The sequence below is a fragment of the Haliotis rubra genome, unplaced genomic scaffold, assembly GCF_003918875.1.
Source record: "Haliotis rubra isolate DU_JTF1 unplaced genomic scaffold, ASM391887v1 Scf1253, whole genome shotgun sequence".
Classification (NCBI taxonomy): domain Eukaryota; kingdom Metazoa; phylum Mollusca; class Gastropoda; order Lepetellida; family Haliotidae; genus Haliotis; species Haliotis rubra.
This window is the reverse complement of record NW_025765174.1, coordinates 142,120-214,208: the sequence shown is the minus strand read 5'-3', so window position 1 is coordinate 214,208 and position 72,089 is coordinate 142,120. Positions and strand designations below refer to the sequence as shown.

At 40.5% G+C, this 72,089-nt stretch overlaps 3 protein-coding genes across 3 annotated transcripts; 2 read left to right on the top strand and 1 right to left on the bottom strand.

Moving 5' to 3' along the window:
* The first annotated feature begins 21,257 nt into the window (after nt 1-21,257).
* Nucleotides 21,258-28,738, top strand: LOC124266402 (short-chain dehydrogenase/reductase family 9C member 7-like). The gene is given in 7 exon segments (XM_046701212.1): nt 21,258-21,447; nt 23,785-23,799; nt 23,802-23,955; nt 25,119-25,227; nt 26,788-26,901; nt 27,880-28,236; nt 28,715-28,738. Coding segments are annotated over 7 exon segments (963 nt in total).
* Nucleotides 28,739-36,062: 7,324 nt separating this feature from the next.
* LOC124266400 lies at nt 36,063-40,574 on the bottom strand. The gene is made up of 3 exons (XM_046701210.1): nt 40,288-40,574; nt 39,650-39,737; nt 36,063-37,874 (listed from the first exon to the last, which is right to left on the bottom strand). The coding sequence occupies exons 1-3, from the start codon at nt 40,513-40,515 to the stop codon at nt 37,453-37,455; spliced, it is 738 nt and encodes a 245-aa protein (XP_046557166.1). The 5' UTR covers nt 40,516-40,574; the 3' UTR covers nt 36,063-37,452.
* A 25,854-nt stretch (nt 40,575-66,428) lies between these two features.
* Nucleotides 66,429-70,941, top strand: LOC124266401. Its single transcript, XM_046701211.1, has 5 exons — nt 66,429-66,533; nt 67,791-67,875; nt 69,256-69,429; nt 70,533-70,633; nt 70,864-70,941. Exons 2-5 carry the CDS (start codon nt 67,791-67,793, stop codon nt 70,939-70,941), a joined length of 438 nt encoding a protein of 145 aa, XP_046557167.1. The 5' UTR covers nt 66,429-66,533.
* The last annotated feature ends 1,148 nt before the right edge of the window (nt 70,942-72,089 follow it).

Here is a 72,089-nt window from a genome sequence, read left to right as displayed (position 1 = left end):
GCGATCCCCATCAGTCACCTCTCACGGCAACCTGAAGACTAATCACAATCCAGATCTTCACGGCATCATTGGTATATGAAATGAAGGAGTTCGCCTGAATTAGCGAGTGACTGTGGCCTCAAGATGCTTTTAACGTTGTTCCAGGAATTTCACAGTACAATTAATGAATTCCGTGAATGTACTTGAGCCAATGTTTCTCTGAAATTGGTTGGACTTGTGTGTTTGGCTGACGAACCAACACAAAATTGTTTGCGAATTAAGAAATCCATCACACACACAATTTTCATTCACATATTTTTTTCATTCACAACATTTGTGCAGGAGACGATGGCTTGTACAACACTATCTTACCTCGTGAACCTTAGCCATGTTTATCAGATAATGGATAAGAAAGAAGGTACTGTTGACCTGATACTGTTTCGTATTTCCATGAATAGTATCATGAGTTTCCCGAAATCATCTTGCTGTTGAGGAGAAGGGCGTCTAGAGATACCCATTGTCCAGGTAAATGTTCCATGTTATATGGCTTTATCCCCCTGTCTCTCGCTGACTGCTTGTTCTGTGTTTCACTCGTCATGTTTATCTGACCTCACCTATATATTGAGTTGGATGTATCATGCTCCCTGTGTGTTTATCTGACCTCACCTTTATATTGAGTTGGATGTATCATGCTCCCTGTGTGTTTAACTGACCTCACCTTTATATTGAGTTAGATGTATCATGCTCCCTGTGTGTTTATCTGACCTCACCTTTATATTGAGTTGGATGTATCATGCTCCCTGTGTGTTTATCTGACCTCACCTTTATATTGAGTTGGATGTATCATGCTCCCTGTGGGTTTATCTGACCTCACCTTTATATTGAGTTGGATGTATCATGCTCCCTGTGTGTTTATCTGACCTCACCTTTATATTGAGTTGGATGTATCATGCTCCCTGTGGGTTTGCCTGACCTCACCTTTATATTGAGTTGGATGTATCATGCTCCCTGTGTGTTTATCTGACCTCACCTTTATATTGAGTTGGATGTATTATGCTCCCTGTGTGTTTGCCTGACCTCACCTTTATATTGAGTTGGATGTATCATGCTCCCTGTGTGTTTATCTGACCTCACCTTTATATTGAGTTGGATGTATCATGCTCCCTGTGTGTTTATCTGACCTCACCTTTATATTGAGTTAGATGTATCATGCTCCCTGTGGGTTTGCCTGACCTCACCTTTATATTGAGTTGGATGTATCAGGCTCCCTGTGTGTTTATCTGACCTCACCTTTATATTGAGTTGGATGTATCATGCTCCCTGTGTGTTTATCTGACCTCACCTTTATATTGAGTTGGATGTATCATGCTCCCTGTGTGTTTATCTGACCTCACCTTTATATTGAGTTGGATGTATCATGCTCCCTGTGGGTTTGCCTGACCTCACCTTTATATTGAGTTGGATGTATCATGCTCCCTGTGTGTTTATCTGACCTCACCTTTATATTGAGTTAGATGTATTATGCTCCCTGTGTGTTTGACTGACCTCACCTTTATATTGAGTTGGATGTATCATGCTCCCTGTGTGTTTATCTGACCTCACCTTTATATTGAGTTGGATGTATCATGCTCCCTGTGGGTTTGCCTGACCTCACCTTTATATTGAGTTGGATGTATCAGGCTCCCTGTGTGTTTATCTGACCTCACCTTTATATTGAGTTGGATGTATCATGCTCCCTGTGGGTTTGTCTGACCTCACCTTTATATTGAGTTGGATGTATCATGCTCCCTGTGTGTTTGCCTGGCCTCACCTTTATATTGAGTTGGATGTCTCATGCTCCCTGTGTGTTTATCTGACCTCACCTTTATATTGAGTTGGATGTATCATGCTCCCTGTGTGTTTATCTGACCTCGCGTTTATATTGAGTTGGATGTGTCATGCTCCCTGTGTGTTTATCTGACCTCACCTATATATTGAGTTGGATGTATCATGCTCCCTGTGTGTTTATCTGACCTCACCTTTATATTGAGTTGGATGTATCATGCTCCCTGTGTGTTTATCTGACCTCACCTATATATTGAGTTGGATGTATCATGCTCCCTGTGTGTTTATCTGACCTCACCTATATATTGAGTTGGATGTATCATGCTCCCTGTGTGTTTATCTGACCTTACCTTTATATTGAGTTGGATGTATCATGCTCCCTGTGTGTTTATCTGACCTCACCTTTATATTGAGTTGGATGTATCATGCTCCCTGTGTGTTTATCTGACCTCACCTATATATTGAGTTGGATGTATCATGCTCCCTGTGTGTTTATCTGACCTCACCTATATATTGAGTTGGATGTATCATGCTCCCTGTGTGTTTATCTGACCTTACCTATATATTGAGTTGGATGTATCATGCTCCCTGTGGGTTTATCTGACCTCACCTTTATATTGAGTTGGATGTATCATGCTCCCCGTGGGTTTGCCTGCCGTATTCCAAGCACCCCCCATATGTTGGGGAGATCTTGCAGAAGCAAGTTACAATTAAACAATTTACTCGACCCCCATATGTTGGGGAGATCCTGTAGAAGCACGTTACAATTAAACAACTTACTCGACCCCCATATGTTGGGGAAATCCTGTAGAAGCAAGTTACAATTAAACAACTTACTCACCCCCCATATGTTGGGGAAATCCTGTAGAAGCAAGTTACTGTTAAAACAACTTAATCACACACACACACACACACACACACACTTCCATATGTTGGGGAAATCCTGTAGAAGCAAGTTACAATTAAACAACTTACTCACCCCCCATATGTTGGGGAAATCCTGTAGAAGCACGTTACAATTAAACAACTTACTCGACCCCCATATGTTGGGGAAATCCTGTAGAAGCAAGTTACAATTAAACAACTTACTCACCCCCATATGTTGGGGAAATCCTGTAGAAGCAAGTTACAATTAAACAACTTACTCACCCCCAAATGTTGGGGAGATCCTGTAGAAGCACGTTACATTTAAAACAACTTACTCACCCCCCATACGTTGGGGAAATCCTGTAGAAGCAAGTTACAATTAAACAACTTACTCGACCCCCATATGTTGGGGAAATCCTGTAGAAGCAAATTACAATTAAACAACTTACTCACCCCCCATATGTTGGGGAAATCCTGTAGAAGCACGTTACAATTAAACAACTTACTCGACCCCCATATGTTGGGGAAATCCTGTAGAAGCAAGTTACAATTAAACAACTTACTCACCCCCATATGTTGGGAAATCCTGTAGAAGCAAGTTACAATTAAACAACTTACTCGACCCCCATATGTTGGGGAAATCCTGTAGAAGCAAGTTACAATTAAACAACTTACTCACCCCCATATGTTGGGGAAATCCTGTAGAAGCACTTTACAATTAAACAACTTACTCACCCCCCATATGTTGGGGAAATCCTGTAGAAGCAAGTTACAATTAAACAACTTACTCACCCCCCATATGTTGGGGAAATCCTGTAGAAGCACGTTACAATTAAACAACTTACTCACCCCCCATATGTTGGGGAAATCCTGTAGAAGCAAGTTACAATTAAACAACTTACTCGACCCCCATATGTTGGGGAAATCCTGTAGAAGCAAGTTACAATTAAACAACTTACTCACCCCCAAATGTTGGGGAGATCCTGTAGAAGCACGTTACATTTAAAACAACTTACTCACCCCCCATACGTTGGGGAAATCCTGTAGAAGCAAGTTACAATTAAACAACTTACTCGACCCCCATATGTTGGGGAAATCCTGTAGAAGCAAGTTACAATTAAACAACTTACTCACCCCCATATGTTGGGGAAATCCTGTAGAAGCACGTTACAATTAAACAACTTACTCGACCCCCATATGTTGGGGAAATCCTGTAGAAGCAAGTTACAATTAAACAACTTACTCACCCCCATATGTTGGGGAAATCCTGTAGAAGCAAGTTACAATTAAACAACTTACTCACCCCCATATGTTGGGGAAATCCTGTAGAAGCACTTTACAATTAAACAACTTACTCACCCCCCATATGTTGGGGAAATCCTGTAGAAGCACGTTACAATTAAACAACTTACTCACCCCCCATATGTTGGGGAAATCCTGTAGAAGCACGTTACAATTAAACAACTTACTCACCTCCCACCCCCACCCCCACCCATATGTTGGGGAAATCCTGTAGAAGCAAGTTACAATTAAACAACTTACTCACCCCCATATGTTGGGGAAATCCTGTAGAAGCAAGTTACAATTAAACAACTTACTCACCCCCATATGTTGGGGAAATCCTGTAGAAGCAAGTTACAATTAAACAACTTACTCGACCCCCATATGTTGGGGAGATCCTGTAGAAGCAAGTTACAATTAAACAACTTACTCACCCCCATATGTTGGGGAAATCCTGTAGAAGCAAGTTACAATTAAACAACTTACTCACCCCCCATATGTTGGGGAGATCCTGTAGAAGCAAGTTACAATTAAACAACTTACTCACCCCCATATGTTGGGGAAATCCTGTAGAAGCAAGTTACAATTAAACAACTTACTCACCCCCCATATGTGGGGGAGATCCTGTAGAAACAAGTTACAAATAAACAAATTACTAATGCAAAGTACCTGTGTTTATATCGCTGTAATTATAGTTGATATATGTCTAAGTTCAAGTGTATATACGTAAACTAGAATCAGGTACTCGTTAAGAGATCATCTCAACTTATATGTACGGTGTATCACAGCGATACTACAATTTAGCACAGATACAATGTATCCTTACCCGTTATCTACAGTATAACAGGCTGCTCCTTGACATGACTTTAGGTGCCACAGATCACAACCACAATATCGCGTGAGTATCATTTACAAATGACTCCTGGTTGTCAGTCGTGAGGTGTTATATTTCCGTGTGTATCCGTTGAAACGTGTTATATCATGTGGAGTAGCCCGGAAAGCAGCTGGAACGTATCAGTTTCAACGCGTTATATTACACAGATGAGAAGTGTCGGTTGTAACGTGTCATATTACCCAGAGGTGCGTGATGTCAATTGTAACGTGTTATATAACCCAGAGGGATAGGGTGTTATCAGGAACGTGTTATATTACTCAGAGGGGCGGGATGTCACTTTTCTCGTCTTATATTACCCAGAGGGGCGGGATGTCAGTTTTTAACGTGTTATATTACTCAGAGGGGCGGCATGTCAGATTTAACGTGTTATATTACCCAGAGGGGCGGGATGTCAGTTTTAAACGTGTTATATTACCCAAAGGGACAGGGTGTCAGTTTCAACGTGTAGTGATACACAGAGATCGCGGTATCAGTTGCATCGTGTAATGTTACCCAGAGGGGCGGCATGTCAGTTTTAAGGCGTTATATTACCCAGAGGGTGGGATGTCTGATTTTACGTGTTATGTTACCCAGAGGGGCGGGATGTAAGTTGGAACGTGTTATATTACCCAGGGGAACGGGATGTCAGTTTGAACGTGTAATATTACCTGGAGTAGTGGGGTATCAGTTGGAAAGTAAATCAGAAGAAACAGGGCATTGTAATAGATAATGGTACTCGTCCTGGACAATATTGACGCAATGGGTGCACATGGCAGTATTGATGTAATCATCTTTGGATGTTCTATAGGTTTATACATTCAGTTTACTAATGCCAAATCTAAATTTTGTGAGAAAACAGCGAAGCTGCATAGATGATAATAATTTTTAATTTGTTTCACAGACACTATCATTTTTAAATAATGAACATTGCAGAGTAGGTTCTAACCCGTCGACAGCCTTCCAATGACTACGTTTTTACAGATTACGTCAGATTCGACATTGGACATTTGATAATGGACAATTCGCAAATACATGGAAGATACACTATAAACCTAAACCTCTAACACTACTGACATGGATAGTCTGACGCAGTTCATCTGAAGCTTTAATAAAACATGTGTTCCTGTGAACAAGAACTGCATGGTATTGCCGGTGTACTCTTTTACTGCAATATGTATCTCGAAAGCTACTATGAGACTCGGTATACTGGGTAAAAGATCAAAACGTTTTGTTATTACCTCTGTAGTTTTAGTTCAAAGCCACATACTTTCATTCGCAACTGATGTTTCTTTTCTCAGTTAAGTTCCAAGATGGAATACATGCTGTAAATTGTAAAAATACACCTAGTTTCAATCTAATTTTAAGATTGTCAGAACTATAGCATTATATTGCCATGGCCTCAGTATGTAGAAAATAGGATCTGCCTGTAAGATCAGTGTTATTGACAAACACTTTACCTCCCAGCACATCACAATAAATGTTGAATTATGAATTTATGACTCGCAATACATTGAAATACAAGTTATTAACCAATACACAGGTCTACTGGGATCTGTGCTGTCCATGTCAAGAGAATATGTCGTCCCTCCTTATAACTGAAACGCTAAGGAACTTACGGCTTTGTAGTCGACAATGACCTTCTTGGATTCATAGTCGTCCCCGATGGTGTAATTCACCAACTGAGCCGATCTGCCGTTAAGTTTGTCGTAGTACACAGTCGAAATGTTCTGTAACATAGTAGTATTTTATCACTTCTGTGAAAGTAGTACATGATAAAATTGTATCATTCTGTCATTTTCGGAGTAGTGCATGATCCATATTTCTGTCAATGTTATGCATGATAAATATTTATGCGAATGTAAGGCAAGGTGAACCTAATACCAAACCCGGAACGTGACAGAGCTGCACCCGGCCAAGAATCGTAATGGAGGTAAATGGGATTCGAACCTAATACCCAACCTTCATCGTGCCGCAACCAAACCTACGCCCATTCATAAACAGCCTGTAGTAGAGATAAAAAAAACACAACTTACCTTGTCATTGAATCCTCTGTAAAACCCATTAATATTCGAGACCATGAAACCGATAGCCCTTTCCTGGGCTTTCAATGACGGAGGAGCACATCGTTGGCCAGCCAGAGCCACGACGACGGCAACGGGGACGACAGCTATCAACGTCAACACGTTCATAGTTCAGGAGGACAATCTAGTAAAATCCACAGTGGCTGACGTTTAAACCTATAAAACAAGAACGCTCGCCGAAAATTGGGTTGTATTATCTCACATAAGTTAACACCGTGTATTTGCCAACGTCTTGTTTAATAAATACAATCTATCGTCTTGTAAATATTAATATTACAGATGCAACATATTGAATGCTGGTGATTGATGTGCAGACTGCTTTGTTAGGAAACATGATAACAAGATGCGCACAAACGGAACGGAGACCATTTATTAAAACAAAACATACTTTTCTACCCGTTCAGGATCACTGAATATAATGTGTAGTTAGAGATGGATCTATCAACGTAGTGATGCGCAACCTCCAGTCTTGTGTGACCACACGAATCTGGATACATATATTACACATTGGAATCTCAATAGTGTACCAATGGTAATACAAGCATAGGTTTTGAATGGGGCGAGGTGTCATGTGACGGATATATGTAAAGGGCAACACTGCAGGAACTGCTAATGAAATATGGATTAACAATAGTGGGTGAGTGAGTTTGGTTTTATGCCACTTTTAGCAATAATCCAGCAATATCAGGGCGGGGACAATGTTACGGTTAATAATTTGCCGCGACAACCAGCAAAATACAACAGAGACAAATCTATCATATTCAACTGCTTAGTTAAATGCAATTGAGCCAAAAATCTAAGATATTGGGTCACTAATCTAAACCATTAACTCACCAGAGTCTTGGCATTCATAGTGAGAACAAACATACTGATGGACAGTTGTTGACAATGACAGCAGTGGAGTAGACAAGCACGGTCGGTCTTAAAACGTGATTAACTTGATGATGGCAGCGTTCTCATGCATTCTAGCAAAGCGTGGCTACTCCATTATCCTCCCAGTACATTAGAGAATGCCATCAAAAACACAAGAGTGAGTGAGTGAGTTAATATTTAGCGTCACGTCGGCAATATCTCAGCCATATCGTGACGAAAGCAATTTATACAATATAAAAATGAAAACATTGTGAAGAGTTAAACCTGTCAACGATGGACAGTAAATTCCTAGAGTATCACATTGTAAATCTAAAATATTGTAATTGACAGTTCAATATACAACGCGGGCTATTGATCGCCAACAACTTAAGGTAGATCACCTTACTAGGGACCATGGGGACTTACAGTGCCTTTGCTACCTACATGGACCTTAGTTGGATTTCCACCATCCCTTATGATGGAGAATTCTACACAGTCAAGCAGGACGTGCTTGACCGTGGTTCTCTCATCACAAGGGATACAAAACGGAGGATCCTCACCTTTCAATAGGTATGCATGAGTATATCTTGTGTGGCCAATACGACATCGGCGTATGATGACCTCTTCAAATCTGGACTGATCACCCAAGTTAGTAAGTGTAACCGATATAGGGTTTTAATTCATGTAATTTATTAATACCTACTTGAGTGTCCCACTTATTTTGCATCAGATCACGGATGTAAGCTCTAATGCTAGCTTGGTAATCAGAGTATGGAATAAGAAGTGGTATCACAGATTTATTGAGTGCTGCCTTAGCAGCAAGGTCAGCCATTGTATTCCAGGAAATGCCAACGTGGCTGGGTAACCAACAAAAGACGATGTCGCATTGGCCAGTAGCAAGCTCATTATGCAATTCAATAATTTGTAATAAAAGTGGATGTTTACCAGAAAGATTTTTAATAGCCTGGAGACATGAAAGGGAATCGGAAAATATTATGTATTATTTATATTTACAGTGTTTATTAATATATTTAAGAGCTGTTAATATGGCGTTAGCCTCTGCTGTGAAAATAGAGCTATTATTTGGCAGTCGAGAAGTTATTGTTCTGGATTCAATGGCAGTGGCACAATCCACCGCTCCACAATCCTTGGCCCCATCTGTAAATAAGGACTTGTATGTATTATATTTACTTTTTAATTGATCATATTCTTGTTATATTGTAATTCGTTAGTTTCTGATTTCTTAAACTTTGTCAGAGTTAGGTCAACTTCAGGCCTCACCAGTTGCCTCGAAAACACAAGACCTCACGAGAAGCCATAACCGGAAGTCAAACAAATAAACAAGCCAGACAAGGGCGGGTAACTCCAAAGCGCTATCTCGAAAGGAGTGCCGCTAAAACTACTATTGCAATTGAACATACATGATGCGAGATTCAAAAACCTTTCTCTACCGTATCCTTACATGAATGCCTGAATTCCTTATACAGTTCAATATAAAATGACAAATGATCTTTGCACCAATACCAGTGAGTGAGTTTAGTTTTACGCCGCACTCAGCAGTATTCCAGCTATATGGCGGCGGTGTGTAAATAATTGAGTCTGGACCAGACAATCCATTGATCAACAGCATGAGAATCGATCTGCGCAATTTGGAACCGATGGCATGTGTCAACTAAGTGAACGAGCCTGACCACCTGATCCCGTTAGTGGCCTCTTACGACAAGCATGGGTTACTGAAGGCCAATATTCTAACCCGGACCGTCACGGGTCAGTCTCTCAGTGAAATCTAGAGAAATATAACAGGTGGGGAAACGAATGCCACGCTGGGAAAGGACCGCTAGTTTGAAATGTAAACAAAGTAAAGCTCAGATTTTACCAAGTGTATCATTTTCTCATATCCGTTCGCCTACTCGTTGCATACGCTTGCATGTTTTAGCGTGCTTACATCGAAAGTGTACCGCAGCTGAAAATAGGTGTATTCCAATTTTTTGCCAAGATTTAACAGAGTATATAACAATTTCTATAAGCGTGACGCCATGACTGACACAAACTGACATACAGCGATTACGGTACTTCCTCTCATGTCTGACCATTTCCCTTGGTCACAATGAAAACATAAAGACAACAACAACAAGCAGAATGCTTCGGACCACTGACATGTCACATTTATGCATATACGTTGCTTTCAAACAACGAAAGTTTCCTTCAAAATATCCTACTCGCTTCGGTGAATCCGCCATTTTGAAAACGTCGCTGTTCAATAGTGACGTCATACCTATTTGGTATTTTCATTGAAATGAGATTACGAATGAAAATGCACACCATCAATACACCCTGCAGCCTACACTTTCAGTTCTGATGTGTCCTTTGTATTTTTACATACTTTTCCCTGTGGTTAATGACAATATTAATATCTTTTGGTTTGGGACTTGACTGAAGACCAGCCTAAAGCAGCTTTCACCAATTACGTCAAATCAAATGGCAACGTTAGGTCACACAATGGCTTATATTGAGATTGACACTTTCTTTGTAAGACAAATCCAATTAGCAAATACAAAAACGTGATTATTCCGTGTACACTTCCTTTTAAGCAAGAACAAAAACAGAAACAACGTACCACCAAGTACCCATGATCCCAGCATAAAGTAACTGAAAAAAAATAGTAGGGTTATCAAAACACAATTTATAAGTTTGAGTGAACAGTCCACATTGTCCTCCGGAACACAGACACAGTTGGTCCCCATTGATTGTGAGTAATATTCCAGCTACATATTGGTGGTCTGTAACTAATCGAGTCATTCCAGTGAATATCAGGATAAGCATCGATCTACACAAGATGGGATTTGATGACATGTTTCAACCATGTCAAGCAAGCATGGGTTGCTGAAGACCGATTCCAATCCTGATCTTCACGGGTAGTTTACTGTTAAACAAACACGGAACAAAGCTCTTGCTCTACTACAGGAGCAGTTTTACTGACAATGCAATAATATATACGAAAGGTACATCAACACAATAGATAAACACACAGATACAGCAATATGTGACGCATGTCAAAGCCGGAGAAGAATCTCGTATAACAAAACACATTTTCAGTCAAGGGGGAAATGCGGCCATCATTGATCAGTCCTCACTGGAACACTCTTCAGAAAGTGCTACCTTCGCCACTTCCTTCCAGCTCTTAGTTAGGGACACCCTGAAGGATAAATCACAATGATAAGGTTCTATCTGATCATCGACCTATGGGCACATTCCAACTTTTTAATATTTTACCTTTATGAGTGGTATTCTATGTGTGTCCATCACTGTAATTTTGCTAGATAATTGCTAAAACGGCGTAAAATCAATCATACTCACTCACATGTTCATAGTTCTTGAATCTGACAGGAGCCATGCAAGATATTGCGAAAAAAGATGGCCTTCATTTTGACATTCAATTCTTTCATGTAAATCATAATGAACCTTCGTTAGTGATAACGTATTATTATCAATTTATCGTGATCCGTTGATTATGTAATATAATACATAAAGGATACAACTGAGTACATGTTCAATTGTCAGTATTACGCGTCAACCGTATACTGACGTCTGTCATTCTGATAATCGTCTCTTTCGATCAATATATGATAGTTCAAATTCCCTCATCTTGTATTCTTTTCAAAAAAGAGAAATCCCTGACAAACTCTTATTTCTTTTCTGAAACATCGTCATGAACGTCTCACCTAGCTGCTGCAACTATCTGGTGGGGTGAGTGTCAGCATCCGCGTCAGGTATCGGAGATACAACGTTGCCTGTCAGAGTCTGGTCCAAGGACTCATCTGTAGAAACAAAATTGGCGTTTCTCTCTTTGAAATCACGTTGTTGTGAGTAAGTAAGTGAGTGAGTTGGGTTTTACGCTGCGTTTAGCAATATCCCAGCAAAATCAGGGCAGGACACGCCAGAAATGGGCTTTACACGTTGTAACCGTGTGAGGAGCAGACCCTGGGTCTTCGGTGGGATGAACGGACACCTTTAACCATTGACGGCGCTATATGACGGCGCTACAGAACACAGACTCATTTGATCCCAATTTTACAAAGTTTGTTTGATTGTCAGCAATATTCCAGCTATACATGAGTGTCGAGATCGGGCCATACAATTCAGTGATCAACAAAATGACCACCAGATACCAGTTAGTTGTCTGTAAATGACAGGGATAGGCTGCTGAAGACCAATTCTAACCCGAATCTTCAAGGGATTCTGGGGCTGTCAGGCTGTGAATATAATCACAAAGTTTACTGGATTCGAACCCGTACTGGTTTCAGGCAATCATATTTTAAAAGAAATGATAGCATTGGCATATCGCGGCACCTTGGACGGCTGTACCCCAATGGCTCCCTGGTGATTGGATCCCTTGACCACTGGTAAGTGGTAACGACAACAACGTTCATTCGTGGGACACGCTATCAGTGCCAGCCCTTAATGCAGTTGATATTCCGTGTATTGTACCTTTTCAAAATGACATGTAATAAATAGCTTATTGTTTTAGTAAATGCAAGGAAATGTGAAATGTGTAGCGACCAGTTTTGGTCACGCTCCCTACGAATGGACGAGTAAGAAGAATGAGACGATATCTTCACCAACTCCCCTTTACGTCCGTGTAGACTCAGTGCGATAGTACGTACCCCCTTTACGTCCGTGTAGACTCAGTGCGATAGTACGTACCCCCTTTACGTCCGTGTAGACTGTATCGGCACGTAGGTGTCGCTGGTGATGGCAAGCACTTCACCGATTGTGTGGGTGGAATAAACCTCTACGATGTAGTAGACCTTGGCAGTCACCGTGTCCGAGCCGTCAGGAGAAAAACCCATCTTGGCGTCATACAGGAACGTTGCGTCGTCTGAAAGTATGTGTGGTTTTGTTGGTTGGTTGTTTAATGCACTCAGCAATATTACAGCTGTATGGAGGCGGTATGTAGATAATGAAGTCTGACCCAGACAACCCAGTGATCAACATCATAAGCATCGATCTACGCAATTGGGATACCAAGTAAGCAAGCCTGACCACCCGACACCGTTAGTCGCCTCTGAAATCAAGCATGGGCTCCTGAAGACCAATTCTAACCCGGATCTTCACGGGATTGTCTTGCTGACAGGCTGGCAACATAATCACCGGTGTTTACTGGATTCGAACCCGTACTGAAAAGTTTCAGTCTAGACACCGAGCAATAATCCGATATGCAACGTCGCGTGAGAGATTCAGTATAGGTTTACGCTGCTTTGACCAGCAATGTCAAGATCAGGAAATGGCCTTTACACAGCATATCTATGTGCGGAATCGAACCGGGACTTTTGCAAGAGGAGTGAACGCTTTAACCACTAGGCTACCACACCGTTCACGTCAGTGTCAGTTTTACACCAAACAGACGGCAATGTTCCATTCCAGACATTGTTTAAGCGCCCGTTTCTCTTTAGAATCAGATGCTGGAATTGGGTAGCCTCGTGGTTAAACCGTTCGAGCGTCACGCCGAAGGCCCGGGCTCGATTGTTGTGGTTGCGGTGTCCGCCACCGTGTTATTGTTAGAATAAGCAACATAATACTTAACTCACTCACTCACTCTAGATTAGAGTACTGCTCTTCTGATTTCATTATGTTTCAGCAACACACAAACGACATACGCGTCACTTCCTCGCCCCTATTTGGCCAAATCGTCATGATCCGGATTAGAATTGGTCTTCACACGAACATTGCAAGAGGCGACTAACGGGATCGGGTGGTCAGGCTCTCTGACTTGGTTGACACATGTCATCCTATCCCAATTGCATAGATCGATGCAATCGCTTAAATGCCTGTACCAGGCTTCATTAATTACAGACTGCTGTCATAAAGCTGGAATATTGCGTGAAACAACCAATCTTTAGGTTGATAGACGCACAAGATGTCAATAACTGAATTGTCTGGTCAACACTCAATTAATTACAAACCGACCTCATACAGCAGGAATATTGCGTTAAACAACCATTCTTTAGGTTAATAAATGACAATCACTGGATTGTATGGTCCAGACTCGATTATTTACAGACTGCGGACAAATATTGTACTACTGAGCTCGGACGAACTAAGAGCTACGCTGATGTATACATCCGAAACGTAGTGCTCATAATATTACCGAGACTTACCTGCAATGCACCGTTTCTTGAAAGGGTCTGTCAGGGCCTTTGACTTGCATGTATTCTTCGCCAGATCGACCTCGTATTCCATTTTCTAAACACATAAAAGTGCATCAAGGCGTACATATAAACGCCACTGACGGGTAGGTGGTGGACTGATGAGATTAAAGGTGTGGAAGTGTTGGTTTGGGGTGGAGGTGGGGGTGGTGGGTTGTCTGCGCAGCAAAAGCAGTCGCAGCCATATTACTTACCCCTGCATAGTCAAGGATGACTTTGATGTCTCCATTCCCCATGCCACCCGTGTAGTTCGAGACAACAGCAAGTTTCTGTTGATTAGCGTCATAGTACACTAGATCGTGGCCCTGTGGTTACAATCTAATACTGTATAATATGGTAACAATAAAAACAAGAATTAAATTATTTTCCTGGCTTTACGACCAATTAATCTAAAAAGGAACATTATTGCATATATTTATAGGCAATAAAATCCACGTGGAATCAATAACGTATTGTCGATTAATCTTCGACCAACATGCAAAACATTCGCGACATTATTGCTGAGTGCGGCGTAAATCTAAACTCACTCACTTACAGATACAGAAATCTTATCTGATGTTATTTACCCTCCTGAGAGGGTACGTAAGTCCCAAAACATTGCAAGTAAATTTAAGTCTACCAGGTTTTTTTTTTGTCAATGTATGGCTAAATCTCAGCATAAACGCCAATGGCTGAAGGGATGGTGTAAATCCAGCAAGAGTCCATGCAAGTACCAAAGGCACTATAAGTCCCCATGGTCCCTAGGATGGGGATCTACCTTCAGTTGTTGGCTTTGTTCTACTTTTAAAGATGTACACTAGCTTGTTTTAACTCATTTTGTGATAATTTAGTAATTTTCCTCTCCTTTGTTGACAAGGTTTTATATATTATATGTTTGTATTATGAATTTAAACTAGTTTTAGTCATGATAATAATGTATTTATTGACAAAAGTGGTTTGAATGGAAATAACTAGTGTAAATTTAAAATATTAATTTCAATTTTATTTCAGTCAAAACACATACTATGTGACCCTCCGTATGGTAAAAATCATATGCTGAAAAACAGATTTAGGAATCAAACCTATCTTGGGGAAATTCGTTATGCAGTTGCATTCTCACTCACTGATCAAACGGAAAGTTTAGCAAAATATATTCTGTAAACCAAGGTTCCTTGGAAATGTGAATGCATATGTTTGAATGAGCCGAACAGCTTCTGAAAAGTACCTGCCTTATTCCAAGCATGAATAGTATCTCATGACCTTATGTTGTTATGCACTAGCACGTGGTCGCATGCTCGTAATACGTATGCTGTAAATATACGAGCACATTATCGTATACTTTTATTATACCAGCACAAGCTCGTATACTGTTAATATATCAGCACGTAACCGAATGCTGATAATATGCCACCACATGATCGTATGCTCTTAATATAACAGCACATGGATCTATGCTGATGATATAAAGCACACGATCGTATGCTCTTAATGTAACAGCACATGAATCTATGCTGATAATATGAAGCACAAGATCGTATGTTCTTAATATAACAGCACATGAATATATGCTGATGATATAAAGCAAATGATCGTATGCTCTTAATATAACAGCACATGAATCTATGCTGATGATATAAAGCAAATGATCGTATGCTCTTAATATAACAGCACATGAATCTATGCTGATAATATAAAGCACACGATCGTATGCTCTTAATATAACAGCACATGAATGTATGCTGATAATATGAAGCACACGATCGTATGTTCTTAATATAACAGCACATGAATATATGCTCTTAATATAACAGCACATGAATCTATGCTGATGATATAAAGCAAATGATCGTATGTTCTTAATATAACAGCACATGAATCTATGCTCTCAATATAACAGCACATGAATCTATGCTGATAATATGAAGCACACGATCGTATGTTCTTAATATAACAGCACATGAATCTATGCTCTTAATATAACAGCACATGAATCTATACTGATGATATAAAGCAAATGATCGTATGCTCTTAATATAACAGCACATGAATCTATGCTGATGATATAAAGCAAATGATCGTATGCTCTTAATATAACAGCACATGAATCTATGTTGATGATATAAAGCACACGATCGTATGCTCTTAATATAACAGCACATGAATCTATGCTGATTATATAAAGTACACGATCCTATGTTCTTAATATAACAGCACATGGACGTAATACTCTAACGTATTACCGTATGCTGTTTTAATACCAGCACATGCTGTCAATATACCAGCACACGATCGTATGCTGCTGATAAACCAGCGCATGACCGTTTGCTGTTAATATACCAGAACATGGTCGTATTCGTTTAATATGCTAGCACACGATGGTATGCTCTTAATATATCAGCACATGATAGTATGCTATTACTTAGCTAGCTCATGGTCGTATGTTGTTAATATACTAAGACACGATCGTTTATCCACGGTTTAGGGACATTCTACAATAGTCCAGGGCCTAGATTTACGAAGTTCTCTTAGCGCTAAGATAGTAGTAAGTTAATGTTAACGTATGGCACTTACGACTATCTGAGCGCTAAGAGAGCTTCGAAAATCTAGGCCCAGGTAATTATCGGTGGTCTGTAGATCATTGGTCAGGGCCATATTACAATCGTCAAAGTAATTAACGGAGGCCTGTAGATCCATGGTCAGGGCCATATTGCAATCGTCAAGGTAATTAACGGAGGTCTGTAGATCCATGGTCAAGGTCATATTACAATCGTCAAGGTAATTAACGGAGGTCTGTAGATCCATCGTAAGGGACATATTACAATCGTCAAGGTAATTAACGGAGGTCTGTAGATCCATGGTAAGGCCCATAGTACTATAGTCCAGGGCCTAGATTTCCGAAGCTCTCTTAGCGTTAAGATAGTCGTAAGTGCCATTCGTTAACATTACTTTCGACTATCTTAGCGCTAAGAGAGCTTCGAAAATCTAGGCCCTGGTGCTTAACACCGGTCTGTATATCCATGGGCAGGGAGTGAGAATACAACTGTATAACGAATTCCCCTAAGTAGTTTTGAGTCCTGAATACATTTTTACATAGGGCTACCCTCGGTGTCCGTCCTGTCTGTCCGTCCGTCCGTCCGTCCGAACGCGAACGACACAAGGAATGTATTCTATCCACTTCTCCACCATAACCGCTCTGTGGAATTCAATGAACTTATACATGGGCTTTCTTGGGACGCTAATGGTGTGCATCTCATATTTTGTTTTTTTTATTTTATTGGGTTTTTTTTTGTAAGCTTAGAGACATTTGAACTTAGGTACACTTTGCTGAATTTCTCTATGATGATAGTGTAATGGGGGCTGAAGTCTATCCACTTCTCCACAAAAACTGCTCAACAGAATTGAATAAACTTCTACATGTCTCTTGTAGGGACTCTAAAGGTGTGCATTTCATAATTTTGTATGCAATTTCTTAATTTTGTCACTTCTACAGATGTTTGAACTTAGTTGAAGTTTGTTCTGTTCAGCCAGTGTTCGTCCAATCCAACAGGGGGTGTACATTATCCACTTCTCCTCAAAAACTACTTAATGGAATTCATTTAGATTACACATGTGCCTTACAGGGACTCTAAAGGCGAGCATCTCATATTTTGATTTTGTATTTTTTTATGTTTTTTCAATTTTAATGCCGTTTGAACTTAGATAAATTGTGTTGAATTTCTGTCTGAATATAGTGTTGTAGGGGGTGGAGTATATTCACTTCTCCACAAAAGCTGCTAAACAGAATTGATTGGGCTTCTACGTGTGTTTCATTGGAACTCTAAAGGCGTGCATCTCATACCTTGTTTATGCAATGTTTTTAATTTTGTCACTTTTACAGATGTTTGAAGTTAGTTGAATCTCATTATATTCAGTCTGTTCGTTCCATACAACAGGGGGTGTAGGTTATCCACTTCTCAAAAACTACTTTATGATATTCATTTAGATTACATATGTGCTTTATAGGGACTCTAAAGGCGTGCATCTCATATTTTTATTTTGTATTTTATTTATTTTTCAAATTTTAATGCCGTTTGAACTTACATAAATTTTGTTGAATTTCTCTCAGAGTATAGTATTATAGGGGATGAAGTATATCAACTTTTCCACAAAAGCTGCTCAACAGAATTGATTGATCTTCTACGAGTGTTTTATTGGAACTCGAAAAGTGTGCATCTCATACCTTGTTTATGCAATTTCTTAATTTTGTCACTTCTACAGATGTTTGAACTTAGTTGAATTTGGTTCTATTCATCCTGTTCGTCCCATACAACAGGGGGTGTACTTTATCCACTTCTCCTCAACAACCACTGCACACAACTCATTTAGCTTACATATGTCTTTTATAGAGACTCTAAAGGTGTGCACTTCATATTTTGTTTTGTATTTTGTATTTTTTTGCATGTTTAGAGACATTTGAACTTAGATAAATTTTGTTGAATTTCTCGCTGATGACAGTGACATAGGGGATTGCACCATGTCTTAAATACAATGTCATCTCTCTATACTATGCTTTGGTATGCTATGTCACCAGGCCAGTAATTAGCATTGTCCGGCTTTAGTTCAGAGAGAGAGAGAGAGAGAGAGAGAGTGTGTGTGTGTGTGTGTGTGTGTGGGTGTTGGAGAGAGAGAGACTGAGTCTGTAAATAATCGAGTCTGGACTAGACAGTCCAGTGATCAACAGCACGAGCATCGATCTACGCAATTGAGAACATGACATGAATTGTGGTTAATCTCCCAAGTCAGCGACCACCCGATCCCGTCAGTCGCCTCTTTCGATTAGCAGTACTTAACTATGTGTAACCGGCTTTAGTGCACAGAGAAGAGAGAGAGCGAGAGAGAGAGAGAGAGAGAGAGAGAGAGAGAGAGAGAGAGAGAGAGAGAGAGAGGGAGGGGGGGGGGGGAGACACACACGTAGTCGTGCATTGTGCATCGATTTCAATCTCCATCTCTCAGCAACGCCAGCTATTCCACCCCTCCAAACAAACCTCCTCAAGGTTGTAGCCACGTACACACAAGCCACAGAGAGACAGGAGACACGCCCAAACTGCCTCGACACGTTTATAACCATTGGTAATTTATATTACTTCAACGGCAGGCGTCCAATCCTCAGGGATGTGTATCAACGGGGTTCGTTCCTAACACCGAAGAAGGCCACTTGTTACTGTCTAAAGTCCGATACGGGGACTTTGCTGTAGTGATATATCCCGTTGTACAGTACAGTACAGTGCAGCCTGATCTCTAGTACAGTGTACTGCTGATGTCTTGACTTCGTCAGCGTGCCGCTTCCCGACCTACGCTAGAGTGAGCGAGCGCATATGGTTTTACGCCGCTTTAAGTAGCATCACAGAAGGATCACGGCGGAACTCAAATATCCGCCTCAAATCATCTACAAATGTGGCGATAATTGTGGCTCTCTCTATCAGTCATTGGACTTTCGGTTCATGACTGAGCTGTTTTTAGAACCTGGCCTATGTCGTATGGATAATGGATATTCAGACCGCCTTAGACACCTAAACTATTTTTTTATTGCCCTGGGCATGGATATACAGATCGCATTTAAGTTCCTTGGCTATTGTGATATGGCCCTGACCATGGATCTACAGACCTCCGTTAACAGCATACGATCATGTGCTAGTATCCCAACAGCATACCATCATGTGCTAGCATATCAACAGCATACGATCATGTGCTAGTATAGCAACAGCCTACCATCATGTGTTAGTATATCAACAGCATACGATCATGTGCTAGTATCCCAACAGCCTACCATCATGTGTTAGTATATCAACAGCATACCATTATGTGTTAGTATATCAACAGTATACGATCATGTGCTAGTATCCCAACAGCATACGATCTTGTGCTAGTATATCAACAGCATACCATCATGTGCTAGTATATCAACAGCATACGATCATGTGCTAGTATCCAAACAGCCTACCATCATGTGTTAGTATATCAACAGCATACCATTATGTGTTAGTATATCAACAGCATACGATCATGTGCTAGTATATCAACAGCATATGACCATTTGCTAGTATATCAACAGCATACGATCGTGTGCTAGTTTATCAACAGCATATGACGATATGCTAGTATCATTCTTTTATATTTCAATGACGACGCCTACACCAGAAAGGCTCTCTTGTTATTAATCCTAAACAATGTTTGGATTGAATAAAGTGATTTGAATGGAAGTAAGTAGCATTATTTTAAAACATCCATTTCATTTTTATTTCAATCAAAACGCTTTCTCTGTGACCCTTCGATTTAAATTAACATAAATTCAATTTATCTCGTAAATGACATGCGTTAGATGAAAACCAAATTAGCTCATATATTAAACAAGAAAAAATTGTGTTCAGGGACACGTATGCCCCCGCTGCTGTAGGAAGAGTTCACACATTCAGGGTCCCAAAACAATGTGTTGTGGGGTCAGATAACACAAACCTATTATCATATAAAGATCAATAATTGAACAAACTTCACGAACAAGTTCAATAAACATCTATGCAACTATGAGATGCACACCTTTCGAGTCCCAATGAAACATGTATAAGCTTAATCAATTCTGTTGAGCAGTTTTGTATTATATTTTATTTTTTGTCAGAATAATCAATAATCATCAATAATCCAGTCATTTGACGGCGATCTGTACTTGTTTTGATACCTCTGAAATTGTTTGATACAGATAATTTATTAAATCAGAACCAACACATGCAAGGCAGAGCAACATGGTAATACGCTGCCTGGGTTCGAAATGTAAGCGCAGTGTAAACTCACGACGACGTCATCAATGAAATGTTAAATGTTTTAGGATTCGCATGGCATATATGGAGTTTTGAGAAAGTAGTTCGTGGATTGACGTGATTTGCGTAATATTTGGATTATTGTATTGCTTTATTGCACCGATAACACCCTCCATTAGATGATAAGTGCAATTATCATGAGTGACATTCTAAAAGTTAGATGACAAACCATGATTCATGCGTGACGTCGTGCTTGAAAACAGTGTACGAATATATACCGAAACATCCCCACGAAGATTCGGATTCGACTCCCCACATGGGTACAATGTGTGAAGCTCATTTCTGGTGTCACTCGCCGTGATATAGCTGGAATATTGCTAAAAGCGGCCACAAATCGCACTCACTCACACACTCACTCTAGCTAATCCAAACAGATTCAGGTGTTTAAGTAGTTCATGAATTTGTGTTCAATAACATGTTTCTGTTTTGTTTTCCACAGATGGCGACCCAATAAAATTTCAATATGCAATATATCTCCGTAGCGGCCACGGCGGTCTTCGCAACGTTGATATACTACTTCATCGACTACATATTCTGGAGCATGATAGAGGGTTGCGTTTTCTACGCCGTTGTGTTGTACTTCTTCAAATCGGATACACCCAATAACATAGATCCGACAGGAAAGGCTACACTCATCACTGGATGTGATGCAGGTGAGCTTGATGGGCTGTGGGGTAGCCTAGTGGTTAAAGCGTTCGCTCATCACGCCGAAGACACGGTCTGATTTCTAAATGGACATAATGTGTGAAGACCATTTCTGGTGTCCCCCGCAGTGATATTGCTGCAATATTTCCAAATACGGCGTAGAACTAAACTCACTCACTCATGTGTACAGGAGGGGAGGTGGGGTGACCTAGTGATTAAAGCGTTCACTCGTTACGGCAAAGACCCGGTTCCGATCCCCTAAATGGACATAATGTGTGAAGACCATTTCTGGTGTCCCCCGCAGTGGTATTGCTGCAATATTGCTGCGGCGTAAAACTAAACTCAATCACTCACTGGTATAAGACCCATGAAGATCCGGGCGTGATTTTGATTTCAGTAACCCATGGATGCACATGTGAACAATGGATGATCAATATAGTCCAGGCTCGATTATTTACAGATCGACGCCAATATAAAAAAATATTACTAAGTACGGCGTAAAACAACAATCAAGCAAGGAAACCATAACCCACGTTCACAACGAACATGCTTCTAACGAAACGAGTGATAGAACTCGTGTTTTTGGTCTTTGTCACTTGCTATCAAAATGCATGTTATGAACTTTACTATAGTACGTTTGACTTCATTTGAGACCGATGAATAGCATAGTCATTAATAGCCGGGGTACAGTGTTGAAGATATAGATTGGAAAGGCTTCAAAATTTCAGTCTCGGAGTAATTTATATGTAGACCTCGGTGGGACGAGCAAAACCTTTGAACAGCCAGGTAATCAACAAGCGCGTGCTGTGACATTTCAATTTCACACGTGCAACTAGCACACCTGGCTGTTTTACCAGCAAGTGGTCCTCCCTCGTAAGAAATAGCGGTAAGTGACAACAAAATAATGATCGTTTGATAAACAACTTTTTTATTCAGGTGTCGAAAATTATGAGACAAATCATCGGAGTTGGTCTGTCGATTTCATGTGACAGTGCAAAATGTGGTTTTGTTGCAATTATTAGATTTTGTGTTAGTGAACAATTCATCGATCTCAAATGAAGTCAAACGCACTATATGTTTATGTAGGTGGAATATGCCGAGTGCGGCGTAAAGCAACAAACCGACCAGTTATGATCTGTGTTGAGAAATATTTAATGCACAGAAACCATCACAAGCATTTGGATTTGTGCAAATATCTTAGTTATCTCCCACGGGGAATAAAGTGCTACCAAAATAAAGCCAACATAGAATTTTGGACTTGGGCAAACACCTTTTCGCTGAACAGTCTCTCATCCTTTTATGATATCATACTAACATTTGTATAGCGCCAATATCCAGCTCAGCTACTCAAAGGCGCTTGTCCCTCTGCCCCCACCCTCGATCATTGGATGTCAAACTCAAACGGAACATCATATTATCAATCTCAACTCCTTGGGATCATACAACTCTTGCAGTCACTAGGCGCACCCAGTTGATATGGCTTTCCCATCCCTACGAGGTACCCATTCACAGCTGGGTGGACTGGGACACATAGTCACAGTACTTTGTCCAAGTTTACTGCACGTTGCTGTACCCGCAACAAGGTGTTTGCACGTATTCATGTGGCCACCATCTGGTCATATTCGAAAGGATTCGTGGATTCTTTTAAGTGCACGGGGTCGTACTGCACACTAGGGGTTGTGACAACACTGAAAGGATCTGCACACAAAGTTGACTCCAAGGTTTCAACACCTGGTCACAGGTGGGCTCGATCCCGGCACCTTGAGGTCGCTGGATCACTAACCTGGCGCTATACAGCTCGCCCACCATGCCACATGTCTTTAAAAAGTCTGCGACTATAAAACAACACCGCACGTTAGTCATGAGTAGTTTGGCTTGAGACTCTTAACACTTTTAACGTTACACCACAGAGTGCCTGGCTAATGTGGGAGGACATCCATGTCTCACAGTTGTACTTTCGGGCGGTGGGGTAGCTTAGATGTTAAAGCGTTCGCTTGTCACGGGAAAGGCACGGTTCGCTTACCTACATGGGTACAACGTGTGAAACCCATTTCCGTGGTGTGTCACTCGCCGTGATCTTACTGGAATATTGCTACAAACGCCATAAGGGCGCATGACTGAACTAATGGATAAAGCGTTGGCCGTCATGCCAAAGACGGGGTTTGATTCCCTTCATGTGTACAATGTGTGAAACCCATTGCAGGAGTCTATATATTGCTGGAATATTGATAAAAGCGGCGTAAAATCATACTCATTCACTAAAAGCGGCATAAAAAAAATGTAAAGCCATCTAACCTACTTAAAGCAGAGTTAAATATTACTTACTGCTTGTTCTGTCTTGACAGGGTTTGGTAATATGCTGTGACGCGAGCGCACAAGCTCGGCTTTACGGTGTTCGCTGGCTGTCTGAACGACAACACAGAGGGGCCGCGAGAACTGCAGAGCAAGTTCGAGGAGAGGATGCACGTGCTGAAGATGGATGTGACGAAGGATGGGGAAGTGAAGGATGCCCTCAAGTAGGTCCAGGAGAGATGTCGAAGTACAGGTGGGGGTACTTGCTGTTGTTGTCTCACGATAATGATAGATGGTTTCTTGATCGCGAATAGAAAGCGATGACGTTGCTGTAGCGATCGATCTATGAACGCTGCTTATATTGTTAATAGTAACGAACATATGTGTCTTTCAGAGAGTGGTCAGATGTAACACCTATGATGGTCCGGGTTAGAAAGAACCTTCGGTAACTCATGCTTGTCTTAAGAGGTGACTAATGGGATCAGGTGGTCAGGCTCGCTGGCTTGGTTGACACATTTCATCGGTTCCCAATTGCGTAGATCGATGCTCATGCTGTTGATCACTGGGTTGTCTGGTCCAGACTCGATTATTTACAGACTGCCATATAGCTGGGATATTGTTGAGTACTGCGTAAAACTTAATTCACTCACTCACTCAAATGTTACATGTTATATTTGGGATTACACTACCTCATTGAGTGCAGGTTCTATTATTTTTGTTGGGCTGAGTCCCATCCGGGATTCAATGTGGCAGCCGTGGTAGCTGAGTGGGTTAGACGGATGACTTTGTGTGCCTGGCTCTGAAAGAATGGGTCCGCGATATTAGTCAGCCCAATAAAAGTCCTAAAACCTGTATTTTACTGAGAAAGTGCAATCCAAAATATAGCATGTGTTACACTTATAGTAACAACCGCAACAACATCATCATCATCATCATCATCATTAACAGCAACAGCAACACTTTCAAGCACAATGCATTAATATAACAATTTTCGAGGGTACAACGATGGCGACAGTAACGTCCTCCTCCTCCTCCTCCTACTACTACTACTACTACTACTACTACTACCGTCGTTGCACATTTATGAAATTTTTATAAGGGGTCATTTGTAAGATTAGTCTTTTATGTGACAATAACATTCATCTTTTCTGTAATTTGAAATGAAAATATCTGAAATAATAAGAAAAAATAACATTCAAGAAATATTGTTGGCAACGATTGTAATACGAGAAAAAGAGCAACTTTTTACACGTCAAACATCCTCCACGAATCCTTACATACAAACATAATAAGCCATATTACAATACAACACTGCACTGGAGGGAAGAAAGGGTTGCACAACTGGCGTCTATGTTGCAGGCTTGTGGGCTGTTGTGAACAACGCCAGCATTCACGGTGGATGCCCAGTGGAGCAGTGCAGCTTGCAGTTCTACAAAAAAGTGTGTGCAGTCAAGCTGAACGGGGCCATAAGAGTGTCCAAAGCTTTCCTGGCACTTGTGAGGCAAGCTAAAGGTGAGGAAACAAATAGGACATGAATGAATGAATATTGATATCAGCCGCATCAACGACAGTGAGGTGAGACATCCCAATACCAAGATTGAGAAGATCTTAATGCTAATCACCGCCGCCATGGGCAGCAGGGCGAACCAATCATCCACTTCATCCTTTGCAAACCCGTGAAGATCCAGATTAGAAATGATCTTCATCAACCCATGTTTGTCGTAAGAGGCCACTAACGAGATCCAGTGGTCATGCTCTATGAATTGGTTTACACATGTCATCGTATCCCAGCTGCGTAGATCGATGCTCAGTCTGATGATGACTGGGTTGTCTTTTCAAGACTTGATTATTTACAGGCCGCAGCATTAACCAACAAAGAAACCTTCCTTGCACCTCACTCCATCTTACGGGTTTGCTTTCTCCGTCACTCGCTCACTCAAACGTTGGGATTTCGGATAAACTCAAAGGTCCCTTTGCTATGTTTGCCAAATGAGGCAGTGTGTGAGAGTATGTTTTTAGGCCGCATTTAGGAATATGCCAACAATATCGGGACATCGAGGTGGATGGGGCCAGGGAAATCTGACTGGTTCATTGATGCCATTGTACCTCGATTTTGGTTATCGCTGCTCAAGAAGTCCTGACCTGGTCCACACTCAATTAGTCGCCTGGAAACCAGAGTGTGAAAACCAAACCTTGTTTTATCTCCATGAAAAATCACATGATGTTAATTTTCGAGTGTTCTAAGTTGTAAATTGACCAATGAGCAAGCACAATTTGATCACGTGACATTGAGATTTACCTCTTTTGAAGTGATTGCCATCATGGAAATGGAACATTTTAACTCTGTTCTTATTTCTGCTTTATTTCATTAAATTTGGTCTTTATGAAAGTAAAACAGGTTTAAACGACAAAAGTACAACCTGGTAATAAAGAAATAACAATCAAATATCGATATAATAATAATAAAGCTGAGGTTTAGCTGTGTTTTTTGACACTAAGAACACGTTGGTTTTGAGAAAAATCACGATTTTCATTGGTCAAGTGTTCTATCTCCAATCATTTTTCGTGAGTTTCTTATTTATTTCAATTGTTCGAGCATATAATTTGATATTTTCTGATACTGTTTAACATGTCACATGCATATGCAAAATTTGAAAGAATTCGATTGAAAAGTTTAGAAGATATTGTCCAAAACTACAAGATAGAATTTCTCGAAAATAGGTATTTGTGACTTAGCAGACTCTGGTTTTCAGGCGACCACCGTCACACAGCTGTGAAATTGGCGAGTGCGACGTAAAACAAACTAAACAAACAAACATGGCCTCTCATGCTTCTTTGATATCATATTGGTTGCTTTATACAATAAAAAGATTTCGTCCTTCACCCTGGAATGCAATGCAATAGCGGATTGAGGCCATGGTTCCCATTGATATCAAAATTCAGTATTGCAGACTAATTGAGTACATAAGTTGCTTAATGTCAGGTCCGATAATAAACGGATCTAGTGACAGAGGCCGCCTGCAAGGGGTGGTAACTTGACGTACTGCATTTTGAAGCACGGTTTAGAAGCTTTCTCTGATGCGTTGCGGAAAGAGATGAGGCGATTTGGCGTGCAAGTGATTGAGCCAGGACATTTCGGGGGAGCAACAGCCATTCTTCGCGAACACAATGTAAGTGGTCCATCAGTATCCCAGGCGAAACGTGTCAGCAAATGTCACACAGATGTACTAATAATATGGCCCCTCCTTGAAAATGACTAAAGATCACATTGAAGTTTATGTTTTGCATTCGCAGAGACAGAGAGGGTGTGGGGGTGTGGGGTGTGTGGGGGGGGGATATGGGATGGGGCTTCAGGGGATTCAAGAAGCAGAACTAAGCAAAAAGATTACAAAGAGGTAAAATACCATCATTTATCAGACCATAATCTTGCATAATTTAAAAGTGCATTATAACATAACAAGTCGGAGAGAGTGATATATTTACAATTTATAAGTCGGGTCAGTGACTGTGCATTTTTACTAGCCACGGGTTTGGGGGCCAGTGGCTATTTCGCACACAGGTGTAGTACACATGAATCATGTGACAGGCACCTGACTACTTTGATTTTATGTCATTTTACCGATGACGCGGTTTGTTCGCTTAGACGAATGGTTCCTTTTTCACTGCTGTAAGGATATCAAGCAACACTTTGTCCCTTTATTACTTTTAAAACATAAATCATTTGTTTAATTAACACATCTTTATTTCAATTATTTGTTGCTTTAAGACATTTCGACTTTTTTTCGATTATTTTTGTTACAGTTCGAGTATATTTTAAAACTTTAATTTTCGATTATTTTTTTTGTTATCAATTTCAATGATATTTCTCGATTTGAGGAAGTGTTTAAATTGGAAACAAATCTACCACAGGTATAACAAAAAAAAATTTGTTTGAAATCCTGTTAATTATTTCCTCCCAAAACCAGTTTAGCCAGACTTAAACGTCTGACGTTGTTTTCCAATGACAAAGAAAAGTCTTTTTCGTGACAAATGTAAATTCATTGAATCGAGTGACAGGGGCGAATTAGAATGAGTCAATCGTTAGGCTGCTTACATTCGTAACCGAGTCGTGTTGTACTACTCATAGTAATGCGCGAAGGTTCCGATAGCTGTCGCTCGGAGTTCTCCGTGTTACCCTTTCCGAGGTTGCACAGTTGCAAGACACATTCGGACTGTCTCATTCCCGTTCTTTTACGAGACGCTTGATACTTTTCTGTTATTGCATGCAGATTGATATGTTCAGAAGGAGACTGTTTGACGGTTTCAACTCGGCCAGTGACGACGTCAGGAGGGTGTACCCACAACAACTGGCAGAACAGGTTGTCAATGACCTGTACACCACTGCAAAGAAATCAACGACATCATGCGACACCGTCCTTGACATCATGGAACGTCAGTTGGTTGAAGTCAATGTCAGCCCGAGATATCTCATCGGGGGAACGAATTCACTTGTGGACTTTCGTGTGGTAGGTACCCCGAAAATACAGCTTAGAATTGTTCTTCAGCAGCCAATGTTTGTCACAAGATACAGTGAGTATGGGGATCTGGTCCCAATTTCTCGAAACAAACTTAAGTCTGAGTTTTGATTTCAGTAAGAGTTTTTACTCAAATGTGGGAAACGCAAAAAAAACAACATGCATTTCCCAGTATAAACTGAAATCGATATTGAACTCAAACAGAGTAGACAATTTGAGTTTGTTGGATAGATTACATAAGCTGTTTTGACTTAACTTATTTTGAAAATGCAGTTGAGTTAAAAATTCAGCTGTTTCAAAATGTCGAAATTGTCAGTGTGAAATTTGAGTAGAAACTTAAATTTGTTTCGAGAAATCTCGGCCAGGTGGCCAGTCTTGCCAATTTGGCTGACACATGTCATCGTTTCTCGATTACGTAGATCAATGCTCTTAATGTTGATCACTGGGTTGTCTGGTCGATTATGTACAGACTGCCGCCATAGACCTGAAATAAGGGTGAGTGTGTCGTTCAAATAACAACGAATCCAAAATGGTAGCATTTCAGTTTTTGACAGTTCCAAGGGGTATATATTTCTAACCTCTGTTCATACACATGACCGGATTTGGGAAACAAAAAACGTTTTCAGATATTCCCGTGTTCTTCGCCATCGAAGCTTAATGCTTGCCACATGAAACCATATGACGACCCTCGTACTTTCCTCATGAACTTTATCAAACGCCACCGAACACATTCCCCATATGTGTAGTACACTCACGTGTGCCATTATAATCGAAGACGGCATATGGCTTTGACAAGCTGTAATCGATGACGTCACATGTGTATGCTATGCTATAATCGATGACGTCAAATGGCTGTGACACACGATAATCGATAGCGTCACATTGCTATGCCACGCTATAATCGATGACGTCATATTGCTATTCCACGTTTTAATCGATGAGGTCAAATGGCTATGACACACTATAATTGATGAATTCATATGGCCTATGAATATCTTAGTTAAATGGATGCAAAAATGGCGAATATAATTGTGAATACAATAAATTGAATATTGCATTCTTGTCGTCAGCGATATTGTCCATGTTCCTCAGTTTGGGTTTTGATACTTTTGTCAATAAATCATGATATTTACAATCAATTCTCAATAACAAGTTATTATTTGAGCTTTGGATGCGTTACCGCTCTGGCTGGATATATATAGTTTAGCTATTTATTATGGAATCCTAGAAGGGACACTGCCCCGTTGTCGCCCACTCAAAAACAAGCAAAAAGAGGCAAAATTAACCAAAGCGCGACAATGCGACAACGCGACATTTCGACCAATTGTCACATTGTCGCTATGTCACTATTCACTCGTCACCCAATTTAAATGTCACGTGTATGTCACATCATTCGACATAATACCTGTCAACCTCAATCAAATTAGTTTTGTGCCAGCCTCACGATTCCCACTTTGTTTCACTTTTATCTTGGTAAACAATCGCTTGTTAAAGCTGGAGTGTTTTGGAGACACTACCCAACCCCATTTCAGATGACGAAATCACATCGACATATCTGTCTGAATACAAATCATGCAATCCAAATGACTGAATGTTAATTATCACGGGACGTCATCTAATACTAAACTGAACATATTTTTTACGATTTTGTCTAAGAGCATACCATCATCCAAGAGGTACCAAATGAGAGATCGTTTTTCGTTTTCTTCAATTTTATATCCAATATATGTGTGTATATTACATATGTCTCTCTGTCTGTCTGTATATATGTATGTATGGATCTGTGTATGTGTGGGAGATGGATGGATGGATGGCAAGTTAACTGTTAGTTGAATTAACAATGACGTCGATGATACAAACTGACAATATGTTTAGGATCTGGGAAATTCGAGAGAACCTTTTCTGTGACACAAGCACATAGCAGGTTCAACGAAAATGAAGAAGAAAGTACAATGCATTTACGTAGGCAACCGCAACTTCAACATATCAAAGTTCGTCAAAAGAGTGTTTGATTGTCCATGGTGCATTTTTATCGATTAGTACGAAAGAACATTAGATGCTGATAGATATGTTCTTTTTACCTTGGATGGTAGTAACATCTGCATAGCTGTATTGCCCACACGTGAACAGTTATTACATCTATCCAGAGGTTATTAAATGTTATATGTATGTAATATATTATATATTATAATGTATGCGTTGAACCTAGTGACATTTGCAAATCAATTAAGAACTTCATGTTTATCACTACATTTGTTTGTGTATTACATATTTCATATTTCTCATACGATAAATGTACGAAGCTTGATTGGTTTAAATGATATTGCACGTGTTGTTATTATGGGTACTTACAATTTCATTATAAGTTAGTGTGTGCAAATGTGCAATACACATGACGAGGAATCACTCTGCGTTTATTTAACATGCACTGCGATTTGTGTTTAATGTTTGCGTTGCTACGTACTGACCAGGCCGGTTTATGTTAAATCTTAGCGTAGCTACGTGGTGACTACGCTGAGTTGTGTGTAGTTTCTGTGTATCTACGTAGTGACTATGCCGAGTTATGTGTAGTTTCTGTGTAGCTACGTGGACACTACGCCGAGTTATATGTAGTTTCTGTGTAGCTACGTGGGAACTACGCCGATTTATGTGTACTTTCTGTGTAGCTACTTAGTGACTGCGCCGAGTTATCTCTAGTTCTGTGTAGCTACTTAGTGAATGTGCCGAGTTATGTGTAGTTTCAGTGGAGCTTCGAGGGAACTACGCCGATTTATGTGTACTTTCTGTGTAGCTACGTGGGAACTACGCCGAGTTATATGTAGAGTCTGTGTAGCTACGTGGGAACTAAGCCGAGTTTTGTGTAGTTTCTGTGTAGCTACTTAGTGACTGCGCCGAGTTTTGTGTAGTTTCTGTGTAGCTACGTTTGAACTACGCCGAGTTATATGTAGTGTCTGTGTAGCTACTTAGTGACTGCGCCGAGTCTTGTGTAGTTTCTGTGTAGCTACTTAGTGACTGCGCCGAGTTATGTGTAGTTTCTGTGTATCTACTTAGTGAATGTGCCGAGTTATGTGTAGTTTCTATGGAGCTACGATGGAACTACGCCGATTTATGTGTACTTTCTGCGTAGCTACGTGGGAACTACGCCGAGTTATGTGGTAGTTTCTGTGTATCTACGTAGTGACTATGCCGAGTTATGTGTAGTTTCTGTGTAGCTACGTGGACACTACGCCGAGTTATATGTAGTTTCTGTGTAGCTACGTGGGAACTACGCCGATTTATGTGTAGTTTCTGTGTAGCTACTTAGTGACTGCGCCGAGTTATCTGTAGTTCTGTGTAGCTACTTAGTGAATGTGCCGAGTTATGTGTAGTTTCTGTGGAGCTACGTGGGAACTACGCCGATTTATGTGTACTTTCTGTGTAGCTACGTGGGAACTACGCCGAGTTATATGTAGTGTCTGTGTAGCTACGTGGGAACTACGCCGAGTTTTGTGTAGTTTCTGTGTAGCTACTTAGTGACTGCGCCGAGTTATCTCTAGTTCTGTGTAGCTACTTAGTGAATGTGCCGAGTTATGTGTAGTTTCAGTGGAGCTTCGAGGGAACTACGCCGATTTATGTGTACTTTCTGTGTAGCTACGTGGGAACTACGCCGAGTTATATGTAGTGTCTGTGTAGCTACGTGGGAACTACGCCGAGTTTTGTGTAGTTTCTGTGTAGCTACTTAGTGACTGCGCCGAGTTATCTCTAGTTCTGTGTAGCTACTTAGTGAATGTGCCGAGTTATGTGTAGTTTCAGTGGAGCTTCGAGGGAACTACGCCGATTTATGTGTACTTTCTGTGTAGCTACGTGGGAACTACGCCGAGTTATATGTAGAGTCTGTGTAGCTACGTGGGAACTAAGCCGAGTTTTGTGTAGTTTCTGTGTAGCTACTTAGTGACTGCGCCGAGTTTTGTGTAGTTTCTGTGTAGCTACGTTTGAACTACGCCGAGTTATATGTAGTGTCTGTGTAGCTACTTAGTGACTGCGCCGAGTTTTGTGTAGTTTCTGTGTAGCTACTTAGTGACTGCGCCGAGTTATGTGTAGTTTCTGTGTATCTACTTAGTGAATGTGCCGAGTTATGTGTAGTTTCTGTGGAGCTACGATGGAACTACGCCGATTTATGTGTACTTTCTGCGTAGCTACGTGGGAACTACGCCGAGTTATGTGGTAGTTTCTGTGTAGCTACTTAGTGACTGCGCCGAGTTATGTGTAGTTTTGTCTAGCTAATTAGTGAATGCGCCGAGTTATGTGTAGTTTCTCTGGAGCTACGTGGGAACTACGCCGATTTATGTGTACTTTCTGCGTAGCTACGTGGGAACTACGCCGAGTTATATGTAGTTTCTGTGTAGCTACTTAGTTACTGCGCCGAGTTATGTGTAGTTTCTTTGTAGCTACTTAGTGACTGCGCCGGGTTATGTGTAGTTTTGTGTAGCTACTTAGTGAATGCGCCGAGTTATGTGTAGTTTCTCTGGAGCTACGTGGCAACTACGCCGAGTTATGTGGTAGTTTCTGTGTAGCTACTTAGTGACTGCACCGAGTTATGTGTAGTTTTGTGTAGCTACTTAGTGAATGCGCCGAGTTATGTGTAGTTTCTCTGGAGCTACGTGGGAACTACGCCGATTTATGTGTACTTTCTGCGTAGCTACGTGGGAACTACGCCGAGTTATATGTAGTTTCTGTGTAGCTATTTAGTGACTGCGCCGAGTTATGTGTAGTTTCTGTGGAGCTACGTGGGAACTACGCCGATTTATGTGTAGTTTCTGAGTAGCTACGTTGGAACCACGCCGAGTTATGTGTAGTTCCTGTGTACCTACGTTGGAACTAAGCCGAGGCATGTGTAGTTTCTGAGTAGCTACTGAATTTAGTATTTAGAGGACGAATTGTATTATTCTCTTCTACATGTTTGAGTGGACGTTTGCAGTTAATCAGATATTCATATAAAAGATTCGCATAAGCAGAGAGAATATTTTTTTTTGTAAATTGGACATTTCTCCAAGTTTTTTTGATCTCACTAAAACAATGAGAGGGATACCAGAAATGGGTTTCGCACATTGTACCCATGTAGGGCATCAAATCCGGGTCCTCGGCATAACGAGAAAAAAGCTTTAACTTTTATGCTCAGAAATCTGAGGATTGCTCGCGATAATTATTGAAAGTGATTAAATGGTTAAATGCAAGTGAAAACGTCAGTAAAGTAACGAAAAGAGTGGGTGAGTGAGTTAACATATTATATTACCTCAGTGAGTGAGGGACTAGGTTTGGTTTTACGCCTCCTTAGCCATATTCCAGAAATATCATAAAGGAGGACACCAGAAATGGACTTCACGCATTGTACCCATGAGGGGAATCGAACTCCACTTATTGAACCAACATGATTGCAACAAATATACTGTGAGTGGTCCCATCAGATATTGGCAAACATATCAAAGAAAATACGAACACATATTCTAAAATGTAATAGAAATAAACAGACTTTGAAAGACGTGGTCTTATGTGCCCTGTTAGGAGGACAAGCTGCATGCGATTACATTATCAGCAGAGTATTCGTAAACAAGGTCGCACAGTGTTCACGGGCATAGAAACGACAAAATGTAAGTAATGTGTGGATGCTTTGTAGAATAATTGAGCGCATGAATATGGTTTTGCACCCCTTTTAGCAATAATCCAGCAATATCATGGCGGGGGACAACAGGTTTGGGCTTTACACATTGTACCCATGTGGGGAATCGAACCCGGGTCTGCAGAGTGACGAGAGCACTTTCAACACAAAACCAGTCCCACGACCACGTTGTCGTTGTCGTTTAAAAATGACCATTATAGAATTAACATATTCTAAGGTAATTACATGCTTAAATGCGTGTGATTAAAGATATCAGAAGAAAAAAGCTACATGCGATAATATTATCACCAGGACATTCGCAAACATACACATGAAAAACGTAGCACAATGTTCACGAGCACAGACCTGACAAAGAGAAAGTAACAAAAGTGCAAAATGTGCTATTTGGATGCTTTGATACAGAATCAGTGAGTGGGTAACTGTTTACACAGCTTTTAACAATGGCCCAGAAATATCACGACGGGGGACACCAGAAAAAGATCTCACACAATGTAGCTATGTCGAGAATCGAATCCGGGTCTTCGGCATGAGGAGCAAACGCTTAACCACTAGGCTACCTTTCCGCCAGTTTCAGAATCAGCGATAAACAGATCAAGAATGTGACAGATGAGTAGTATAAATTTATATCATTCGGAGCCTCATTTGAGGCTCTTACCTCAAAACGTCATCCTTAAATAGGCTCTCTGACGTCATAGTGCACTTCCGGACCCTGATCTACACCAGATGTGAGTCTCTGACGTCCTTTGACCTTTTGGAAATGAACACCTCAGACACCTCTGTCAACAACATCCATCTAATTTTAGTTCATTGTCGCGCTGTCTCCACTCCCATCCAACATCCTATAACGCACCTAATAACATCATCGATGTACGTCATGACTTTTCTATTTTGGGGATTCATCGTCGCCAACACCTCGTGCACCCGATAATATCGTCGACGTACCTAATGACTTTCTAATTTTTTTGTGGGTAATGCACCTGATAATGTCATCGTTGTACCCGATGACTTTCTATTTTTGGGGTTCATCGTCGCCCACACCCCGTGCACCTGATAACATCGTCGATGTACCTAACGACCTTCTACTTTTTAATTTTTTTTTTTGCTTCATCGTCGCCAACACCCTCGTCTTCACTCCCAGATGCCATTTAAATTCACCCAATGAAAAATCTATATATAAGAGACCTTCAATGATTTAGCCGTCACACACTTGCTCCCCAGCCATCATTTGCCTCAAATGTATTCCACTACACTAGAAGAATGTCGAAACGTGCAGCTTCTGAAGATTCTACAGGTACCAACAAAGACTGCAAACAAACGGCGTCAACTCTACGATTTGATGAACTTATGAAAAAGGTTGATGAAAATGGCATTCTAATCAAAGAGGATATCAAATGATGTCTAGTGAGCGAGCTGCCACAATATCTTATATCGAAGATAGAATCCCACATCACGCAGTGGACGTCCACAACGAGTCACTGTGGAAGGTGGTTTTAACTGCGGTCGTGCAGAAGGAGGACTGTCGACGTTTTGATATTCTACTAAATGACCAATACACAGACGTTCTAGAGTCTTCAACTTATCTGGTATTCAAGGTACAGACCCGATCAAAAAATAATCGGACCTTCAACAAAACTGATTTTTTTTGCTGCAGGGAAGACGGAATTAATGAGGATGAGGATGAGAAAGCGGACAGAGAGGAATTGTCGGAAGCCCTGACACAATCCTTGTCTTCTTAGGTGAGTAATGACAAAGTATTTCTCCAATTTTTCAAACATTAACGGATAATGTGCTTGGATGTTCTATAGCAATTAATGTCACAAATGTCTCCTTTATAACAATATAAGACATTAAACATAAGTAAAACGACATCTGTATATACACGCAGATAAAATTTAGTGATTAATTGACGTGCATTATATTTGTTCTGTCACTTATTGAAGTGTAATTACATTCATCCTGTACTATGGGAAAGAAAGATTGCTATGTAACACTTTCCTGTTGATCTGATATTTTGTTGTTAACGGACAGTATTATGATGTCTTCAGGTGACCCTTTGTTCACGGTATGCATAAGTTATACAGATTTGTTCTTTCATCTCAGGGAAAGAAGACATCTTGCTGATCGAAGTTACATTGATGTCATTTGGACATAATCAGACGACGACGTAGTGCAATATTTTATTCAGACAGTGTTCCAGTGTAATCGCCATTGAAATCAGAAACTGTAATGTAATCAACAAATTCCGGTGTAATCAACACATTCCGGTGCAACCAGATATCCCAATGTAATCATGTTAATTGTCTAATGTTAAGAAACCTTTTCTGTACACTGAGACCAATCTTTTGTGTAGATTTCTCAATAAACAATTAATCATTTGTATTTTGTCATGTTTTTTTTTTACTATGGTCATACAATAGCTTGATATGGTTGATAATATCTCATGTACCTAAAGACCTTCAGTTCACAAAAAAATATAACAGCTGCAACTTATCATGAAATTATCATGATCTACTTTATTAAATAACTTCAATATTAAGGTAAGATCTCAGTCTATTGAATTATGAGATAATACTATCTTAAACTGTTGATCATTGCAGCTAATTTATTTTTTGTGAACCGTTTCCATTTTCACCTGTGAAAAGACCAATGTTCGTACTACATTTGGTGAAAGTCACCTTAATCATGTGTTGGTCACCAATATGCAAACACCTCAAAGCATAGAAACAAGAGATAAACAATACAAGAGAAAAAAACCCAAACAATCTGTTTAACTGACCTCTCAGGAAATGCGCCCCACTAGCGTGCTCGTTGGTCAACCGGAAATGTAACAAGAACTACTTTTCCAGTTTCTCAGTCCCTCTGTCACACAGTCGAGAACAACATTAGGGCCCATCTCACACTACATACGCTTCTTATAAACTATCATATTTCCTTTAAAACAAATCCAGTAGCCAAGGTTTCTGTAATAACATCAGTTTTATCGGAAAGGTTTGAGAATTCATTTCTCAAGAACACAAACACGAATCTATTACTCTCTCTTGAGACACACATTTCCATGGAAAAAAAAGAAACAAAAACAACTTCGAATCGCACGATACTAAAAATCGTATATCCACAACAGTCAATGAAATGCAGTTAAAAACTTAATCTGTTTGGTGGCCTCCTTCCCCGATGAGACTGTCGTAGTAGTCGAGGCAGGTCATCAGTGTAGGGGGGACATCAACATCATCATCGTCAGGAGGAGTGTTGAGCAAAAGCCTTAATGTAGATCGATCGAGTCTTTTCCAGCAGTCAACAGGAGCGGGCTAAGGGTGAGATGCAGATGTCGAGGTGGTGGTGACAGTAGAAGTGGTGGGCACCGTGGGAGAGGAAGAAGTGGTTGTGGGGAGGATTGCATCAAGCATTGATGGGAAGGCTGGAATGCGGAGTTGAGATCACGAGGACAGTGTTGAAGAATCAGTGACAGAGAGTGAGGAGTCAGTGAAAGGGGGCGGGCAGGGGGAGATTAGCAAGTGTCGAGGGTAAGGTAGGGGGTGGAGATAGACGGGGATCTACAGCAGCATGTGCATCAGACCTCGGGATAGGAACTGGAGGTTTGCTAGGAGTGGGGGGGGTGGGGAGGAATGTGAGGCGAGACGAACAGGGGAGGGAAAGGATAGAGATCGAGGAACGACGGGAAGAGTTCGGGGTTGTGCCGGGTCATGGGAGAGAGGTACTGAGAGGAGGGGGGGCACAGGTCGCAAGTTCATAAGCCATGGGATTCGTGGCGGACAATGAATGTTTTGAAGGAGTGGGAAGAGAGGGGGGGGGATGGGGGCGCACTCAGACGAGGTTTCATACTGGCGATGGCTATAGCACATTCGATGACAGCATCGTAGTATTGCCTTCCTGAAACGAATTGCAAAACCCAACGCTATCATGAGCACTATCGACAACGCCAGTGAAACCAAGATGACTAGCAAAGACTCTACATCTGGAAAGAAAAAAAAGATTAGTATAAGAGCAATACCGAGTATCATTTACGCTCACATGCTGCTACGTTCAACTGTTTCTATAAGCATTCAATAATAGTTAGATAGATAGATAGATATTCTTTATTTCCTCCATAAAATGAAGATTCCATTTGTATGGTAAACAACGGTACAGAAAACTTTCTAATTATTAGTACTTATATTATACAGTAATATTCAATTGTGAAAGAACTGAAGGTATTTATGAGCATTGCCAGAGTATGCTCTCCCAACTGCGAACAGAGAGACTAATCATTACCATCAGTTCTGACCAAACATTATAATCCAGTACATCCTTACAGTGATCAGGTATACCTCCGAGGAGGAATGACATGAATACATCTTCGTCTTCCTTCCACATTTTAACAAAAGTGTCTATGTCAAGAATATCACAGATTCTTTCAAATAGAGAATTCCTGTCTACTAAGTTATACTGGCATGACATAAAAACATGTTTCATAATGTCGTGAGCAACTGTACCACATAGACATTCCTTTGATTCTATTGGAGTTGCACCAAGCCTTATAATTCTCGCAATGTCAGTAAAGTTCTGAGGTCGTTCTAAAGCGAGTATCCATAGTCTATGTTCTCTTCCTGATCTTATTGTTAGATATCTGGAGAGAGACAACCTTGTCTGAAGTACATTTACCAACTGCATTTGGTCATATGTAATATACTTATCTTTGACTGGTTGCGGCCAAGCATTTTTCTTCATAAACTTAGAATCACAAATGTAGTTACGGATTTCACTAAGCAGATTGTATTTGGAAACAAGCCGTAACATGTTAAAAACAGGTGATTTCATATCAAACTTATTCTTGTATATCGGTGGTTCTTTAAAGTGGTATTGGCAAAGGCGGGCTAAACACGTTTATTTAAAGCTGTATCTTGTGTTGGCATTACAGAGTTTACCAAGGAGTAAGAGGCTTTGTTGATCTATATATCCTTGTAGGGATGTTTTCCCGATGGTATCTCTTACAATTTAATTTGGCATGTACTTATTAAAGCCTTGAGTAGAATTACAATTTGAAATGGTAGAATTAGTATGGAGAATAGTTGCTCTACCCACAGCAGTAGTTACACTTAAGGCAGTAGTGTTATTAACAGCAGTAGCAGCAGCACTAACAACAGTAGTAGATGCAGTTGTAGGACGAGGGTTGGATGAGGTTGCAGTAGCAATTGCTGTAGTAGTAGTAGCAGCAGTAGCACTAGTACTAGTAGTAGCAGTAGTTGTAGAAGGAGCAGTAACACAAGCAATATCAGTAGCAGTAGCAGTAGCCGTAGCCGTAGCCGTAGCACTAGCACTAGCAGTAGTAGTCCTAGTAGTAAGACCAGGGCAGGAAGGGAAGTTTGATTTAGTTATTGTAGATGAGAAAGAAGATGGGGAAAAAGTACTTGTAACTGATGTCGTAGTGGTTGGAGTCGTAATAGTCTTTGCGGGTATTGTAGTATGAGTTGAAGTTGTAGTCAGGGTTGTATTGGTAGTAGTATTAGTAGTAGTTGTAGTTGTATTTGCAGTTGTAGTACTTGTAATAGGTGTTGTAATAGATGACAATTTTCAGCAAAACAGTAGAATTCCAACAATAAAAATGAATTTAATACATATATTTCATATTATTTACATCAGGGAATTAACTAAATAACTAAATCAACTCTCTGGAGTCAGATTACAGTTGAGTAAATTGTACACGAAATACTACATATTACCATATCCATAAATAGATATATATATACTTACTCATGCAAGGTCTTGCATTTAGCAACATCACTTCGGGGACACCAGATCTAGTTATGTCGGGGCACCTGACTCCCTTTCCTCGAATTTCCTGAAATTCGTAAATTATGTATAGCCTTGGGTACATATCAAGTCACAACTGTATATAATAAAAGACAGTTACACAATTTTTTTAAATATATACTCTCTTCATCCAACCACCATAATAACATTTTTTTTAAATATATAAAAATATAATGGAGCAGTGCGTTACAATCTCAGATCATCTCTCTTAACTAATGAGATGAAATCATTTAGCATCCGTTGTGTAAAAGGGAAAATGTGTGTCAAAGCGTGGAATAGAGGTCTGTTGGATTAGAGGGCGTACAGATGATCATTAATCAGCTAGCTTCTGTCGGGAGTAAAGTTTAGTGTCCATATAATACACATTATTCTATAATTCAACCTTATGATTCCCACATTGCAATTTACTTTAGATAATTCATACGTAATTTATGCTGTATTGTTTTCATTACTTAAAGATAGTTGCTACATGATAATGAACTACTTAATATCGTGAACTCAACTGACGGTTGTAGATGAAATGAATGGTTGCACATCGTATCAAGATGATTCTACACTTTTTTTGGTTCAATACTTACTTTCAGCCTGGGAAACAAACTCCTATTTATTTCTAGCCGATCCCTGCGTCCTTTAAGGTGTATCATATTGACGTGGTATATTTCACCCTTTAGGTGAGTGTAGGTGGTGCCCCCACCCTTGGGACATCTCATCACCTTACCCGTAACGACACAGTGAGTGATTGGTGATGATAGTCCAAACTTTAGATAGGCTATTGCTAGGAGCAGTGTTGATGTAATCCACTTCATGTTGGAGATGGAACTAAAATGAGCTACACAGTGATTGAGCGAGTGGTTTGAATGAAGTAACTACGTATTTTCATGACGCACGTGTGAGAGCTAGTGACAGTGACCCTTTGATCTAAAAATCTCTTTGAACTTTGCAAACCTTTTTCTGTCACCGCCCTTCAATGTTCTAATGTAGAGAGATAACTTTGTAACACACATTATATAAGGGTTAGGAATATATGTTTACATTATAATCCTTTTCTGTAAAATTCAGTTCTGTCTAACATCAGGTTTGTCACGTAATTTAATATGTATGTGACCTTCATACCTAGTTTCATTAAGAACATGCTTGCAAGACCAGCAAAGAATGTTAACCTAAAAAGACAGGTAGACAATCATGTTCAAGTCCCAAGTGATATATATATTATCATAACATACACAGTAACATGCATTAACCCATACAGCCCAAATGATTGTTTACCACATACATTCTCATTCTTCGCGCTAGAATACTCCTTATCAACATGCACCATTACAGGAAAATTAGCATTTGCTGTCAAAATATACATGCTAAGTTGTAATACTTACATTTTAACATAAATGTTTAAAGGTCTTCTGGAAATGCTGTTTTTCCAAGTCTGCTTCGGCACCGATGATGAAGGCCCCCAATTTCTTAATCTCCTCCAACGTAAGGACAGGTTCAGTAGAAAACGTTTTTCTCTGGATGGTTAATGTTCTTTTTTCTCTATTATAAATGAATCTAGTGTCGTCCTCCTCAATAATCAATAAAACAGTATAAGCCGTGAGGAAATTTCGATGGTTATAAAAATTCTGTTCTTCTAAGAATTCATTGACAATCCACCTGAGCCGGGGGGACACGTGGAAATTTAGAAATAAACCTTTGATCGAAACTTGAAACTGAGTCTTTTCTTCGTTAAAATGTAAAAGCAAATCCATGCCACGAACCTGAAGAAACGTTTAAACCTTTTTAGAACAAAATCTACCGAGGGGGTTCATTTTAAGCAAAATGTTTATTCGTGGGTTTGGTTCGAAGTGGGATGCAAGTTCTAAACATTCTGATTAATCAAACAGAAACATAATGGACTGAGGGGGTTTGAATTTACGTTAATTTTTTTCCTTTTTCAAAATGTTGAAGTTAATGTGTAATAGTTCTTACGGAAACATGTGGACAAGAAACGAGTAATGGTGTGGGGAGCCAAATGTTTCTTTTCCCGTACACGCCTCAGTAATTTTTATTTTTTTGCGTGACTTTCCTCTGTCTCTGTGTGTGTGTGTGTGTGTTTGTAGGTGTGTGTGTGTGTAGGTGTGTGTAGATGTCTAGAGGTGTTGAGTCAGAAGAAAAAACAACAAATGTATGAACATGCAGTGAGTGCAATCGAGCAACAGTATCATTCTTCCTACACCTCTGATCGCAGGTGCATGTATCAAGTGACCCTGTTTTCTTGAGACAAACAGATGTGAAATATGAACCATTGGTGTGTAGGTGTAGGCCTAAGCCATAGGGAACTTCTCTGTCCCTGATCTATATTGGTCTACCAAGACTAAAACAATTTCACCATCATCCACTTTAAAAGATGCCTATACGGATTTTCATGACAACTTATTTAGGGTTTGATACGGTCCCAATTAAGAGATAAAATGTAGTACAGAAGTAAACACTCTTCAACACGTTGACTGACACCACGAGTATACGAGTTCGTAATATCAATGTCTATTCAAATTTACCACTACGAGTTTTCTCGATCGTAGCTGCATCAGCGGTATTTGAAAATGAAAGGCCAGGTTTCACAAGCTTTGTAAAACAGGTACAAGAAGCCTTCGTCTCCTGGCAGTAACAAAGAATGTCAGGAGACGTTTGTTTCTTGTGCCTTATTTGCCAGCATGTGAAGCTTGTTTTAAAATACCGCTGATGCAGCTAGACATAACTCATAGTGGCAAACTCGAATAGTATACTCCTGAGACACAGTCAACGTGTTTAGACTATAGTCCAGGTCTAAGTTCATTACCATCGCTATAACACACTCAATGTAATTTTCAGAGAAATCTCGCGTGTGTGCGTATAACGAGTCAAGTAGGGACTCAGTGTTTTGGACTTGATGAAAATATTATAAAAGATTTCATAGTAGGTCCCATGAAGAGCCCTGATTGTGTTTTGAAATTAGTAGTCTACAATTACATGAATATGATATTCATAAATCCTGACTAGTAGAAGACAAAATTATTCCCATAGCTTTTAGTCTGCATTTTTTACTGCTCTCTGAGTGAAAGTAATGTGGTAAATTATGTCACACACCGTGTTCTCTCAGAGAGTGTAAAATAGCAGCGACCTTCTGTTATGACTAGTTCGTACTGCAGAAACACGTAGACAAGAAATGACTAAAGGGGCGGGCATGTGTTTCTTTTCCTGTGCACACCTTAGTAAAAACATATCTTGCAATAACTCATGCACTTTCCTGTGTGCACACATATATATATATATATATATATATATATATATATATATGTGTGTGTGTGTGTGTGTGTGTGTAGGTGTCTAGATGTGTAGGAAAGCTGAGTCAGATGTAATATGCAATCGTGCAACAATAGCATTTCTGCATTTCCGATAGCCCATGTATGTACCAAGTGACACTATTTGTTTTAACAACAGATGAAATTCACACCATCTGGACGTCAGAGTTGTGGAGGCGATCTCATGTATACCGTTCTCATTACCCTCACTATAACACACCCTGTGTAATTTCCAGAGCATGAGGTTCATCACGCCGAAGACCAGGGTTCGAATCCCCACATGGGTACAATGAGTGAAGCCCATTTTTTGTGTCCACCGCGGTGGTATTGCTGGAATATTGCTGGAATATTGCTAAAAGCGGCGTAAAACCAAACTCAGTAAGTCAGTCCAGAGCATGAACTGGAAGACCTTGCCTCCGTGCGTTATAAAGAGTGAGGCAATCTTCACCATGGAGGGAGAATTCAGTGTTTTGGACTTTATGAAATATAAACTTAGTCTGTCTTAGTCCAAAAAGAAATTACTGAAGAGCTCTGATTGTGTTTTAAAATTAGTAATCTACAATTAGTTGAATATTTGTGATATTCATAGTTCCGGACTAGAAGAAAACAAAACTACAACCCTAGCAGCTAGTTCGAATTATTGACTGCTTCTTTGTGTCATTTGGTTCAATATATACTGAGTCCAAAAAGAAACTTCACAAAATGTAATATGAAAAATTATGAATAATTTTTCTCTGATGATATATCTATGCATCCTCAATGGCATCCCTATCTTTCGACTGTAGAAAAACGTTAGCAAAACCCACTGAAACCCATCCATTCGTCGTGCAAATGACGTTAGAGCTAAGTCAGGTTTTGCACGTGCAGTCGATCACGTGATTTTCGCATCGAGGTTTTCTTCATATGCACGTGTTTGCATTGGCCTCAAGAATTGAAAAAAACACACTTTTAAAACAACAGTTCTAACGGTACTTGATGTGCAACGTGAACGTGCCGTTGGCATGTTGCAAGCGGGAAGATCAGTTATTGACGTCGCAAGAGCAATGGGATGCAGCCGTCGTACTGTGTATGACTTGCGAGGTCGTCTACAACAAACTGGCACCACTTCTGATCGCCCAAGTTCGGGTCGTCCACGTGTGACGTCACGAGCAGAAGACCGTCAAATCGTCCTACGTCACCTACGTGACAGACTACTGCCAGCTACATGAACTAGGGCTGAGATATTTAGTGGTCTACTGTCCTCACAGACCATTCGAAATCGCTTGCGGGCTGCCAATCTCCATTCTCGACGTCCATATTGTGGGCCAATATTGACGCCGTTTCATCAACGTCATCATCTGCTGGGGGCCCAATGTCACCACTAATGGACCCAGGGAGACTGGAATCGAGTCGCCTTTAGCGATGAATCCAAGTTTACCCTCAGTTTCGCGGACGGCAGCCGTAGAGTCTGGAGACGACGTCTCGAATGGTATGCCCAATGTTGTGTACAGGAAGTCGACAGATTCGGGGGCGGAAGTTACATGGTGTGGGGTCCTTTCTGTGGGAACAACCGTTCCCGACTTCTGGTCATCCGTGGAAACCTCACAACTGCTGCTCGTTCATTTCATGGCGGCTCTTGGCCCAGGTCTACACTTCCAGCATGCTAATGCTCGGCCGTATAAAGCGATGTTGACATGAAATTTCCTTCAAAACGCTGGAATCAACGTCATGGACTGGCCCTCGAGGTCCCCTGACCTTAATGAAATAGAGCACCTTTGGGATGCACTTGGGAGAAGGCTTCGTGGTCTTTCGAACCAACCTCAGAATTTGCAGGAACTTGGCGCTGCCTTGCAAGAGCAATGGCGCAGAATCCTTAACCACGTGTTCACAAGCATCAGGCAGTCGATGAGGAGACGGTGTTTGGCAGTGGTGAATGCGCGAAGCGGACATACACGATATTGAACTGAGAAATTTCGCATTTTTATTCTTGTGACTTGACATTCTGTATACCCATGTTTTGGAACGGCGGTGTAGCCTAATGGAACTGATTATGGCACTGTCAGTGTATCAAGTACATCACACAGATCTTAGCAATGAACTAATAACAATTTAACCATCTTACCATCTCTTGTTATGTTACAGTGCCCTGAAGAAAGAATGTGAAGTTTCTTTTTTGACTCAGTATATATGGCAGGTGTGGATTTCTATCGGTCGTCATCACTTGACTGCAGGACATAATTCAAGTCAAAGAGTGTAGATGACTACCAAAGAGGTATGTGTCTTTTTATGATTGATTAATGATGAGAGGAACTAACAAAATGAATATTTTAAGCGTTGGAATTAAAAAAATCTTTGTGTGCACATACTTAGTGTATAGGTGTGACCGTTGACCTACTTGAACTTGAATAGTAAGCACAAAATGTCGAGACCATATATTGTTGTTACAAGAATAATTTTCATGAATTACGTTTATATCTGATATCTTCCAAAAATGTATGTACAAGTTGGTCCAAAGATAAGTGTGTTAATCAATGCTAGCATCATGTGTATTGATACACATTATATTGTACATTCTCTTTCAGCATGTTCCAGCACAGTGATCATCATCTTGACTTGCAACCACTTGCAGACAATACTGTTTTCTTCAAGATTTACTGATCATGATATCAGGTTTGATGCATGCTAAAACAAATGACAGTAAAATCACAACGATGATATGTTAACAAATATTTTATATTACTATTATCTATATGTATTAACATAGGATTACATTATGGTTGTTTATCACTAACTAAACACTTTTACAAAGATTCCAAGTTTCTAGGGTTTCCAGGTATGCCAAGCCATGGTTTGTGTTTTATGTACAGTCTCTTTGCACTCTGGTGTTCTGGGTTCTGAGGTAATTCCTCAAGAGATGTTTGGGCACACGGAAACTTACAAGTAATTTACGAAACTCCTTATAGCCAGTTGGTCTTTTCTTTTTTGACACATACTCAGAACCAAGAATAGAATATGGAATCTACTTTGTTAGATTTGAATCTTTCAACACGTTTCCATTTGGCAACACAATTTTTAACTTATCTGTCAATGTCATGTTGCCTGTGTCGACTTTATGTTTGACAAATAGAAACAGAGACATTACTTTTCCTATAGTTCTCTTAGATTTAATGTTCTTCGGCAGATGATCAAAAACTGGAAACAAAAAGTCACTGCTGTTGTTGACAGGTTTCTGGTTCCCATCACATGCATCGTTCCTTGAGGCAATGTTGCCTGTCGATTCATTCGCTGTCTGAGGAGGAAGAGGAGGCACTGTCGTCTGATGTTCCGGATTCCTCTCCTGACTCACCGTCGCTGTCTCCATCATCGATGACCTGTTGTCTTCCTGTTTGGACATCAGGCTGTTGTACGTGTCCCTCGACAGGAGCATCGTTGCCTTGGCCATGACGAGTGAGCGACAGGTAAGCCAGTAAAATTCTTATGCACACACACAAAACTGTAAGATGTAAGACCAGTAGCTGACGTTTCTCACGACTTCTCACCATCTTGTTCGCTAATGAGTCCTAATGAGCTTTTTGTATCGTCGCAGCTGAATTTTATCAGGATCAGATGAGTATGATACCGCGTAGGATGATATATATCATTGTGATAATAGCTTTGAATTGTTCACCAGAAAGATGTGTCAGCAAAGCTTTCCTTTGCTTGGTGTTGACCTGTTCCAACATGCGTCGAAAAGACACGTGTTTTTTTCCACGAGCTCATGATGTTGGATTTGAAACAATCGTGGTTCAGATTGCTGATAAGTTGTCACGGATGAATTTTTAATCTATTCAATCACAAAAAAGATTGTGCCTCCCCAACGATTTGGAATGTTGATACATCGAGTTTTGAAAACACCTTAAAGCTCGTTGATAGCTTGTGACTTTGCTGGTATACCCCTTTTCACACTGAAGCAAACTACTCTCCGACGATGTTGTTGGTTTGTAAGCCACTGTGATATTCCTTCTTGTCCATAATCGAATCGCAAACTGATTCTTTATTCAAGATATGTTCTGCTATATAGCTACTTTGGTAAATACACTGTGCACACATCTCCAGGAAATATCCCCGTTCGTAAACAACCGTAGCGCTCGTCGGCATAGGGAGATGCATCGATGAGTAGATAGTTGTATTTCTTCCCCTCTATGGCATCTTTCAACGATTCGCTGAAATACTTGGATTGTCCGGGAAACATTCGAGAAGCCAAGATTTTGTATTCGTGAGCTGACCATGGATTAGAGAGAAGAATGAAATACAATATAGAACAAGTTTTATGGATAACAACTTCTTTATTTCGTGAGTGCGACGTTTCGATACAGATTCTTGTACCGTTGTCAAGCAAGAGTGATACATGAAGTGTAGGAGCTGCATATATATACTGTATATGACAATGAAACAACATAATAGACAAAGGAAACAACATAATTGCCATGATTGGCTAAGCAGTAAGCTGAAGAAGCCAGTGAGTACACAAAGGATAGTGAATGGAAGCCAGAGATGTAGTTACAATGAGATGTTTAAACAATAGATGCGATGTTTATACAATAGATTGGGCTTGGTGGAGGAGTGGATCATAAGCTGATGGAATGAAGTATCCTTGGTCACGGTTGATGGTGGACTTGTGGCGTTTGATGTGAATGGCTTCTGTGAGCTTGCGTTTAGTGAAGTCCGTTTGGTTGTTGGCGAGAATGGTGATGTCGGACCGCTCTATTTGATGATTGGGGTTAGCTTTGATGTGGTCAGAGATAGGTGACTTGGTGTCGGAATTAGCAACAGAGGTGCGATGTTCTTTGACTCGGGTGTTGATGGGTCGGGATGTTTCACCTATGTGGCATTGTCCACAATCACAGTTTATTTTGTAAATAACACATTTCGGGTTGTTGTTGTTGACGGTGGGTTGTTTTCTTCCGTTGGCATGGAGGAGGTTGCTGAGGTTGGTTGCTGAGGACACTGAGAAGGTTGTGTCTATGCCTGCCTGTTGTTTCAGGAGTCGACTGATTTGGTGTGATGGTTTACCAATGTAGGGAATGGATATCTTGATGGGGGCTGATTGTGGTTTAGATCTTTTGGCAGGAGGTGAAAGCGTTGGAGACGTGGCAGTTCATACTATCAACTCCCTGTCTCGTCTTGAGAAGAAGCACATCCTCTCAAGTAACCACCTCACCTTCCTGATGAGATGTCGGGACCAACAAGTAATCCCTAAAGGCCTACAGCTCCGATCTCCCATCCAGTCTGCAGCAGCCAAAGCCATCCTTCACCTAGCTTCCACAAAACTCCTCACTGAACGCATCCGACATCATCGCAAAATCAAGGCCACCTCCACGTCCGCCATCAATGACCTCCACACCTCCCTCAGCTCCACCCTTGACCCAGAACTCTTCTCCTCCTTACGAACTGCCCAAACTACCGCCAACAACAAACTAGACACCTCAACTAAGACCGGACACATCAAGAAACTACAAGAACTCACTGCCTCAGGAACCAAACGCAAGAAATCCACAGCACCAACTATCCACAACACAGTTGTCAACCTCAGCAAGAAACAACTCACCAACCAACAGGTCAGTGCCCTTGCCAAAGGTCTCAAATTTGCCCCCTACACCACCAAAAATCAACTCGGACATGTTTATCGCCAACATTGAAAAGGGTCTCCAACAACTTGCACCCGGTGGAAAGGTTGACTTCCTCCGACACCAGATCACCAGTATTCTCCACAAAGCCCAGCCTCAGAAACCAAACATCACACCAGCTGAGAAACAAGCCATCAGACAACTGAAACAACATCCTGATATTGTCATCGCCCCAGCCGACAAGGGCAGAGCCACTGTTGTCTTAGGCAAGGACCACTTCCACTCCATGGTGGATAACCTCCTAGATGACACCTCAACCTACCAAATGATGAAGAAGGATCCGACTACAAAGCTCAACCGTCAGCATACGGCCACGCTAAAAACGCTGCATGATAAATATGAACTCTCAACAGATCTGTATCGTAAACTCACAGTAACTCACCCCCAGCCACCTTATACCAGAGCAACAGTCAAAATCCACAAGAACCCCGTTAAAACTCGTCTACTAGTCTGTTCCTGTGACACTGTATTCTACAGTACTGCCCAGTACCTTACCCAAGTTCTCTCCCCATTAGGTAAATCTGCCAACTCCTTCATCAATGATTCAACTGACTTCTGCTGCAAGATCCGTGACATCACCAACGCAGGTCCCATCATCAGCTACGACGTTGTGGACCTATTCACCAATGTACCTCGGGAAGAAGCCCTTCAAGCACTACGCCACAGAATTGACATCCTCCAACAACCCCTCAACACCAGCCTCTCTACCGACTCTATCATCAGCCTCACCTCCGCCTGCATCAACTCCACCTACTTCACCTGGGGCGATGCCATCTATGAGCAAATCCACAGACTTCCCATGGACTCCCCACTATCCCCCATCCTAACAGAAATTTACATGGCCGACCTGGAAGAGAAGGCCCTAGAAACTGCACCCTTCAAACCGTCCTGCTGGTACCGCAAAGTGGATGACACCTTCGTCATCCTCCAACCTCAGCAAGATCCAAAGCAGCTCCTCGCCCATCTCAACAGCCAACATCCCCGCATCAAATTCACCATCGAAACAGAGCAGAACAACCAACTACCTTTCCTTAGGGTCCATGTGTCCCGCACCTCCTGCAACCAACTGCAGACCTCCGTGTACAGAAAACCTACTCATACGGATCAATACATCCACTACAACTCCAACCACCCCCCTAAAGTCAAGACCGGCGTCATCTCTACATTGACCAGAAGAGCCAAAAACATCTGCTCAACAAACCTACAGGAAGAAATTGAACACCTGAGGAAAGTCTTTGTAGAACGCAACCACTACCCACCTGAAATAGTCAACAGAACCATAGAAGCAACGCTTTCACCTCCTGCCAAAATATCTAAACCACAATCAGCCCCCATCAAGATATCCATTCCCTACATTGGTAAACCATCACACCAAATCAGTCGACTCCTGAAACAACAGGCAGGCATAGACACAACCTTCTCAGCGTCCTCCAGCCTCAGCAACCTCCTCCATGCCAACGGAAGAAAACAACCCACCGTCAACAACAACAACCCGAAATGTGTTATTTACAAAATAAACTGTGATTGTGGACAATGCCACATAGGTGAAACATCCCGACCCATCAACACCCGAGTCAAAGAACATCGCACCTCTGTTGCTAATTCCGACACCAAGTCACCTATCTCTGACCACATCAAAGCTAACCCCAATCATCAAATAGAGTGGTGCGACATCACCATTCTCGCCAACAAGCAAACGGACCTCACTAAACGCAAGCTCACAGAAGCCATTCACATCAAACGCCACAAGCCCACCATCAACCGTGACCAAGGATACTTCATTCCATCAGCTTATGATCCACTCCTCCACCAAGCCCAATCTATTGTATAAACATCGCATCTATTATTTAAACATCTCATTGTAACTACATCTCTGGCTTCCATTCACTATCCTTTGTGTACTCACTGGCTTCTTCAGCTTACTGCTTAGCCAATCATGGCAATTATGTTGTTTCCTTTGTCTATTATGTTGTTTCATTGTTATATACAGTATATATATGCAGCTCCTACACTTCATGTATCACTCTTGCTTGACAACGGTACAAGAATCTGTATCGAAACGTCGCACTCACGAAATAAAGAAGTTGTTATCAATAAAACTTGTTCTATATTGTACGTCTCAACTTCTAAAATGCCACTCAAACAAGAATGAAATAAGGAGTGTTTAAGGACATGGTTATGTTGCATTCGCCTTTGAGATAAGCCGACTGTTGAATATTGATCACCGTGATGCCTAAATGATGAGAGAGAGTAGTATACAGGTGCAACATGAGTTGATTCTTACATATCTGCATCATTAAATCATCAAAAACCAGCAACACATGTTTTTTTTCCGACTGAACAGACCAGGATCTCAATTCATCTACTGTGGGAAGTGTGTCGTCAAACTGAATGTTGGGGATATAATGTTTCATGTCACTGTACACATCTTGCCAAACTGCATAGCAATACACAATCAAGTTGGGTGGTGGTTGAAACTTGTCTTTGGTGTGTTCCAACATCTGTTTTACCAAATGGGTTTTGCCAGATGAACTTCATCCTATGACAGATATACTTGTAGGTGCTGGAAACGGTAGTAAACAAGAGCTTTCTGCAACAGTAGGTCCATCGCTAGAATGATCCATGGCTATACCGTACCAATGTCCTGAGACAACTGAACTCATCATGGTCCGTGCACATGGACTTATACCATGTGTTTTCATTCACAACATAAAGCTATTATTCTAGTCTAATTTTTGTCATTATTATTGATGTTTTCCACGAGTACAACATATATTCAATACTATCATGGACAGAATTCAGTACTGTGTCATGAACAGCATTTGGAACACAAAACAACATTCACTAATATTACATATATGTCTGATTGGTACACGATAAACACGAATCTGCACTATATCTGAAATAGAGACAAATGAATGTGGATACGTATTCATGATTGATGAAACAATCATTCTTATCAAACTGCCGTACAATATCATTCAGGCATAAATCGGCTTTGAATTTACATAAAAGATAGTACAATGTAAACAGACCACACCTATTCAATTTGGAAGATTGTAATTGTCTTGTATTGCGATTGTAGCAGCTACTATTTTCATACTTCATATAGTGATCAAATACCCTATCAACAGGCTGATCCGCCAAACTGTCAAAAAATTTGGCTTTGGCCTCTTTGAAAAACATCGCAATCCAGTGACGACACTCGTGTAAACGGTTCTCGGTGTTGACAATTAGTCCAACGCCTTTAGTACGCATGCTCAGCGTGAGCATAGGTAGAGTGTCTTAAGCAAAAAACACATAAGACACGAGATCGTAAACTCTGGTCGCATCATATGGCACATCGAAGCTGTGAAGCTTTCATTATCATCTGGTGATTACTTGACAAACACGGTGCGGGCTTGGTTGATTTCGATGAGGGAATTTCTCTGAGTCAAGATGACGCAACTCAGCATGCTGGTGAGCGCCGATTTGAATTCCAGTTCGAGCCTCACGCTTCCCAATTTCACCAAGTTCAGGTACTCCGACTCGGCACACATTGTGTTGATGTCGAAGACGAACAAGGCATTCCCCAGGAGAAATTTGCTTCTGGTGATGGCATTGCCCTTGTCTTCCTTCCACAGTCCCATGCCGTCGAGCATGTTGACATAAGAGGCGACATCATCCACTTCGGCGGGTTGACCGGGCACACTGACCCCGTCAATGTACAGCGTTATCTTTTTAAGCATGGACGACTTGAAATAATAGGGATTGCCAGTGTAGCTTCCGTTCAGACTCGAGCTTTCCACCAGTCCAACAACGTATCGGTTGGCGACAGGATTGCTGACGTTGTTTATGGCGTGCGTCTGCTGTGTGGTCGGGAGTCTGGTCACCTTGACTTCGCTTTTGGTGTTCGGGTAGAGAGCGTACGGCTTTTCTAAAAGCATGTTGTGAGCCAAGATCAAGGCGGGGTTAAGTTTGGCCTTGCACACCTGCAGATAAGAATCCAAGAGTAGAACTTTGAGTTCGTGCTCAGTTACGTCACTCATCAAGCAAAATTTGGGTTCTGATCTGAACATTTTCAAAGTCAGGTCCACGTCGTTTGGGAGGAGCCGGTTCACGTCGAAGATGTCCTCTTAAACGGGCCGAAATGGTGAGTTATTTGCTTTGCGCTGTGAAAGTGCCACGTAATGACTTTCCTGAATTGACAGATCCGGTGACGTCACTGCTTATGTACCGTGTGAGCAACGATTTCAGCGTCCTGTTAAAACGCTGGGTAGCTTTGTGTTCGTCCTGAAATTTCCTCTTCGCATCCTTCAAACATTCACATCGGTCTTGGAACCATTCATTGGATTGCATAATAATGGACTCTTTTTTAGACAATGTGGTGCTCTCATCACTTTCTTCCAAGTGTAGAAGATCGTTCGATCATCTGACGTCCTGTTTATATCCCCAAAAAAATATTCACATTCACTGACGTTGAGAAATTAGTTCATGAGCAAAAATAACCTCTCCCCACCAGGAATACCTTTCTTTACAGTTTCCCCTTTTTTTATTTTTTATTTTTTATTCATTTTTTCGTCAATTCCAACTGGTTAATGTTGACTAAATGGTCATAGTTTGGTGTGCAGTAATACAAACCGTTCTATGCTTCTTGTTCCCATGGTATCTGTTCAGAATAAGTCGACACCTGCACAAGATGCGAGAGCTAGAGGAACACTGGTGTTCTGCCAACTGCATCGTCTCATTTGCATGAACAATGATCTCCTCTGATTGGTTCATTTCCAAAGTTTACAGCCAAGTCAACTGGAGTGGTTGAGTTATCTTTCACACTCAAAATCGCGACTTAATTTTAGGGTTAAGAAGTAGCTGCCCAACAATGCTATCCATACATTTCAGTTTTCTTTATCCAAGGATAAGTTAACAATGCAGGTAATCATAACGGTATAGATAATACAAATTTGAGAAAAAAATACAGTTTCAGTCTTTGATACGATTCTACCAAATAGTCTTCACGACTCTATAGACCTAGTCCTATCTAGAGGTTGTGCCTCTACGGTGTCTTCCATGCTTATGAAACCACGACTCATGGTTTATTGCTTTTTATCTTACCATGGCATGGTGTCGATCAATATGTACACCTAATGTCGATAAAACTATGAACTTATCAGAAATAGGGGTGACAGGTGGTCGCTGGTGTTTGAGTAGCATACGTTTGACACATTGTGATGAAAATAATTCCACCGCAATACGATTTATTAACACACCCAATCTCTCTTGCTCCATATACAATGAGTAAACATTACGTCATGAAAACTATCAAGTTATCGGAAGCTCCTCTTTGTCTAAACAAATTAACCCGTCCCACCTTCTTGGCAAGGTCACTGCAACTCCCTCCTCCCAAGACTCCTAATGTTTAATTTACAAATAACGTTATCTGTGTGACACCAATGCTTCAATTCAACTGCTAAACACTCTTCGTTTTCAAAAATGAGAAAAAGACTACAAAATGCACAAACCTTGCCGACATGATACACCGTGTTACAAGCACAACTTCTGTCTTTAAGGGCTAGTCGATGAAATGACTTTTAGGCCCAAATGTGTGTGTATGTGTGTATGTTATGTTGTTGACGTATTTTAAATTCATTGGTTGATAGGTTTCAAGTTTATCACGTGTTTGCTAAAATCATAAATGATTGGATCTAACTGTGTAACTGTTGACACTTTTTATTGTTTTGAATATTTCAATGTTGATTCCTGTTAGTGGTTGAAAATTCATGGGTTGATAGGCTTTTTGTTTATCACGTGTTTACTAAAATCATAAATAATTGGATCCATGATGAAATCATGTTCATAACACAAAGAATGACATACACCAACAAAAAATACTTTATTGATGTATTTTTTTGTTTCAAAAAATTATACAATGAGCTGAATATCTTGTTGACAAAATACTTTTTACACTCACGATTAATATCATCAACACATACATGCAGATGAGTACAAAATAGTTAACATAATAGTGAACACACTCTAAGTTTCCTTCATTTTCTCTTTAAGTCTGACTCTAAGTTCTTCTTTCCTGGTGGTTGTGAAGAAATGTTTGTTCAGATAGTCAAAATTTTCATACTGAGCGATCCCCCAAATTTGAAGTCCAGTTGGTTTCAATCGCTCTCTAGCGCTTGCGAGAATGATCTGATGTGACATTTCCGGCAATACTCGTTCAAAATTACATTCAACTCGCATCATCGTCCATCATTAGACATGGGTGATGAATCTGTGAAGGATGGCCAGTTTCAGAACCGTAACAATGCGTGTTACACAACTGATGAACCTTGCTTTGAAGTTCATCCAGATATGCTGATTCAAGCACGCATTCAAATAACAGTCTAGTGTCACTGGTGTTAGCACCAGTATTATCACATCTTGATGATGTTGCTGCTGCTGTTGTTGTTGCTGCTGTTTGTTGTTCCACAACGATCTCTTGGGTGATTATGGTGAACGGTGGCTGGTAGGCTTCTCCTCTGACCGTTTGTGTCGTCAGTTGACGTCTCAGGGTCGTCTCGAGATGTCTATCCCCAGCAAGACAGGTCGCAAGAGGATTCCCTCGAAGTGTTCTCCTTTGTCACACCAACTGTCCATTTCATGCAGTCACCCTGTAGCGGTATCTCAGATTTCTATTCATCCTATGAAAGCAAAAAACATCAAAAAAAGATGTGTTACAATATGAGTTTCTGTCATAGAAGTTTTGAGTTCTAGCAAACAAGTTTTGACCTTTGTCATACCAGTTTGGATTTCTATCATACAAGTTTTAGTGTCCTAATAGATAAAAATATTGTAAGAAATACCTTTTCATGTATCAGGAACTGAGGGGGTTGGAGGTTTGTGGTGTCATCCACGTTGTTTGCTAGACTATTAATGTACATGGGGTTTTTTTTAATTATTTTTAATTGGAAGAATTTTCTGAAAAATGATGGAAATGATGTTTCGAAAAAGTTCTAAAGAGGTTTGAATCCATACGGTCGTGATGTAATGCCATCTGCCAAGAGGTATCGCTTATCATCCTGAGGAGTCAAGGCTATTTTTGTCACTTTGTCTGTGTAAAGCGTGTTGTGAATTGATCGAATCTGATGATAAGTGGCCATATTTTGTTGGTATTTGAAAAGACATTCTTTGTACATCTGGTGACGAAGATGTTTTTTGACAAAGTTTTTTTGAACACCTTTGGCAGTGCGCTTCTCGACCTGTTCACTGGGAGTTTTGTCAAAAATAAAACTATAGTTCTTGGGTCGAAGTCCGACAAACTCTCTGATCGTCTTAACACCTACTTCATTTTTCATCAAGCCAATGACCTTGTCTTTCCATAGATTAAAGCGAGTGGTCTTTCGAGTAGTTTGAAGTGTCAAAGAGGTGGAGGTTCACTAACATGAACAATTTGAACAAATCTTTCGAAAAGTCATCTGTGGATTCTTTTCGTTTTTGTGTGTTAAAGTCATTATAAGGCTTCATCCATTTGGATTGAGTAAATTTCAATACTCTGTGTACTTTTGTCAGTTGCAAACCCAATCGCAAGTATTGCTGTAAAGTTCCAAAATAAATGACATAATTCTCTTTGTCTTTCAGGGTCGAAAACAGCTTGGTCCTCGTGGGTTGCTTCGTCTCATCTTTTTTCCCTAACAAACCTAACTCTGCAAGCAAGTTTCAGTGATAAAGTGACAAGTCGTCGAAAGGAATGCTTTCTTTGGTGGGAGCGAGGGGCAAGGACTGATGGGCAGCATGAAGATGATGTGGATATTCCAAATTGCACTCTACAATGTAACCTACATCGCCTTCGGGGTCTAGCTGCATCCAGTCAATGGCATCTACCTCTGTTTCATCTACCCATTCAAAATCGCCACGTGGTAAGGGACAGCTCATGGCGGCACCATACAAATTGTTCATGTCGTAATACATCAAATGGGATTCGGGTTTGAATGAATTGATATAAACCAAGTTGCTTTGAATGGCATTAATTTCTAAAGAAAACATTTTGTTTTTTGTTTATTTAGTATTAAACTTACACTTACAATAACGGTACAAGTTAAACAGTTAATAAGGTCTAGCAAACGAATGTAGGTGAATGGGTGAAAACTCTGAAATGAATGGGGGAAAAAAAGGAAGAAGACATTAATTTGTAGGAAAATATCATTTGAACGTCAGTGTGACACTTGATGAAGGAAAGTAGTACTTGTCATGTTCTAACCTGAACCTTAACATGTGTTTATTAGACAAGAAAATATGAAAACTTCTTACCTTCCACTGTAAAGAATGTGTCCGTTCAGCTTGAAGATATCCGAACTCCTAAAATAAACTGGGGTGGGGGATAGAGTTGAGTTGTGTATGGTTTCTGATGAGACTCAGATATGAATGTGAGGATGGGATCACAACTCCAAAGGTTTTATACCATGTCTAAGATTTGAATCCAAAACAAATATGAATGGCATCTGAAAGTGAAGACGAGGGTGTTGGCGACGATGAAGCCAAAAAAAATAAAAAAATAGAAGGTCGTTAGGTACATCCACGATGTTATCAGGTGCACAGGATGTGGGCGACAGTGAACCCCAAAAATAGAAAGTCATCGGGTACAACAATGACGTTATTGGGTGCATTACCTACAAAAAATTTAGAAAGTCATTAGGTATGTCGACGATGTTATCGGGTGCACGAGGTGTGGGCGATGATGAATCCCCAAAATAGAAAGTCATTACGTACATCAATGATGTTATTTGGAGCGTTATGGGATGTTGGATGGGAGAAGAGACAGCGAGTGGGCGACAATGAACTAAAATTAGATAGATGTTGTTGACACAGGTGTGTGAGGTATTCATTTCCAAAAGGTCAAAGGACGTCAGAGACTCACATCTGGTGTAGATCAGGGTCAGGAAGTGCACTATGACGTCAGAGAGCCTATTTAAGGATGACGTTTTGAGGTAAGAGCCTCAAATGAGGCTCCGAATTATATAAATTTATACTACTCAGATGTAACGCACCCGGCAGTCTTCAAACAATGCGAGTCGTTTTAATAATCCCCGGTTCACACACTGAAGCCAACAATCGGTTATACCTACTTGGGTTGTCAGTCAACACGTGATGACGTAATTCTATGACGATGTCGTATTGACCACAGTCGGTTTACTCATGACATCTGTGAAAACAGATGGAGATGGACCTCCTAAATGTATCTCGTGCGATGAAGTGTTCACCATCAAGCATATTCTCCTTGACTTTGTAGCTCTTTCAAATGCAAGGGATGCACGTAATGAAGCCATAAATCTGAATGATCTGTTTTCTTGTAAAGTGAAGATTTCTGATGCAATACGACTGAGTCACAAATTTATAATATTAACTGAATGTCTATAGTCACCAAATTCTTGATTTTCCAAGCAAAACCGATGTCCTTACTCCTGATTTCACCGGCCATGTGAACATGCACGAAGCAAGTCTGCAGCATGAAAGTTCAATGTCGGCATCTTGAGAGGTAGGTCTTGAAACGTGGATGTTAGCAGACAGATAAGCTTTAATTCAAAGTCGTCCCCATATACATCTTAAAACCCATTCCTACTATACCCATTATACAGTTTCTTGTAATTATGGTAAAAGACACGTCATATCACAAGTATTTCGAACTTACTGGAATCCAACCTTCTTCCACCGAAAACACCGAAAAAAAGCAAGGAGGCAACTCTCCAAGTAAAAGACACGTCATATCCTAAGCATTTCAAACGTACTGGAATCCGACCTTCTTCCATCGAAAACACTGAAAACAAAGCAAACGGGAGGCAACTCCCAACAGGTCAAAATACATAGCCAAAGTTGAAGGTGTGAGTTTAAATCCCCACTCAGCACTTTAAATGGTGTGACCCATAACAACTAAAAGTTAATGTGACATTATAATTAACAAAACACATCATCATAACAGTAGATAGTGTTACATGTGGAGTATATGTGTGTGAGACTGTGAAGTAGCCTAGTGGTTAAAGCGTTCACTCGTCACGCCGAAGACCCGGTTTCGATTCCCCAGACTGGTACAGTATTAAAAGCCCATTTCTGGTGTCCTCCGTCTGACATTGCTGAAATATTGCTAAAAGCGGCGTAAAACTTAACTCTCTCACAAGTAAATGTGCATTATTCAACGTTGAGTGGAGTGTCATCAACCAGTCTCCAGCCACATTAACCTCGTTGTGCTTCAAACCTCACTCACTCATTCACTCACGCACGCACTCACTCACTCAAACACTGACTCACAACATACATCTATCCACTACCCAATATACTGAATACAAAAAGATTCAGGTGTTTTAGGTAGTTCATGAATTTTTGTGCAGTAACATTTTTCTGTTTTGTTTTTCTCAGATGGCCATCTAAATCGAATTTCATTCTGCAATATACTCCTTCGATTGTTTCCGATCATATCTATGCATGTGGAGGAAAGCGATGATATATCTGCGTGTTGCAGATAACAGTATCCGATTATTGGATCTGCTCATCTCTGGTTCGATTTATTGATCTGCCCAGGCTATGATCCTTGATAATTTCCACATTGTAAGATAGTGTTAGTGTTAATGATATGAACAGCTGTGCTAAGCTATAGACTTTGAGTCTTTTAATCCAATAAATGTGTTATTGCAAACATAATATCAGTATGCCACAATACCATTCAACGTGGTGCTTCGTCCGTGAACAATGCGTGTGGAAACTTAAAACTTCATTTTGTCAACATATTACACGGTGTATTTATTGATAAAACATAGGAGTGAGTCATCTGTTGCACAAGCTGATATGAAAGTTGTAACATGGTGTGTGTAGGTCAACTCAGTAACCTGTCCATTGCGGGCTGTCTCAAAATTACTACATATGAATAATTGTAGTAGGAATGGTTGGCTTGCTGTTTAACGCCGCATTCAGCAATATTAGAGCTATATGTCGGAGGTGTGTAAATAATCGAGTCTGGACCAAGCAATCCAGTGATCAACATCATGAGCATCGATGTACGCAATTGGGAAACGATGACATGTGTCAACCAATTAGCGAACCTACCCCCCCTTATGCCGTTAGTCACCTAACAAGCATGGGTTACCGATGATCTTTTATGAAATGACTCCATTTCGACATTAGCAACATTTCATGTACGATCTGCTTGGTATTAAGGCACATACAATGATTGGTAGGTCAGTATACTGAGTTCGAGATGGGTGGTCAGGTCTTACTGCGGCAATGCCTCGATGGTTGGACACAATGTCTGGAATAGAGCAATATTAATAATAATAATAATAATGGCAGATCAAGAGCGTGCCCGGGTTCTCTACCGGGAGTACAGCCCTTCTGACACTCTGGGTAATGCAGAGGGCTGCAGTGTTGGGGAGCCATCATATTCTCCGGAAAGTTCTTGGTTGGTTCGACTAGGCAGTGTTTCCTGGGAGAAGTCCCATTCGGTTTCTGGGCTGCGTATAGAGGGGACAAGGGCCCTGAGCTGATGATGAGCCTTACCAGCCTGACTGTGCCAGGAACACCCGAACCCTCTCTGCTGCAATGTGCACCTTAGTTCGTAAACCATAATAATGAGACTATTGATAACGTGCCCATTCCAGGCTAGATATCCTGCTCAAAATGAACAATCTGATCATTATTACCCCATATAACCCAAGCTGCGTGTTTGGCCTAGAAGGTTAATTGTCTCACGACTTATTTCACCGGGTACCCATTTTCTGCTTGGTGAACAGATGCAATTTTGAACCAACTCACTCGCATAAGGTGAAACCACATGTGTCATATGTGCTCCGTTGTTGGGCAGGACTGAAGTCCTAGAAACTCTCAGGTGTCAAGCTGCCAAACACGGTCACCCATCCAAGGACTCTCCGCGGCCAACGTTATTTAACTTCAACTGATCTTTGTGACCTGAGTTCTATGCACTAGTGTTGGGAATTGGTTGAAATCTCATAATTGATGATTGCTTCATTACCAACGAACAATCTTCGATAAAAATTGGTTAGCATCAATTTTCAGATTTTCCTATTCAGGTTGTTATTGCAGATATGTATAACATGATACACCTTGCTACTTTAAAGTGATGTTGATATATCATGTACATAAACCTTCTGGGGTCTTCAAGAAATATTCAGCAGTCATGACGTTTCAGTTAGTGAAGTGAGTTTTCTAAGAATTAAACAAGTTTTCAGGCCCTGACAACTTCGAAGATATGTTCCATCGTCAAGACTAACAAGCACATGACCACATATCTCCAGACAGCTATGTACACGTTCACACAAACACGCACGCACACACGCACACATACATGCATGCACACACGCACATCATATGCGCACACGTACATACAAAAAGTCGTACGCACGCCCACACACATGGAAATACGAAGATAAACACAAACACACAAACACGCGCAATGCCCCATGCGTACTGTTATCATGAACTTGAAGTTTCAATTTCACCCTACTCTTAAACACTAAACCAGTCTTTATCAATTATATACGAAAAAATATTCGAAATACCGACAGAAGCTTTGAGACAACCCCCAGCCAGTGACCATGTTTAAAAGCGTCCGTTTGCTAGTCCGTTTTGCCTAGAGGTAACCAACGACGATGCAGGTTAAGAGTATATGTCTGTTGGCTGTAGTTCTCGGTGCATCTGATGCTTACCAATGCTGCCCTCCCGCTAGGTGGAAAACAGGATCTTTCTACACACGTCTGGAGCTGCAGAACAACGTGGCCAGTTACCATTAGGTAAGTTTGTTTGTTTGTTTGTTTTTAACGCTGTATAGCAATGTTCCAGCTACTTGGACTTCACACGGCGAGGGGACACCAGAAACGGGCTCCACACATTGTACCCATCGTGCTGCAAGAACCACGTTGTGCTAACTCCAGAAAAACACTTTTCGAGTTATAGGCATTTGAAAGTTTGAACCTTACTATATTTTATGATTGTCTATGTATTCAGATCATATTTCGCATGGATATACTTACATGATTCGGGAAGCCACATATTCTTTCATATGTTAAAGAAAACGCATATATTTTCCAAAAAATCACTTTTTTTGTTTTGAGTTAGAACAAATATGTTAAAAGTTTTCAAAAAGTTGTAGTTCCACCTTGTTCTAAGCGCCATTTAGTGTATGGTTGGGTTAAAAAATTTATTTCGTAAGTGATCGTCAAATGTAATTACTCAATGAAAGGACTCTCTGAGATTAGGAACAAATCTTGTTATTAGAAACATCTTTTTGCAACAAAAACAAACCAAAATCACAAACATTACAACGCTTTGGATCTGAGAAAATGATTCAAGGACCACCCTTACAAAAATTGCTTTCCCATCAAAATCACATCATAAACGCAAACTTTGAAAGATACAATGACTTCTTCTGTATTAGTTTATGAACAGGAGCACCAACTGTAACAATAGACAGTGCTTTTATTTCCAGCTAAAAGAAAATACCCCCTCTGCAAAACATTCAGCATTAACAGTTTAAGGCACACCACACGTGCACTGCAGTGGATAATTTGAATAGCTTCTTGCTTATAATCATCATTACAAACATAACTGAAATAATGGACATACCATCCTGTTGCTTTAATTTTTACATCAGCCTAACTCAGCAATAAACTTAATATGTCTTAAAAGGACCGCCATGAACCTTTTGTCAGCTGGAGACATGAACTTCATCATTGCTTTTACATCATCAATCTTTTCTTTGGTGAGTTCTGGTTTCTTTGTGATAGTTTTAGTTTTAGGCCACTCAATGGATAACGGACTCTGCACAGACAAACAAACTGCATAGTTTCTTGGACGGATGCTGACTGTATTCCATGGTTCTGTGAATGAAGTCTTGAATTCCAGGCTGTAGAGGTCATCCTTCCTTAGCATTATGAACTTCACTTTGGTGAAGGGCACTTGTTTCATATTCGTGAGTTTAGCTGATTCCATGTATTTCTTAAACTGGTTGTCCCTCATTTGAATGATGTGCATAGGTGCTTTACTCCAAGCTCTTTTCATGGCTTTAATGACTCCTAATGGACTGAAGATTTCATGATGCTCATCTGTTTCTCAATGCGACTGTGGATACTATCCACTTCCTGAATAGAAGAATGACCTGGTTCACAATATTTATGTTCTATTGACTCAACAGAATGATGAAGCATAAAGTCCTTCAAAGCAAAAACCATACCATAATTTTTGTTCTGTGCAACACAAGAATCCGACCACAGCACGAGATGTTTTGGGCAATGCTCATCATAAATCTTTTCCAAAATTGCAATCAAGGAACTTGCCAGTACATTGGCACCCCTCCCAGCTTCCTTCTCGTTCCATATTGCACAATAAGCAGATGAATCAAGAGAACAGTGTGCTGTCAGGTTATAAACGCCGATTTTACGTCTGTAGAAGAAACTAGAGATGTTTGCTCTGGGACAGGATATCACATTCTCAAGATCAAAGCAAACCACAGCTTCTGTGCTCTGTCGATCCCTGTCTCGCTCTGCTTTTGTTGCTACCTTTGATGCCAGGTGACGTTCATGTCTTGAAGAGAGTTCCTCATCAAGGAGGTTGAACTCCTCTTTTATCCTGTACTCTTCACATCTATCGCATCTATCCTTTTTGGGTGTATGGAATGCCAAATTAAACTCACTGTTGAAAATGGTGCGGTAAATGTTTTCTTTGACAGGTAGCCGATTGTTTTGTTCACATTGTTCAAGGTAAAGTCTGTACATTTTGGTTATAGAAAGGCCTTGTTCCAGATACTCCCTTTGTGTTTTGGTCCTGCAGTAGTGGGATTCGACCCTAGGAAAAGAGTCAATGTGTGACCGGACAAACGTTTTCTGTTCAAATGTCACTCGGTCTTTAGTCGACTTCCCTTTCATGTCAGTCTGCTTTGGAGTGGTGGTATTCAGATTATGTTTGACTTCAAAATAGTATGAAACTCTTCTCTGTGAAATGTTGAGTGTGGACAGATGGTATTCCTTGCAGACACGGATTCTACTTTCATTGATGTTGAAGAAATATCCAAAAGAAAAGGTTCTTCTGCTTTGGCCTCTAGTTCGCTGTCTTTTCTTTTCCATACTGTCTACAGTTTTATTGTAGAAGTGATTTTTCTCATCATCTGATAAGGACCAAAATGAATTGAATACTTGTTGTCTTTCAACAGTAGAAATTGTTCTTCCACATTTAAATTTACAAGTCCCAATACAGTCCTTGGGTGTTTTGATCTTTCGTTCTGGAACATTTTTTCCCCTGGCACTTGTGTAGCTCTGGCCAGACTGTCGTTTCTTTTTTCTTTGATTTTTCGTCCATTCACATGGGTGACGTTTTCGTTTCCTACTTCTACAAGAACTTGCAGGCATGTCCTCATCTTCTGTGATCTGTTCCTGCGAGTCCTGAGAGTCCTGTGAGTCAAGCGTGAACTCGTCCATCTCAGCTTTGTTCACATTTTGGGTAAGGGTGGCAATATCAGCAGCAGCACCAGAAGATACTTCCACTACAGACGAGACGTCAAGATGATCTTGCTCCAGTCGGATAATTGGTTCCACTTCATGAATTTCCTGCGAATCTGTTGAATCATCAGGAACAGTTGAGGTGACCATCATCAGCACATCGGTTAAGTTGTAAGTATCAGCCATGATTAGACTTTCTTAATACATAACACGAAAGGTGCAGTCAACAAATCGATCAACAATGAGATGTGTAAAGTCAACCAATTGGACGGTGTTTTCGAGAGTCAAGTCAAAGAACAGCAGGTTTGGATGGGCAACCTCAAGGAAGTCGAAGCAACTTGTAAGATCAAAAGTAATAGCAAAAGCTTCCAGGCAACAGCACTTATTAGTGTACTCAAAAATGTCTTTCAGCTTTTTCGGGGACACCTTTGTAAAATTGAAATTGACCAGCAGAAGACTCCGGCAGTATTTGATGATTTCAAAGTCTTCATCAACTAACAATGAGCAGTGCTCCAAGTTCAAAGTTTCGAGGTTGGATACACTGACTAGGAAGGCAAGAGTAGATGTTTTCACATAGGATAGGTCCAACTTGGTAAGATGTTCCGCCCTCACTAGTCCTGTTGTCAAGGAGTAATCTACCACAGAGACACTTTCGTGGAATGAAATATGGCAAAGATTCAAAGTTTCAAAATACTTTGATTTCTTAAGAATTCGATGAAATTCCACAACAGAAAGTTCTTGAAAAGACAGATCTATATGTTTCCAAAGCTGCCGAACTGAATGTACTAGCGTATGTAACGATTTTGATGTTCTGGCTACATTTTGCAAAAGATGTTGAATAGGTACAAGGAGGAGAATTTTTACAAGAACTTCATTAGGAAGATCACTCAATCTGAAAAATAAGAACACAAACTTAGTTTTGCAATAGAGAATGATATTGTTCTATGTCACAGTTATAACCAATAAAAATTCCATAAAAATTAAGAACCAAAATGTACTATCTCCCAACTGAGATTAAAAAGCATTTACTTTGCAGGAAAATATATTTGGCAAAGTAACACTGCAATAAAAGACACAAGTTAAGGCTAGACTGCTAATATACAGAAAAGAGATGTGTGATGACGGTATTTGATAAAATTATTAAAAATGTACGCACCTTTTACATGTGACTTCCATCTACGTGCGATTTCCAGAATGTTCTAAATCCTCATAATGTGACCAAAGGAAGCTATATGATTGGTCATGGATTTAGAATAGTTTGGAACTGAGATTTTGGACCAAAACTGGAGATAGAACAACGTGGTTCTGAGGGCACGCCATGGTTTCAAAAGGTGCGTTGGTTGGTGGGTTGGTAAACGCCGCACTCAGAAATGTATCGATGGTCTGTGAACAATCGAGATTTACCGGTGATCAACAGAATGGGCATCGATCTCCTCAGTTTGGATACTTTGTGTAAGAGAACAAATGTGAATTGTGAAAGTGTCTATCCATAAAAAGTGTTCCTCTTCGTGAAATAATTGATTTATTAATTACAGAAGATGGAAATTAATCCTGTTTAATATGTGAATTAATAAGTTGATGATGTAACTTGTAACTGTGTTCCGAGGACTGAGTTTCGGGTGCTTAAAGTGTTGTCAGGTGCTGGTTGAAACCCAAGATTGAAACAATGTGTGAATGTGAGTTGCGATGTCTGGCTCAAATACAATCTGGGCAATCATGGAAGAGTGAGTGAGTTAGTATTGTTTTAAGCCGCTTTTAGCAATACTCCTGCGATATCACGGCGGGGGACACCAGAAATGGGCTTCACACATTGTACCCATGTGGGGAATCGAACCCGGATCTTCGGCGTGACGAGCGAACGCTTTAGCCACTAGGCTACTTCACCGTCCCTGCTTAAAGTGAAGCAGGACGCGGGTTGTTTGGCTTTGGTATAATGCCAATTGTCTGAACATCTGGGTGGTGTCCAATGAATGAACGCCGCTTTTATCAATATTCCAGCAGTACCATGGCAAGGGACACCAGGAATGGGCTTCGGACATTGTACATATGGTTTGAAAGGGACACTTCTGAAGTAACCCAGGAATTGCCGCTCGTCATCGCGCGTTAGACATCCCTCTAAGCAACTTGCATTACCGTGAATGATTATCAAATTATTTAAACGATAGGTCTAAGAAAAATAGCGAATACGTACCTACGTGTAAATGCACACTATTGCCACACACGCACGCACATGCACACGCACACAATCTAATCAACAATGGCACACACAAAAGGCAGAGTTTCTCTTTCACTTTTTCACGAACTCGAAGAATTCTATCAAGACCGTGACAATAGCAGATTTGCTTCAGTAGTGGAAAGGCGCTATTATGGGAATATTCAACATCTGAAAATAATCTCAGATCACAAAACTGTAAGTAATATTAGACACTCATGCATTTGTGTGTTTGTTGTTCAACGTCGCACTCAGCAACGATTGCATGTGTCAATCTTCCTCGGTGCCTGTTTATAATTCTTGCTCTTGGCGGGTTTTAAGAGTTGTAAGAATTTGTTCTCGATCCTTTTCACTTTGTGAATTTAACATGTTTTAACGTAACTGTTCAGAATCAGTCTGAAACATAAAACAAAATTGGAAAAAACCCAGACAATATGGAGTTGAACTGAGACTTTCTTATGAAACAAAACATGGTCTGTAAATTATCGCGTCTGGACCAGACAATCCAGTGACCAACATCATGAGCATCAGACAATCCAGAAATCAGCTCTATGGACATTGATCTGTGCAACTAGGATACGATGGCGTGTCAACCCTGATCACCCGATCCCGTTATTTGCGTCTTACGACAAGCATGGGTTGCTGAAGACTGGTTCTAATCCGGATATGGCGAGATAAATAGATAAATAAGAGATGGGTCATTCTTCGAACTCTTGGTAAAAGCACGCCGCTTTTAGCAATATTCCAGCAATTTCACGGCGGGGGACACCAGAAGTGGGCTTCACACATTGTACCATGGCGGCGGTCTGTAAGTAATCGAGTCTGGACCAGACAATCTAGTGATCAATATCATGAGCATCGATCTACGCAATTGGGATACAATGACATGTGTCAACCAAGTCAGCGAGTCTGGTCAGCGAGACCACCCGATCCAGTTAGTTGCCTCTAACGACAAGCATGTGTTGCTGAAGATGAATTTTAACCCGGACCTTAACAGGTCTTAGTTGAACATTCAATTCTGATCTTCGCTCTCCCTACCTACCCCTCAATTCCCAGATATCTTTAGAAATTTATTTCCTTTAAAGCAATATTTCAGCGAACTACGTTTATAACGAAGACTGTTATATCGAACTGACGGATATAACGAACTGTCATATTCGTTTCCCTCAACGTGTAGGATGATGTAGTCGAAATGCGTTTAAAGATTTGTTGGCTTGTTGTTTTACGCCGCACTCAGCAATATTCCAGCTATATGGTGGCGGTCTGTAAATAATCGAATCTGGATAATCCAGTGATCAACATCATGAGTATCGATCTATGTAATTGGGATACGACGGCGTGTCAAATAAGTCAGCAAGTCTGACGACAAACGTGGCATGGGTTCAAGTTTAATCTGGACCTTCACCGGAACATGAAGTATGTATGCACTCATGCGTTAATCTATTTTTCATTCAGATGCTAAAGTACACCATCGACAGAGACAGAAACAGATGTCCTGCAGAACATAACCACGACCCAGTTCACACATTTTGTATTCCAGGTATGTACGTGCCGAACTCTATTAGTTGGCAGTTTGGGTTTTTCTTTTTTGTTTAAGGCAACACTCAGCAATATACTAGCCATATAAATAGTAAATAAAAAATAATCGAGTCTGGACCACACAATCCAGTGATCAACAGCATGAACATCGATCTACGCAACTAGGTTTAGATCTAGTTTGTTGTTAAGCGGCAAACCCCAACTAATATATATGGCGGCGGTCGCTAAATAATCGAGTCAGCACCAGGCAATCCAGTGATCAACAACATTAGCATTGATCTAAATGGGTTACGATGACGTCAACCACGTCAGCGAGCCTGGCCACCGATCCGTTAGTCGCCTCTTACGACAAGCATGGGTTACTGGAGACCAAGTTTATCCCAGGTGCCAAGGACCCACAGTAAAATACATATATATACTGACATTCAAAATATAGTACGCACATGTGGTGTACTTTTTTTTTTACTTCAGTTTACTAAAGAAGACGCCAATGTTTACAGCTATTATTGGAGTTGAGCATGGCAATCTTTACGAATTGTAGAATTGCTAGGTGAAGCCCAATTCATTACGGTATTGCCAACCACCATCCTGGTATTAATATTAAAGTCAGTTTACAAACAAATTACGTATCCGTTAGACCTGGGTTAGAATTGGTCTGTAACCCAACCTGCTCTAAGAGGCGAGTAACGGGTTTGGGTGGTCAGAGTGGTCTGACTGGTTGGCACATGTCATCGTATTCCAGCTGTGTAGAATACTTGATTGTCTTTTCAAGGCTCGATTATTGAAACACCATATAGCTGGAATATTGCCGCGAGTTGGGTTACAACAAACAAAACTCAACCTTGCCTGCCAATGGGACAATCACAGTCCTCTGTATTAAAATTACTGGATATTCGTAAACATGGTTTCACACTTTCCGACTTTAACACAGGATCCACCTTTGTGCGAACACCACCTTTGTACGAACACAACAAGCTTATGTAATGAATCATATGCCTAAAATGTTCCACCCTTCTTTGATATGTATTTCACTCCAGAATATAAATATATTGTCAATTATTGAATAACCTACTCTAAATCCAGCCTATTTTACTTCTTCCTTATGAAAACAGTTTGCCAAGAATACCAATCTATTATTGAGAATATTTGTGTCAACATTTCAAAAAAACACTTAATATACATACCGTTTTTGCCTCCTTTCATATAAAGAGATAATTAAGTATGGCCCTGTGCCCAGATAAAGTTAACTTTCCTTTATCGTATAGAGTGTTAAATATAATTTCTAAACAATTGTTTAAATTGAATCAAGTAGATCTTTCTTATCTAGCGTTGGTGTCATGTATTTTTCTTGTCCATCCCCATGCTATAATTTGTATTTCAGACAGTGCTACTCCCGGTTTCCAGGTGAAACTGGGGTTTGATGATAACTCCCTTGAAGCCACTGCTTATTATGATGAAGATACACTCAAGGATGACAAGTACCAAAGAGGCATATGGTACATAGTTAAGGAGGCATGTATTCCTCTGCAACGTGACAGGACTGGTCTTGACAAGGGTGGGTATTTTATGACGTGAGTGAGTGACTAGGTTGGTGGGTGAGTGAGTAAGTGAGTGAATGAGTGAGTAAGTGAGTGAATGAGTGAGTGAGTGGCTTTTTTTCCAATAGGCGATGTCATTATCAGCAGATGATTCGCAAACTTGGACATTAAAAAAAGCAGCACAATGTCCTATACAAAGTAACGACTAAAACGAAAGTAACGGTCCAAGCAAATTGGATACAGTGACATGTGTCTACCAAGTCAGCGAACCTGACCACTCAATCCTTATAGTCGCCTCTTTAGACTAATTCTGACGCGGATCATCGCAAGTTTGTCTAATAAAGTTTATTATAATCTATATATTTATATAGCGCCGATTTCCAGCTAGGCTGCTCACATGCGCTTTTGTTTTGTTTTTCCCTCAATCACAGGATGTTTGATAACTGTGTTAGCTTCTACACGAAATCGTCGCATGTATTTGCTATACGAAGTTGTCTATCCATAAAAAAATTACCCCTCTGCATATGTTTTCTTTATTACATTCGGTATATGTACATCACTTCTACTTATTCCATTACTGATTGATAATAATACCGAAACGGCGCGCCCACGAAATATCCCAATATGCTACCCATCATAAGGCTTGTCCTTATCAAGTACCCAGTTTAACGTTCGGGCAACAGCTCGAAATAACGGCGACGAATCTTCGACCTTCTGATGGGGGCTGACCCAATGAGTGAGTGAGTGAGCGAGTGAGTATAGATTTACGCAATTTTCCAGCAATATCACGGCGGTGGACACCGGAAATGGGCTTCACGCATTGTAAACTTGCATGGAATCGAACCCGGGTCTTCCACGTGACGAGCGAACGGTATAACCACTTGGCTACACCACCGCCCCGCTGATCCAATGACTTTACAGAGAAGCTAAAAAGCTTTGCACATGGAAACTCTACCTTGTGAACTACTTGTGTTTGTTAAGAACAAACAAATTAAAAGGCAGAGTTCAAACTTTGCTACAGATCAGCAAAACATATTGGCTTTCCAGAGAGGTAATATTTGAATTATGAGTTTAAAAAAGAACTATGTGGTTTTGCCTCACACTTATTCATTGTTGACAGAAAAGTTTCTCGATTCAGACACGTTTGGATCAATGACCATGGACTATGATGATTCCATATTCGATATCCCGTCGATCTGCCCTACAGTCATCCCACCGATGGTACGGTTTGAACAATTTTAAGTCAATATAACTAAAATAGAAAGTTCCACCAAATGAAATATTTGTCTTAACAATGCACAAAACGGATTTAAGGGCAGAGTGGAGAATAGCCAATATGCCAGAGACACTAGCTGGCTCATCATTTTACTAGAAGAAGGGATATATTCATGTGTTCTCAATCAATGAGATTGAGTCATTGACCCAATACTGCTTGTTGTTATCTATTTCAGAAACAGAAGGCAATAAACTTCTTTGAAGTTATCCGTTACAATACCTCCACTGAGAAGTTGAGTCAGTCACGTTTGTGAGCCACATAACCGATATGGAGAAATGTGTACTCTGCTGGTAATTCCCCATATATACTCCAAAAAAAATGTAGGGGAATCTGAACTTTAAATTTAGATAGGAAGTTAAAGTCTTAAGAAACTTTTGAAAGACGTCTTGTGAACGCACCACCATTTCTCTATGTCACCACCCCTAAACGCAATGCATGGGGTGTAAAACTTTAGGGACCACGAACATTTAATATGGACACGAGTTAAGACAAAAATGACAAAATCGTAAATTGATCTTACAATCTTCATATAAAACCATCCATATAATTTATTATTTGTTTTTTTTTCCATTAAAACGTGGTTCTGCAAGCTACACTAACGTGGAATTAGACAGCTGGATGAAAAACATCGGCCAGAAATGACAGTTAAAAGATTATGGCGGCCATCTTGGATTTTTGATTGGCCAACGTTATTTTCTGAACAGGAAGCCCATGGTGAACGATCATGCCAATTTTGGTGCTTGTGTCACAAAGTGTACGATTCGGCCTATTTTGGTCTGTTATCCGCTCTACTAGTGCACGTGCACAACGCAGTAGCCCAATACACGTACATAGGGTGTGATTTGATATTTTGAGGTACTGTAGAAGGTCGATAAATCACTGTAGGCCATTCGTTGTGACAGTCATCTTGTCATCTTGCATAAGGAAGTGCAAGTGTTGATGTACTCTCAAGACATTCATTATTTTCATATCAAAATTAATTGACTCCGATATATTTCCGAATTGTTTCAATCGTAAATTAAAAATGAAGTTCCCCTACTTTTTTCAAGAGTATAGTTGATCATCTGTCCGTTTGTTCCTTGTTGTAGTACATGAAGCGCGTCAAAGCTGTATAAACTAGAACCACTCCTGATATTTGGGACGCTTTTTGTTCTTATTTGACCAGCAAACGTGAGTTTAGTTTCCGCCGCTTTTAGCAATATTCCAGCAATATCAAGTCGAGACACCAGAAATGGGCTTCACACATTGTATCAAAGTGGGGAATTGAACCCGGGTCTTCGGCTTGACGAACGAACTCTTTTACCACTCCGTCTAGAAGGAAGGGTAGAAAGTTACTCTCAGTAACAGAGTCATTGCAAAACAGTAGGAGAACTTGAACAGCAATTAGTCGCAGCTGTCAAG

Bases quoted from the DNA above. Each gene is read 5' to 3' on its own strand.
- LOC124266400 (XM_046701210.1), bottom strand. From the start codon at position 40,515: ATGAAGTGGATTACATCAACACTGCTCCTAGCAATAGCCTATCTAAAG. The intron at 39,738-40,287 runs GTAAGTATTGAA...TACGAATTTCAG, and splicing joins GTTTGTTTCCCAGGCTGAAA to GAAATTCGAGGAAAGGGAGT. The intron at 37,875-39,649 runs GTAAGTATATAT...TTTTCTTTCCAG, and splicing joins AAATGCAAGACCTTGCATGA to ATGTAGAGTCTTTGCTAGTC.
- LOC124266401 (XM_046701211.1), top strand. From the start codon at position 67,791: ATGCTAAAGTACACCATCGACAGAGACAGAAACAGATGTCCTGCAGAA. The intron at 67,876-69,255 runs GTATGTACGTGC...TTTGTATTTCAG, and splicing joins TCACACATTTTGTATTCCAG to ACAGTGCTACTCCCGGTTTC. The intron at 70,634-70,863 runs GTACGGTTTGAA...TATCTATTTCAG, and splicing joins CTACAGTCATCCCACCGATG to AAACAGAAGGCAATAAACTT.